The 63,732-nt window shown below is 40.3% G+C and overlaps 2 protein-coding genes across 5 annotated transcripts; one reads left to right on the top strand and one right to left on the bottom strand.

Annotated features, from left to right (window-relative positions):
* Positions 1-14,281: 14,281 nt before the first annotated feature.
* Positions 14,282-27,857, bottom strand: LOC139413969 (solute carrier family 6 member 22, tandem duplicate 2). Its single transcript, XM_071161856.1, has 14 exons — positions 27,656-27,857; positions 27,005-27,139; positions 26,355-26,495; positions 26,040-26,124; positions 25,805-25,937; positions 25,562-25,696; positions 25,355-25,458; positions 25,133-25,257; positions 24,769-24,881; positions 23,591-23,731; positions 23,245-23,347; positions 21,345-21,445; positions 16,364-16,534; positions 14,282-14,488 (listed from the first exon to the last, which is right to left on the bottom strand). The coding sequence occupies exons 1-14, from the start codon at positions 27,855-27,857 to the stop codon at positions 14,282-14,284; spliced, it is 1,896 nt and encodes a 631-aa protein (XP_071017957.1).
* A 14,801-nt stretch (positions 27,858-42,658) lies between these two features.
* On the top strand, positions 42,659-62,765 carry LOC139413688 (sodium- and chloride-dependent GABA transporter 2-like). Of its 4 annotated transcripts, XR_011634823.1 has the most exons (16): positions 42,659-42,874; positions 45,918-46,126; positions 48,175-48,309; positions 53,220-53,360; positions 53,703-53,793; positions 53,931-54,063; positions 54,172-54,306; positions 54,661-54,764; positions 55,219-55,343; positions 55,545-55,657; positions 56,861-56,998; positions 57,348-57,450; positions 58,628-58,728; positions 59,382-59,552; positions 60,675-61,461; positions 62,238-62,765. XR_011634823.1 is itself a non-coding variant. In XM_071161357.1 (15 exons), the coding sequence occupies exons 2-15, from the start codon at positions 45,922-45,924 to the stop codon at positions 60,921-60,923; spliced, it is 1,944 nt and encodes a 647-aa protein (XP_071017458.1). In that variant the 5' UTR covers positions 42,659-42,874; positions 45,918-45,921; the 3' UTR covers positions 60,924-61,813. The 4 variants fall into 4 exon arrangements, 1 of the variants encoding a protein (XP_071017458.1); XR_011634824.1 differs by lacking the exon at positions 62,238-62,765 and having other exon boundaries at positions 59,408-59,552; positions 60,675-61,344; XR_011634825.1 differs by lacking the exon at positions 62,238-62,765 and having other exon boundaries at positions 59,030-59,552; positions 60,675-61,342.
* The last annotated feature ends 967 nt before the right edge of the window (positions 62,766-63,732 follow it).

Below are 63,732 nucleotides of genomic sequence, written 5' to 3'. Positions count from 1 at the left end.
TCGTCAACCCTTGAGAATATAGGCCCCGATTTTGTATTTGAGAGAATTGTGGAGTAGTACTTGCAAGAAATGTCCACAAAGAACTAGTAGCATATTGAAGGGAAACATATGTAACCACCAACACCTATTGGTCAAAGCGAGTCAGGTGACTTCCTAGAAAAACGGCTCAGCTGTTCCAGGTAATGCATCCAAAAGCCTGTGGATACTAAGGCCCGTTTTGGATATTATACTAGACTGTATACTAAATGCATATTAAACACCAACATAAAAGTCACAGGAAGTATAGATGCATGTTTTAGAATGACAAGTAAGTACTTGTGATACAAGAGAACCTTCCTTATTTGTCACGAGTTCAGCATTGTTAGTGAGAGGTTCCACAGTTGACCTACATTTATCTCATGTCTGTAGGAGTGATAGCTTTCCTTAGGGAAAAACTGTTTGTACAAGACAATACTATACTACATCTATCCTTAAGACTCATATGTTGGTTTTTAATAGGGATTTATGTTGATTTATACAGGATAATATCCAATACAAGCATTACAGGCCTTGGGATAGATTTTTTGGCACTGTTAATGGGTGTCGTTGGTTCGATATTAGTTATAGCACTGTTTCTCTTCACTATACTATTACACTCTAAAAAATAAGGTTCTTGGAGTATCATTTAGGGGTTCTTCAAATTGAAACTGTGGGGAAAACCTATAAGTTCTTAGAAGAACCCTTTTTAATAGTTCCTCAGCCTTTTGGGGTTCTTTTTGAACTACCACCCCCCTTTATTATTAATAGTAATATTCATAACAATAACATGTTTTAATTGTCAGTGTTGATGATGTCAGTGGCAAAGCGCAATTAAAAAATCAAAATATGAGGTATACTCCCAGCAGAGCCCAGAGTATAATGGGTATATCCTCTGGCGTGTTGATGTTAGTGTTGATGTTCTCTGTATCCATAGCCAGAATGACTTTGCAGTGCATGGTGATCGAACGCATTTCCTCTTATCTTCAGAGGTGTAGGGCGGGTGAAGTCTGACTCCAATTTTTTTCATTATTATACAGATGATTCATGAAACATGCACACAACAGTATTCCTACCTAGTTTTGTTGGTAAATGTGAATGAAAAAAACTGTTTTGATAATAGTTCTCATACATACCTTGTCCATAATGTAGAGTCCTATGGGATATTCATTGAAGAGGTAAGGGAGGAGGATGGTTAAACAACATACCAATACCAACTGACACACCTTTGTATGCCTCCTTGTCTGTATACCTGCAGACATACACACAAAAGTGAGCAGATCAGTCATCTGCAGCCAATACAGCTACATATTCTTATCTCTTTGTTGATTGATATACATTAAAATTGTCCATTTCTGTTTTAGAATGATTTGCACAAATATATGGTATCATAAGACCATGTCAATTTAGATCGTACAAGGGAAAAAACTTAGCTTAAATTGAGAAGATCTTAACATTTTCCAGTTAAGTGCCTGCACCTGCTGTCCTTTCAAATTCAAATCCAAACATGTCAGTTGGGCAGTTAGTTGGGTGCTCTTGCAGGAACCTAAAGGAGGTTCCTCAATGAACCCCACCTCCTATGGGATTCTTGGAAGAACCTTTTGAGGGGAATTCAGTGCCAAGGACCCTAAGGTCCTTTGAAGAATCCTTGTTAAACCCTAATATTTAGAGTGTAGTTGTAAGATGGCAGGCAAATGTTTAAGGCAATGTTAGGATTCTAGATTTGTTATTGTACTGTAACATGTTTTATTTATTACTTTAACCTCTTAAAGTTACTTTAATAGACATGCATTATGCATTTGTTGAGTACCTTTTACTGCAGTTCATAGAAGACAACCAATGCACTACTAAATTAGTTATGCATCAGCTACCTACAAAGGGTAGCTATGAGATTGTTTCCTCGTTTTGATATTTTGTACAGTATGTTGCACTTGAGCTCTCAAAGAAAAGTAAGGCTCTAGAAAAAAAGTCATATCAGGGCCCAGTTTCCCAAAAGCATCGTTAGAACCTTTTGTAGGAGCATCAATAAATATGTGCTGTTGCCCAAAACTATTGTTAAGTTGGCTTGAAAACACTCTTATTTACCGACTGCCTCAGACCACCCATGGAACAGCTAAGTCCATTGTTAACGCCTCACAAGTCCTCAACTGGCAAGCTTCTTTAATGCCACCTGCAAAACATCAGTCTCAAAGTCAAGTGACGAAGTGACTCCGGGATGCTGGCCTTCTATGCAGAGTTGCAAAGAAAAAGCCATATCTGACTGGCCATAAAATATTAAGATGGGCAAAAGAACACAGACACTGGATAGAGGAACTCTGCCTAGAAGGCCAGCATCCCGGAGTCGCCTCGTCACTGTTGACGTTGAGACTGGTGTTTTGCGGGTACTATTTAATGAAGCTGCCGGTTGAGGACTTGTGAGGCGTCTGTTTCTCAAACTAGACACTCCAATGTGCACGTCCTCTTTCTCAGTTGTGCACCGTGGCCTCCTACTCTTTCCATTCTGGGTAGAGACAGTTTGCGCTGCTCTGAAGGGAGAAGTACACAGTGCTGTACGAGATCTTCAGTTTCTTGGCAATTTCTCACATGGAATAGCCTTCATTTCTCAGAACAAGACTAAACTGACGAGTTTCAGAAGAAAGGTTTTTGTTTCTGGCCATTTTGAGCCTGTAATCGAACCCACATATGCTGATGCTCCAGATACTCAACTCGTCTAAAGAAGACCAGTTTTATTGCTTCTTTAATCAGCATAAGTTTTCAGCTGTTGTAACAATTGCAAAAGGGTTTTCTAATAATCATTAGCCTTTTTAAAATGATAAACTTGGATTAGCTAACACAATGTGCCATTGGAACACAGGAGTGATGGTTGCTGATAATGGGCCTCTGTGCGCCTATTTAGATATTCCATAAGGAATCTGCCGTTTCCCGCTACAATAGTCATTAACAATGTCTACACTGCATTTCTGATCAATTTGATGTTATTTTAAGACATTTCAAATAATCTTTGATAGAAAAGTTAAGTGAGTAGTCTGTATATTTATTTAAAATCACCCGTCACCCTGCAAGCCCAAGAGCAAGATAATTGCTGGTTATTTGAATGAGTATTTGAACAATAGAGTACAAATGAAGTACTACAATTTATATATTAATGGCACGTTCTGTGGCAAAATGCAACTTATTGCTCTGCATTATTTAAGAATAGATTGTTGCTCAATTAGAAAATGTGCAGCAGATCCCTGGAATTTTGTCCTGTTAGCTCGGATGGTAGAAATGTATATCCTGTTTGTCTTTCTTTTCTTGGTTGTTTATCAGTTTGTTTATACATGTCAACAGAACATGTATGCAATGACATGTAATATTTACATTGCCAATAGTAAAACTTTTACATATGTAGGCTAACATTAGATAAAGGTTTGTAGGCCAAGACAAAGATGCAGACAGGAAGGAACCAATACCATCTGTCAGATTATGCATTTCAACACCACCCAAGAGGGTTTAGGGCCAAGGAGCTTGTGTCCATCCGATTAGAGTCCAAAAGTGTCACTAACAAGCTGTTAAAACCAAAGGCACCCCCTCCTCCAGCCCCTTAATCCCCAATCCTTCCAAATTGGATTCACACTTTACGCAAGTGGGAGGCGTTAGGTAAATTGACTAAGACTCAAGACTGTGTTTGAGGTGACACCTGTCTCCCTCAATTCAGGCTGATTCCTATAAACAGATGTACTTACTCTTGAGGTCAGGAGTCCTCACACGGTTTGTGAGGGCAAAGATTAAAGAACAATACCATCATTTAACCCATAAGGAAAACCTTGGGTCAAATAGAAAATGACATTCTGTTCTGCAACTAGCGATCATGCTTAAGATGTATTGTTTTCTTTGCTATGTCTGCATTCTGTGTTTTAATTCTACGTTGATCTGTTCAGTAGCATGTCCTTTCCCTTTGGCCTGGTCCCTGAGGTACAAGGAGTGTTGGCCTCTTTGCGAATCCATCTCTACAGCAACATACATTATTTTCTTCATTTTTAGAAAGTAAAGTGCAACCAATTAAATTACAAATGTGTATTGACACCTTAATTCAATATACATTTTTTTAATGAATGGGATTCTCATGTAGAGGCTTTACAATAGCCTACTAGCCAGTTAGCTACTGTATTCTCATGCAGGAAGCTAGCTTTCCAAGACAATGAAACAATTTATTCTCTGAGTAACTAAATCTGTGTCAACAAATGGATGGTTGTATGCCAACATTAAGATAACTTTGCTTTATTATCTTGAACACCATAATAAGTGAAGGTGGTCTTTGGCCATTATCGAAAACCTTCTGGTCTTTCTATGTAAACAAGCTAATGGAACAAGCTTTCAATATGGCTAATTTGCTAGTCAGTAATGTTGTTAGTGACTGGCGGCTTATAAACTCTTTCACACATTCAAGTGCAAATCTGCTAATATAGAATGGCTGCAAACATTCAAGTACAAATCTGCTAATATAGAATGGCTGCAAACATTCAAGTACAAATCTTGTAATTGCTAATGTTAGTCAATAATGTTGTTAGTGACTTAACATTCACACATTAAAGTGCAAATCTTTTAAAACCATAAGTGTTTCAGGCCTTCCTTGAATATGGCCGCACGCAGATTTAATGATTGGCTAAGAATAAATTAATGTTTAAAAACTGAAATAGTCTACTTTTTGCATATGCATCTATCTACTTGCGGCATGGCTAAGGAGACATGTTTGGGTAAGCATTGTTCCCAATTACTTCTTGCTTTGTGCATGGACTAAATATCAATATTGAATTACCTCTAACACAGATATTACCATTGTTGTTTAAAGGTTCATTTTACGTTTGCAAACACTTCATTTCTGCTCAGACCTTTTTATTTTCTAGTGTAAGCAATAAGTAATGTTGCAGGTGTAGTCTTATTCACCCGGTCACCTTACTCTGGTCATAGAAAACATTTTCACAGGATGCAAAAATACTGCATGCGCTATGCAATTGTGCCACGCAAAACATTGGTTATACTTCTATATACAGTATAGGGTACTTCAATGGCATATAAAGGATGCCAATTACATTTTTCTGAAATGGGTATTGTCATTTCAATGGTGAAATAGATGTTTGACTTCTTTAAAAGTTATTGAATGTAATGCACCCAACTTCATCCGGTTTAACGGTGAGGGAGATTTAAGTATTTGGAGCATTGGCACTATTAAGGTGTTTGACTTGAGCTCCAAATGGGATTGAGATTCCAGCTTTGTGGTGTTTCGTCACTAAGGCAGATGAAAAGACAAGGGAGAGGGGAAGCAGAGATCATGGGAGGGTTCTAGCTGCGTGTATAACCTCACAGGTCTGGTAATTGGAAATAGTCTGACTAATTCCTTGACACACATACTTATCACAGTTTGTGGGTGCTAGGTGTGAATTGTGACAGGAACTGACTTGAGTAAACAGGAACAAGTGTATCTGTTACTAGGTCAATCTCAGAACGCAATGGTTTTTGAACTATATCTAGGCTGTGTCTGTCGCCCTGGCTGGAAAGGATATTCCCACTCAAGACTATGAAATGTTACCCAATGCACAGGTAATGTACTGGGTAACATACATATTGACCAACCAAATTAGTGCTACTGGTTTATATAATCTTTATGGTGACAGTAAAGACGACAAGGCTATGGATATAACCTATTGTGCAAGTGTATGCTTTGGAAAGGGAAATTCCTAGATTCTTAGTGGCCTGACTTAAGGGTCCATATTCTGCATTTTAAAACTCACTATTATTTGCAGAAAAACTCCTTAGCAGGAAACCTTTGGGCCCTGAGGCCTTCCCCAGGATACATGAAAAGCAGGGGTTGGAACTAAATTTATATTCCAATCCTTCCATTTTAAACAGAACCCCTATTTTGTTTGTTTCATTCCAGTATTCTGTTACTCAAAAAGTGGTGTTCTGTTCGCTGAACCGGCTCCTTCCCCTGATACAAAGCACAGTGTGTTTGTTTTTGTATACACGTGTATTTATATTGTTTCAATTTTATGCAAGTGCTAGAAATCAAAACAAATATTCAGCAAATTATGAAAAAGTCTACGCACACTGCAATCTATGCTGAGGTATACACTACTGTTTGGCAATTAGCCAGTAGCAGATAGAAGGGTCAGAACCTGAGGAGGAAAGATTTCAGTGGGAATATTACAACCCAATTCTGTAAAAGCCTACTCAATGTATGATTGTCTTTTAAGAAGTAATTTATGCTACATAGTCCAGGGCAATACAATAACAATTTCCGCAATATTGAATTAATGCAAATATTTGCATGGGGTTTAGCACAAAATCTGGAGATGCACTTGCTCACCAGATCAGGAGGTAGAAGGGGACGCTCTGATTCTCCAAAGTGTAGGCGCACCAGGCTGCTAAAGATGCATATTTTGTATTGGCATAAAGCAAGCACGAAAAGAGGATGGGATGACATGGAAAACTCAAAACATGGTTGTGATTTAAGTGATAATGCCCGAGAAGCCGGTGTTTGGTGGATATATTGGCATGGATGTATTTAGGCCGACGAAGTCGAGGGCCGGCAAACCATGCCAATATAGCCGCCAAACACCGGGCTGCACTTCTTGACTTGACTGTAAGTTAGCCGTAGTTGGCTTGCTAGCAAGCAAGAGATAAGAACGTTGTTAGTAAGTATGGCAATGGAACATTTAGAATGAACGACTGGGTCATGTCGATAGATACAGAACAGAAAGACTGAACGACTGGGTCGTGTCTGACAACTAAACTGATACGAACGACTAGCCGGCTTGGCTAGAAACCCTACATTTGTGGCGAGACTATATTTTGTGGAAGGATGAAATAGTATGAATAAATTAATCAAAATAACTTAATGAAAATCTCCATTTTTTGAAGATGTTGGTAACCTGCTGTATAAAAGTGATAATGCCCTGGAAGCCAGAATAACAGCAAAGTAGCTTCATGTGTTGAAGTTGCTTTCTAGTGACATTTTATTTGGACACATCCATAACAATGAGCTAATGAGGAGCGATTTCTACCTGGTATAGAAAATGTACTCACTTGTCAGGACACTTGTTTAGAGGAGCTAGCCAACAACACTAACTTCAAACTGAAGCTGGAAAGTCTAAAGGATGTGAGATAATGTCTAGATGCTGTTAATAGAGATAAACACAGCCAAGCAATTTATAAAACTTGATGAGACAGTGGTTTGCGCAGTCGAATGGAACAGAGAAAAATACGTATTTTAACGTCATAGATTTAGCCGGCAATAGACATGGAATGCAGTTTTAACCAATCAGGATTAGACCCACCCGTTATGTAAATACTGTATACAAAGAGGATCCACAAGAATATAATATACACTTACAAAGACAGCCATAGCTTTGTCAAATCTTTGCCAGATATTTTCAGATTAATGCAGCGATATACAACTACCTAAAGGAGCCGTTATTGGTGAATAATGCCTATTTGGTAAGAAATATTTATGATAAATTATCAGTGTTTGTAATTGTACTGTAGCACAGTAGAGACAGTACAGTAGTAGAAAGCAAAAGGGCAGTGCCCCTCCAGCAGGGGGCACTAAAATAAGAGGATCAAATCGGCACAGTGAGTGATACTGCTGATCTTTTATTTGTTTCCCTCACTGACCAGAAGAGTACAGTCTGTACTAACCACTTATTCCATTAACTTCTAATCTCACCACCCAGGATGTATCCGAGGGAGGAGATTTGCCTGTCACCATGGGGGATCAGGTTAAAGACCTTAACCAGACCACTTACACTCACGCTTCACACAGTTAGGGTGTGGATATTGTGGCCGAATTTGAAAAGGCTGTTGTCATTCAACATACGTGAACAGTTGTTTGCAGAGTTGGTTTGGGCAAGCTTTGCCTCGCACTTTAACACCGAGTTAGTTGTAGCAAGAAACGTTATATTTTTGAAAGTTCTACATTTTCCAATATGAATTCTCATTCAATATTAATGCAGTTTTGGAATGGGTGGCCTAAACATTCAAACTATGAGCATTGTATTTGGTACAAATCATTCCCTAAGCTCTAGACCTCAACTGAACCCGATAATGCATGGTGTGGCTGTTGAACAAGTTAAGGAGACTAAATTACATGGTCTTACCTTAGATTGTAAACTGTCATGGTCAAAACAGATTCAATGGTTGTAAAAATGGAGAGAGGTGTCCATAGATTCTCTGCTTTTGACACCACACTCCAAAAAGCAAGTTCTGCAGACTCTAGTTTTGCATTATCTTGATTATTGTCCAGTCATGTGGTCAAGTTCTGCAAAGAGACTTAGTTAAACTGCAGCTGGCCCAGAACAGAGCAGCACGTGTTGCTCTTCATTGTAATCAGGGAGCAAATATAAATACTATGCATGCTAGCCTCTCTTGGCTAAGAGTTGGAGACTGACTGCATCACTTCTTTTTATAAGAAACATTCAAGTGTTGGAAACTCCAAATAGTTTGCATAGTCAATTTACACACAGCTCTGATACACTTACCCCACCAGACATGCCACCAGGGGTACTTTCAGTCCCCAAATCCAGAACGAATGCAAGAACACGTGAAGTATTATATAGAGCCATTATTGTATGGAACTCCCTTACATCTCATATTGCAAACTGGTTTAAAAAAAACAAAGCATTTAACTAGGCAAGTCAGCGAAGAACAAATTCTTACTTACAATGACGGCCTACCAAAAGGCCTCCTGCGGGGACAGGGATTAAAAATATAGGACAAAACACACCACGACGAGACACTACATAAAGAGAGACCTAAGACATCGCATGGCAGCAACACAACATGGTAACGGCACAAAACAGGGTACAAACATTACTGGGCACAGACAACAGCACAAAGGGCAAGGTAGAGCCACCAATACATTATGCAAAGCAGCCACAACTGTCAGTAAGTCAACTGTCAATTCCGCTCCAGCCATTACCACGAACCCGTCATCTCCAATTGAGGTGCCACCTAACTCCTGTGATGAACATATGTTCTACTCAAATGTTAACCTTCCCAGCCCCACAACAATCATTTTCCAGAATACCGTATTTAAAATGGTGGTTACATAGTGTAGTACATTGTTACATAGAATTTACAAATCTAATTCTCGTTGCAAATCTAAGCCTTGTTTGCAAGGCTTTTGCAAATACTCACTATTGATAACTGGTATAACCCATATATACACAGGAATCGACACAACACTACCAGTCTATTTAGCTACCATGTTTGTTTTTAATGGCAGTTATTGTAAAGTGGGACCAGCTTCCCTCAACATAACCAACAATGATATCTGAAAAGAAGTGTCCAATCATTGTTGGGCACACTTTAAACCAACTAAAGGCTTTATATGCTATTCATAAATTCTTCCTCAAATCCCTCAAATTATTTACAAGAAAAATAATACTACCTGAAGGGTAATGTAGAAGTCAGCATGCTAGCTGTTCCTGTAGAATATCTCCAGAAACTACCTTCAACTTACATCAAACTGCACGCAGAAACACAAACATGGTATGCATCAATTCATCTGACTGAGTTAGAAAAAGGGCTCTAGTGCCAAAACATCAAGACACAAGTGGAAATAATTTAAGTTGACCAGCAGGTGGCAGTGTTCCATGTCAGATACAGTACTGAGAGTTGACAGAAATCAGTGTGCTCTGAGACAGCAAGTCAGGCTACAGTACAGCAGATTTATACCGGTCTGTAGTGACATGAGCCTGTGCTGCGTGTAAGTTTGGCAGGCAGAGGGAGACATTTTTACTGGACTGAACAGGTGAAATGCCTAAACTTTAGTGGCAGTCAGGGATACATCTATTACCATGTAGCTTAGACACCATCTCCTTAAGTTAAATAAATTAATACAAGCAATGGCCCATAACTGCAGTCAGCAAATGTTGAAGAGAATTCTTACCCACTATGTGACATATTCCTATGGAACATAAGCACTGCTCTCTGGTGGTTGAGGTGTCCATATCTAATAGGGCTGTACTGCTCAGTGCCTTAGCAATTGTCTATTCTAGGCTAAGGTAGATGACAAGATCAGTCTGATAATCTTAGCAGGATAGGATGAAAACACTTGTGATTAATGTATATTTGGATTCCCACACAAAACAATGTATACTTTGTGAGAATGATAATTATCAAGGAAACCTGATTACTCCTTGTACTGGTTTTGAATCCATGGCCATAGAGAGGGTGGTGTTTTTTCTCCTGAACAGACAGTCGTGCTGAACTTCAAAAATGATTAACTAGGCCAGTAGCACTCGTCCTTTATCAAATCTGTAGCTTATAGAAAATGACCAAACTGCAATAAGACAGGATCTTTTAAGGATCACTCAAATATACAATGCATACAAAAGTAAAATGCAACATGTAAAGTGTTGGTTTCATGAGCTGAAATGTTCCATACGCACAACTTGTGTGCACATATTTTATTCCCTACTTATGCCTTGAGCCATGGTTGGGAGCTAACTGCAAAAACAAATCTACATTTGGAAAAGTGTAGGTGCTCAACCAACGTGAGTAGAGGTACAACCTGAAAATGTGTAGACATCATTGGACAGGAACTCACAAGAAGTGGTTTTATGAGACAAGTTTAAAAGACTGCTTAATGTCATTGAAGGCCAAAACAGAGATTTGTTTATATCCCTGTTAGTGAGGATTTCTCCTTTGCCAAGATAATCCATCCACCTGACAGGTGTGGCATATCAAGCTGATTTAAATGGCATGATCGTTGCACAGGTGCACCATAAAAGGCGACTAAAATATGCAGTTTTGTAACACAAATCAATGCCAGAGGTCTTAAGTTGCAGGTGTGTGAAATTGGCATGCTAATTAGAGGAATGTCCACCAGAGCTGTTGCCGGAGAACTTCATGTTAATTTCTCTACCAAAAAGCAGCCTGCAACATTGTTTTAGAGAATTTGGCAGTACATCAAATCAGCATCACAACCACAAATCCTGAGGTATTTGTAACCAACAGATGCATATCTGTATTCCCAGTAATGTGAAATTCATACATATGAACTGTAACTCAGTAAAAGCGCTGTTGCTTTGTGTGTATACAGTTGAAGTCAGAAGTCTGCATTAACTTGTTTTTCAACCACTCCCATTTTTTTTGTTAACAAACTATAGTTTCGGCAAATCGGTTAGGACATTTAGTTTGTGCAGGACACAAATCATTTTTCCAACAACTGTTTACAGACAAATTATTTCACTCTAACACAATTCAAGTGGGTCAGAAGTTGTACATATGTAACAGTATAACTTTATACCGTCCCCCTCGCCCATACCCGGGCGCGAACCAGGGACCCTCTGCACACAACAACTGACACCCACGAAGCATCGTTACCCATCGCTCCACAAAAGCCGCGGCCCTTGCAGAGCAAGGGGAACTACTACTTCAAGGTCTCAGAGCAAGTGACGTCACTGATTGAAACGCTATCTAGCGCGCACCGCTAACTAAGCTAGCCGTTTCACATCCGTTACACATACACTAAGTTGACTGTGCCTTTAAACAGCTTGGAAAAATTCCAGAAAATGTCATGGCTTTAGAGGCTTCTGATTGACTCAAATTATGTTAATTAGCCTATTGGAGGTGTACCTGTGTACGTATTTCAAGGCCTACCTTCAAACTCAGTGCCTCTTTGCTTGATATCATGGGATAAAATCATAAGAAATCAGCCAAGACATCAGAAAACAATTGTAGACCTCCACAAGTCTGGTTCATCCTTGGGAGCAATTTCCAAACGCCTGAAGGTACCACGTTCATCTGTACAAACAATAGTACACAACACTTTCCGACCACGCAGTCATCATACCGCTCAGGAAGGAGACCATTTGGTCTCCTAGAGATCAACATACTTTGGTACAAAAAGTGCAAATCAATCCCAGAAGAAAAGCAAAAGGACCATGTGAAGATGCTGGAGGAAACATGTATAAAAGTATCTATAGCCACTGGGGGGCATCGAGACACGTAACATAACTCATGCAAAATTATTACAGTGAAAAAGTAATAGTGAGAACAAAAACCACAGACAACTAAAATCACCGTCAAACACTCATGGTTTATTTTTAAAACACACACGGTAAAGGGGGGCAGGAAAAGGGGCTGAGCTGGACCCAAGGAAAGAAACAAGACACAAAAACACTCCTAAACAAGACTAGCCTACTTCAACACAGCTAACTAACCAAAAATACAGCGGGTGGTCCACCCAGTTCTAACTAGGGTATTTAGACAAAATATTCCTATGGGTAGTGTATGCCCATGGGCAACTTGTCTTGATACCCCCTTTTCCCACCATCAAACAGACAGTCAATCACCATAACAATAAAATACTCACAGGATTCCAGACAAATGTGACATGTATGAACAAAAACCAAAAGAGAGCGATATAGCCAGAGATATCAAGATCCAGAGAAAATAACTGATAGGGTTTTTAAACCAAGGGAAAGGATGTGATAGGGTAAGAGAAAAAGAGCAGGTGTCTTCTAATTAGTGACTGATTGGGGAATGATGATTAGCACCTGTGAGGGGAGAAGGAGAGAAAATAAGTAGACACAGGATACCTGTATCGTAACATCCACAGTAAAACAAGTCCTATATCAACATTACCTGAAAAGCCACTAAGCAAAGAGGAAGCCACTGCTCCAAAACAGCCATAAAAAAGGCAGACTTCGGTTTGCAACTGCACATGGGGACAAAGATCTGACTTTTGGAGAAATGTCATCTGGTCTGATGAAACAAAAACAGAACTGTTTGGCCATAATGAACATCTTTATGTTTGGAGGAAAAAGGGGGAGGCTTGCAAGCTGAAGAAAACCATCCCAACTGTGAAGCATGGGGGTGGCAGCATGATGTTGCTGTAGGCGGGACTGGTGCACTTCACAAAATAGATGGCATCATGAGGCAGGAAAATTATGTGGATATATTGAAACAACATCTCAAGACATCAGTCATGAGGTTAAAGCTTTGTTGCAAATGGGTCTTCCAAATGGACAATGACCCCAAGCATAATTCCAAAGTTGTGACAAAATGGCTTAAGGACAACAAAGTCAAGGGATTGGGGTGGCCATCACAAAGCCCTGACCTCAATCCTATAGAAAATGTGTGGGCAGAACTGAAAAAGCGTGTGCGAGCAAGGAGGCCTACAAAAATGACTCAGTTACACCAGCTCTGTCAGGAGGAATGGGCCAAAATTCACCCAACTTATAGTGGAAGCTTGTGGAAGGCTACCCAAAACGTTTGACCCAAATTAAACAATTTAAAGGCAATTCTAACAAATGCTAATTGAGTGTATGTAAACGTCTGACCCACTGGGAACGTGACAAAATAAATAAAAGCTGAAATAAATCATTCTCTCTTTTACTCTGGCATTTCACATTCTTAAAATAAAGTGGTGACCTAACTGGCCTAAGACAGGGACATTTTACTAGGATTAAATGACAGGAATTGTGAAAAACTGAGTTTAAATGTATTTGGCTAAGGTGTATGTAAACCTCCGACTTCAACTGTATATACTAGGCGGTGTCTGAGGAAAGACCAAACAATTGTCAAAGACTCCAGACACCCAAGTCATAGACTTTTCTTCTCTGCTACCACACGGCAAGCGGTAGGACCAAAAGGCTCCTTAACAGCTTCTACCCCCAAGCCATATAAGACTGCTGAACAATTAACCAAATGGCCACCGGATTATTTACATTGACACCCTCTATCCATTTGTTTTTTACACTGCTGCTACTCGCTGTTTTATCTATGCATAGTCACTTCAACCCTACCTACATGTACAAATTACCTCGACTAACCTGTACCTCCGCACATTGACTCGGTAACGGTACCCCCTGTATATAGCCTTATTTTTGTTATTTTATTGTTTATGTTTGTTTATTTTTTACTTTAGTTTCTTTGGTAAATATTTTCTTAACTCTTCTTGAACTGCACTGTTGGTTAAGGGCTTGTAAGTAAGCATTTGCGGTAAGGTCTACACTTGTTGTATTCAGTACATGTGACAAAGTTAGATTTTGTCTGTGGGCCGTTTCAGAAGGGCAGTGCTCTTGCATGTGTGTGTACTTTCAGAGAATTTCACACCCATCTGTGGCAGTGTTTGGTGTCTTTAATTTTTCTTATATTATTTCATATACATGAGAAACAGAAAGGGAAAATAGTAGGACACCTTGCATCGGATCCCTGTCTCCAGGGTCAGAGTTCATGTGCAAAGAGACAAATGTTTCCCAATACACCATGGGTTATTTTAAGTTTCCAAGTTCAAGGTGTTAATGGGCACTGTCTGTGCTGGTGCTGCACTCAGATGGGAGCTGGCGACTGTAGGGGTTTGGTTTGGTGTCCGTAATGTGCAAAGTTCTGTGAACATCTGAAACACTTCTGAGGGGTTGAGGTCCTTCTTCTGTGACATGGGTTTGGGTAGATCCTCTGCTGGACTGGTTAACACTTTCATTCTCTGTTAGGAGGGAAGGCCAGCATAATATGAAGAAAAAGAGTGGGGATATGCATATCCTACATTTCAGAATACTGGTGCTGGGCTGAAATAAGTAAATGTTAAACGGCAACGTTCTGTACAGTACTTTGGAAATAATGGCCTACGCAGCGGGACGAGGCACAGTACATTTTTCCAAGGTAACGTACAGAATGGAGGTGTTTATCCCCCTTATACCACATACATATGTTCTCATCTTGTGTTTGCTAGAGACGCGACCCAGTCGTCTGTTCGATTAGTTCTATATTTATGGATGTGACCCAGTTCGTTCCATTGTTATGCTCGCTGGCAACGTTCTTATCACTTGCCAACTAGCTATGGCTAACACAGTCACAATCTCTGCAGTCAGAATATCACTATCAAAGTAGCTGCATATGTGTTCAAGCTGTTTTCTATTTACATTTATTTGGATTCATCCAAATTTAATGATGCCCAATTTTGCCTGGCATAGCTGGAATAGTTTGCCTTTGTCAGGACACTCAACACGGTTCATTATGAGGAGATCACGTTGCAAATTTGGGCTCCCGAGTGGCGCAGCGGTCTAAGGCACTTTATCTCAATGCAAGAGGCGTCACTACAGTCCCTGGTTTGAATCCAGGCTGTAGTATATCCGGCCGTGATTGGGAGTCCCATAGGGCGGTGCACAATTGGCTCACCATCGTCCGGGGTAGGCCGTCATTGTAAATAAGAATTTGTTTTGAACTGATTTGCCTAGTTAAATAATTAAAAACACTAGGCTTGAAGCTAGCTAAATAGTTTGTTGCTAGTGTAACGAGTATTGATATTGTCTTTTGTATTTCATCGAAATCCTTTCATTAGTTTTTGTTATTTTCCATATCCAGGGATTGTGAGAGTATCGATTTGTTTTGTAGGGGATTACTCTGGCCAGCAGTACTTTCAAGTAAGCAGTAGGATTTCCCCTCAGACTGTTTTGATTCTACTGAGGAGAGCTACACTACATGACCAAGAGTATGTAGACACCTGCTCGTCAAACATCTTATTCCAAAATCATGGGCATTAATATGGCGTTGTCGAGCCTAAGAGCTCTTAGCCGTGGTATCTTGGCAATATACCACAAACACCCGTGGTGCCTTATTGCTATTATAAACTGGTTACCAATGTAATTGAAGCAGTAAAAATACATGTTTTTTCATACCCGTGGTATACTGTCTGATACCACAGCTTTCAGCCAATCAGCATTCAGGGCTCGAACCAAACAGTTTTAATGAGTAATTGATAATGTCAGATAAACTGGTGTTTTGGAGGATAAATTGTCATGGGTGTTGTTGCAAATTAGTAAACTTTTCTAAAAAGCTGTTTTTGCTTTGTCATTATGTGGTGCTGTGTGTAGATTGATCAGAAACTTTTTTTTTACCAATTTTAGAATATGGCTGTAAAGTAACAATGTGGAAAAAGTGAAGGGGTCTGAATACTTTCTGAATGCACTGTATGTCTGACTGTTACTATTGTTTGTTTTTATGCTGTGTATGTTTTGCGTCTTTTAAAGACCCTGCAGAAGACACTTTTATAATGATGCTTTTAGTGTATGATTTTAATTAGCCATCTTCCGTTCTCCTTCCTCCGGTCTTTGTTTCTTTGTTATTACTTTTGTGATGTGAAACACATTTATCTGTATTGTTAAAACGCTATACAAATAAAGTTATAAAATGTGTTAGCTATGCTAAGATTTTCCTCTTGTAGGACATTTGAAAGAATAATTTCATGGAATCAGAATATGCCATTGTCGTCAGTTTTTTTTAGCTACAGTAAAGATGATAGAAAATGAAACCACTTATGTGGACCACTTAATCATGTTTAAAACTTAGAGTTTCTCTGTACCTGCCGCAGTGAACCAGCGGTGACACTCATCTTGTACAGCATCCAGAGAGGTACCAGTAACGTCGAGGAGAGAGTGAAGAATCCACCAATGGCGTAGCCCCACCAGGGGTACTCATAAGTGTTGTTGAACTTGAGGGGGGTATACTTGACCAGGGAGAAGACAAGCGTACCCTATAAAAAGAGACAGAAGTGGCCGAGGACATACAGTACAAAGGACATTGTCCTGTATTCAGGACTTGGAAAAACATGGGCCAACCCGAGTGAGATGGATAAAATTTGTCAATACCCTAAGCATTTGTTTAAACAGGTTATAGAAATTCTACATTTTTACTTTAATCATTTAGCAGATGTTCTAATTCAGAGCAATTTTACAGTGAGAAAAAACCTGTGGTTCAGCTTCTAGAAAAGCCTGTTGAGAGAGACTTGCATCTTTATACCTACACCACAGCATATCAATACTGTTGGCAAAGTTGTGTCCGATACAATATTACCAACTGGGCACAGACATCAGTTCAACGTATAGATTTGATTTACATTTGGTTGAGTTGTCAGCTAACGGGAGATCAACAACCAATGTCTGGATTAGGTTAAAAGTTGGGTGATGTAGGACCTGACTGACTACATAGTTCAGTTATATCAAAGGACTACAATTACCAATGTTCATTAACTAATGGAAGTAACGTTATCATCCGGAGTGAGACGGATAGGCTAGTTAATTGTTAAGGAATCTAGTTGATAGGTAATCGACAAGCCGGACTGTTCCCCGGACTCCGGGTGTAGGGATTTGTACAATGCATGAACAAGGCTATTGAACTTGACATTGGTGTCTTTCTTCCTTTATCCAACATATCATACCGAAACATGGTATCAGAAGTGGCTTGAAAAACACACGTTATTTTTGTAGCTAAGTACAGTATAGGCTCAGTTACGTTCCATATGCGAACATACGCTGTTTCCTACTCCTAGTCACAACACTGATCAACTCGTTGTTAGCTGGCTAGCTAGCATCACTACCTACCTCGATGACTGAAGGCAAAGAAATCTCCTATTCCATTGCTGTGGCAGCAAACATTCAGCCACCAAATCCCATGGTTCTCACAGGGGACTGGAGTACTAATTGCGCCAACTTCAGGGATGAATTAGAGGACTATGCGCTGGCGACCAGTCTACATGATAAACCCAACGAGGTACAAGCGGCAACTCTGAGTAGTTTAATGCGCAGTGAATGCAGTCATATCTACCGGCAAAATCTCACCCTTACAGCACGACAACAGTGTGATGCAAAGGCTATATTGTATGCATTGGAGAATTACTTCAAACCCGCCAGAAACATCATTTACGGAAGCTGCAAACAGGACGAGGGTGAGTCGGTACACAACTTTGTAACCCGTTTTGAAAGAAAAATCCGCCACTTGTGAATACCCCCGTAGAAAGATGAATTGATTCGTGACAAAATAGTACTGGGATTTGCAAACGAGGATACGTGCCGGCGTCTACTGAGAGAGAAAGGCTTAACATTATTAACTGTCATTGAAATGTGTCGCACTACTGAAGTCACTGACATGAGAGCAATGGAAATCAAAACCCCACGCTCTGACATTGATACTGTTCACGCTGTTGCCAGGCAGACATCCAGACAAAATCAATCGAGGCAGAGTAAATCACCATGAACGGTGAACACCGAGAGGGAATACACACACACGTGGCAAAGAGCACTCCCCTGCCTACGGAAAACCATGCAGAGCTTGTGGAACTAATAATCACTTTGCAAAAGTGTGTCTGAAAAGCAAAAGAAGGGTGAGTGAGGGCAATATTCACTGTGTTGATGATGTCACTCAATGTTCAGAACAGTGAAAGTGACATTTACATGTATGCATCCATTGGGGCTGTACACTAGCGGGTAGAAATTGTGACACTACAATGACAACAAGCAACAACAATGTCAACTGGATTCCTGTGCTACATGCAAGCTACAAAGACAAAATCAATCTGGAATCTGACACACATCTATTGCCCAACGATACTAGCCTAAAGCTGTACTCAGGAGAGCTAATGAGCTCTATGGGCACCTTTGAGACCAAATGTGTTATTCGGGGACGCAAACACAAGCTGGAGTTTGAGATGTTGCAGAGAACAACTACTCAGCAGATATGACAATGTATTCAACAGGCCCGCCTGTGGAGGTACACTTTGAATTGGATGAGAGCGTCACTCCAGTCCAGTGCGCTCCTCGCAATGAAAGTGGCTATGAAGGCCCAGCTGGACAAGTATGAGGCCGATGGCTGGATCAGAAATATGTTTATCTTTTATTTAACTAGGCAAGTCAGTTAAGAACAAATTCTTATTTTCAATGACGGCCTAGGAACAGTGCAGAACGACAGATTTGTACCTTGTCAGCTCAGGGATTTGAACTTGCAACCTTTTGGTTACTAGTCCAACGCTCTAACCACTAGGCTACCCTGCCGCCCCACAATATGGTCGTAGTGAAAAAAGCTGAGGGTCTGCATTGACCCAAAGCATCTGAACCAAGCACTGAAACAATCCCACTACATCATGCCGACACTAGAGAATGTCCTCTACAAGCTTTCCAAGGCCAGGATTTTCACCTTGGTGAATGCCCGAGATGCATTCCTTTAATGTATGCTGGATGAAGAAAGCAGCTTCATGACTACCTTCTGAACCCCCTGGGGTCGGAAACGCTGGCTCAAGCTCCCGTTTGGTGTCTCAGTGGCGCCTGAGGTATACCAACGCATGCAGCACGAGTTACTTAGTTCATTGCCTACAAAGTGAGCGCTGCTGGAGTAAAGCTGTGTCAGTCCAACGTGATGGCAATCAAGAAGATGCCAGCACCAAAGTTGGTAAAGAGCTTCAAACCTTCTTAGGAGTGACAAACTATTACTTGAAGTTCATTTCGGACTACGCAACAATGGAACCCCTAAGGCAGTTGCTACACCAGGATGCAGAACGGAAATGGATGTCCGCATAAGTTCGCTGAACTGAAACATGCAATAGCAGAACCATCTGTTCTGCTTAATTCCACCCAGATCGATCCACTACAAAGTGCTAAGCTACATGAAAGCTGGATGGAACGGTCCAACAAGAGACATACTGTTCAGTCCATACTACATGGTAAGAGACAAGAGGAAGAGGAGATCACACCAATCACTCTGACACAGAGTCCTCACCCAAGCTCATAAAGGACACCCAGGAACAAGAAAGATGAAGCAGTTCCTTCACAGCAAAGTATGGTGGCCAAAGATGGACGATGACATCACCAGCTTAGTGTGCAGGGCACGCAGCTTTTCACAAAGTGAAATCACTCATACCAGAAAAAACACCACTACAACCTATATCGTGGCCTAAAATACTTTGGGAGAAGATCCAAGTGGACATCTTTGGAGAACTACAAGCAGCATCAGAAGTACCTGATCATTGTTACAGACCTGTACAGCAAATGGCCTGAAGTCTTACCCAGAAGCAATGTAACCACAGCAACTGTGACCAATGGACTTTACGATCTGTTCACACAATGGGGCCAGCCTCAAGTTCTAGTTCCCGCAATTCACAAACTGACTTTACATCTTACTTGGAGAAGAAAGGAACCATGCACCAGAATATCCTGTTGTACCATCCACTAGCCAACGCCGGTGTGGAAAGGTTTAACAAAGTCCTGAAGTATGGTCTTCGGCGCTCTGATGCAAGAAAGAAAACAGTTCTCTCATGCATTAAACACTACTATTGAGCTACAGATCAATGCCTCACAAGGTGACAGGAAAATCACCCACCGAACTCATGATTTGGAAGAACCTTCAGAGTCCCGCTGGATACAGTCCATCCACTTTTTGCAGCTGATAAGCCACCTGATGATACTAAGTTACAGGTAGAAGTGCAGAAATATCTGGAAACTCTAAATAAGTATTATGACTAAAACAATGTAAAGGAGGATTCCTCACTGCAAGTTGGAGATTGTGTCATGGTAAAGAGACCAGAGGACACACGCTGAAAACCAGTTTCTGTCTGTTATCGAATTATCGCTCGACCTGGCAGATGCACATTCCAGGTTTAAGATGGAACACAAAGACTTTCGTACTAGCCAGCCCACCGAAGAAGAAATGGATGTTGTGTTCATTCCACAACCTGACTATATTCCAGGTCAAGAGCAGAACATTCAAGGTCAAAGACAAGAAGTTGCTCATGGAGATGTGCCAGAAGCAAGAGCACAAGAACAACATCAAGCAGAGCCATGACAAACTCGTGAAAGAAGGCTACCGGCTAGACTCCATTAATTGTTCATGACTTATGGCCTTAGTTCAAGAAGGGGGGCAAATGTAGGACCTGACTGATTACATAGTTTAGTTATAGGGCTATAATTGCCAATTTTCATTAACGGAAGTAATATTAACATCCGGACTGAGACCGCTAGTTTAATAGATAGCTTAGCTGACACCTATGGGAACTAACCATGTAACTTTCTCAGACTTATTAAACCATGTTAAACGATAACGCAAGTTGTGATCATTATCCTGAAACAATGCCCTAATGTTGATGACTTCGTAAATCCAATCAGTTTCCACGTTGATTCAACTTTATTTTTTGAGTTGAAATGATTTGGAAACAACGTTGATTCAAGCAGTTTTAGCTCAGTGGGTAGATTGAATGCAAGTGGAGTTTTCTATTAAAGTACGCTTTCATTCTTAGAATGACATGTTTAGACATTCAAGTGCTGGAACTACTGGTCCTTTTTGTTAGAATAATTATTTATATATATATATAAATAAATATATATATATAAATAATTATTCTAACAAAAAGGACCAGTAGTTCCAGCACTTGAATATATATATATATTTTTTTTTTCTTCTTCTTCTAAGGTAAAAGAGCAGTACAATAGTAAAGTGTATCACCTCTTCCACTGTATATACTGTGATAACATATGTTAACTAATGAAATGGACAACTGTTTCAGCTAGCAAGATACTTACTATGCATATGACAGGTGTGATGTACATCCAACAGTACTTCATGAATGGCCAAGGACGATAGCCAATCATGTCCTCAATATTATCATACAGCCGTTCCGCACCTTGAGGGCATAGAATGTATTCACTTTAGTGATTCACAGATGATTCGGGATTGAAGTTTTAGTCAGTTGTAAAACATATGTGACCCAAATCCGGAAACTAGGCGTATGTCACAAGTTCTAACTTGAGAGCCGTTTGAACGTAAACATTTTTTTTTTTTTACCAAAATGCGTTTTTTGGCAGAAATGGATTCTCGAACATGTGAACTTTCATGTGCCTTAATATCAAACGTGTATGCCATCTGTAAATATGAATACAATTGTTAAATTATGAGCCTTGTTGGTTAAGCCACAGAGAACCCCTAGCCTTGATTGGCTGAGATAATGAGTGGGCTGGACATGCCGAGAAAGGAGTTCGAATTGGTCTGCAATATTGAAGGCTGCTGTCTATTTGAGCTCGTCAGTCTGTGTTGGTAATCCTGTCAAACACAGATTTGTTATGTATTGTGTAGTGAAGCTGCATAAGTGTTACTCTCCACTTTCTGGAGGAACACGTTTTGAAATCAGTCGAATTAGAGTGTGATAGCTAAAGAGATGGAGAAAACACCTGTACCCGGATTACATTTTCAAACTAAGGGCAACCATGGTATGGCATTCCTGACCGGGAGACACGTCCATCATGCATGATGATGTATACAGGTAAGATAGTCTAGCATGAGCTAGCTTTATTTTCAGATATTACACATTTCTAATTTTGACAAAGTGGTTTCATTTTATGCTAAAGTGTACTGTTAGCTAGCTAGCTAGCTTTAGCTGCCTGGCTCCCTAGCTGACTATTTTTTTCCCCCAGAGCAGTTTGCTTTTCTCGTTAGCTAGCTAACATTGAACCTGGTTGGTTAGCTCCCAGCACTGTGGCATTATTGGCACTTTGTTCATTGTTATTTAACTAGCTAACGTTAGCTGGCTGTCTCGTTAGCTAATGTTACGTGACATGTGTATGTGTTTGTGATCTTAAATGTTGTTTAACTAGCTGTTCATTGTTTAGCTAGCTAGCTGGTGCTAGCTGTCTTAAACTAAAGTGTACTGTTAGTTAGCTAGCTAACGTTAGCTAGCTGGCTCCCTAGTGGAACTTATTATTCGTTTCCCAAAGCTGTTTGCTTTTGTAGTTAGAGCCTCGTGTTAGGCATTGTTGGCACTTTTTGTTGTTTAACTAGCTAACGTTAGCTGGCTGGCTTGTTAGGTAATGTGACGTGTGTACAACACCCGTTGAATATGGCCGGTGTCAGTAAACATCTGCAAAAGCTTAATGAAGTTGTTGCCAGCAGAGCTGGTTAGGCTGTTTTCATGTTATCCAGAGGTAAACAAATCATTGGTCAGAGCATCAAGTGTACGCTCCAAGAGTGAAACGAGATGGGTGGGGCTAAAGCTTAAGATGGTGTGAACGATGCTGAATGGGTGTAGACAAAGAGCTCTTCACTAGATATCCAAACATTCAAAGGCGATTTTCAAAGTTTACAAGTTAATCAACTTTCAAATCAGAATTACTTTCCCATTGTTCCTCAAATGCAGTGTATTATATACCATTTTGTAGCTCTGAGTCTCTCTTATCCAATGTAAAAAACACCATTTCACATTTTGCTACATAAGACCGAATCCAGATGGTGAGTCACATATCTCGTTTAGAGTAACTTAATCCAACCCAGTCTTATCAACATTACATTATTGGTACAATGAGGAAATGTACTGTTTTGACTCATACATTCAGTATGTTCCCTCAAATGGCATTAAACTATTTTCTATGGACTTTAAATGTTTTGTTTGGAAATTATTGTGCATTTGTGGTTAATCCTGATGCTTCTCACCATAACACCACCCAACACAGACGGCCTGGAGACTAGCAAAGACCAGGAGTGTCATCCCACTGCAGGCATAGTAATCAAACAGCTGAAACACATACAGGCCACCCTACAGAGAGAAAGTGAGGGTGGGTGGTAGGCAGAATGTTTATTAATTAATCTTTCTAAATAAGAAAAATGGATGTGAAGTACTGTGAGTAGCAGGCAACACACGTGACTTTCACTGCAAGTTATCTGATAGTCTGTGGGAACAGAGAGGCTCAAATGCCCATTCTTCTTCCTATAAAAGCTACCTGATCATATTACTAATCTGTTGTGGTAAACCCGTTCGACCAGTATGGTCGACTCTCACCTCTGTGACCATTAGCAGGCCAACCAGGAAGCTGCACACACTGATGCCAAGCAGGAGAAGTTTTTTCCGCAGATGGCCCACGTGGAAGAAAGAGGGGTACATGTCTGAGATCGCTGTGACCACGGCCTCGTGATATACAAACTGAAGCGAAAAAAGTTTGTTCCAATGAGGACGTAGGCCTATCAATTTAACAAACAATTAATCATTAAAAAAATGAAATGTATTCATAAAGCCCATTTTTACATCGAGTTGTCAGTGCTTTACAGTAACTCGGCCTAGACCCCAAAGAGCAATGATAAAACATGCATATGGTATATTTCATTTGACAGAGATCATCAGAATCATAGCAGGTATCACCTTATGAATTGCCTAATATAATAATGCATACCATAACTACCTGCGTATAGGCTACACAACTCAAAAAGGCCTACATAGCTTCTAATGTTGTAACAGTCTGAAACAGAGCACAGATCAAACAAGAAACATCTTGCTAGATCTGAGCATGAATCAGTAGTAAGCACCAGAACATCCACATTAGTCTGATCAAAAACACTGCAGCTCAATACCACAAAGCGGAACAGACATACTGGGATAAAGGTCTGAAAGGCACTTCGGGAATTTTGGTTATTACTGTCACTGAAAATGTGAAAATAGGTGATTACACACACAAATGATTTAACGTTCTCTAAAGGGAGTGGTTCCTGATCTATTTCTCACAGGAACTTAGGGACTTATGTTAATTTAAACCTGGACTTGGTTAACTGCATAGTTAATAAATGCCAAAACGACGAAATTAGCAATGTCACTAAGCCAAACAAAACAACAATAGCCAGTACAAATGTTAAAAGTAATGTACTTTTGCAGTTTGCACTACACCACGACAAGCAACAGTTCATGTTGTCATTAACTAGTGCATTATAGTGACGCCAGCAAGTGAATTAGCAAGCTAACGATAGCTAGCTAGCTAGCAGACCATTGAATCTCGCTAGCCAACAAGTTAGCATCATCAGCCGGGCATTGAATTAAAGACATTGTTTGGGGCTACTTAGCTAGCTTCCTCGGTGATTCATGCCAAGTGAAAGTGGCCCAAGGCGCAAAGTAGCTTTTGAAATGTAGTGACTCACAAATCAGTGTTTCCTCAAATCATTTTGTAGACCTTCATGGACGCTCTAACCTACCTGACTGTCTAACCCCAGTAGGAGGATCATGATGTAGAAGAAGATGGCCCAGAGTTGGGGTACTGGCATCATGGCCACAGCACGAGGGTAGGCGATGAACACCAGGCCAGGACCTGTAAGTGGTATATTAAAGCATTGTGTTCACATGATATCCCTCAAAGGGTTGAACATGCGCTTAGTCTACTGGCACACAGTATTTACAACTTTGGTACTAAATGTCATACTTTAGTCCCATTTAGTCTACTATTTACCCATCGTTGAACAATGCTGTGGTTGTCAAACTAGCGCAAAGATCAGGTTTATTACAGACACTTTGTAAATAGTGAGATTTAAGGTTTGAAGTTACATGTGGAGCATTACCTACCTGATTCAGCCACCATTGAGATGTCTATGCCCTGTTCATAAGCCATGAAGCCCAGTACAGAGAAAATGGCAAAACCAGCCACAAAGCTAGTCACACTGTTTAGTAGACAAAGATACACACAGTCCCTGAAATTAAAAAGACTACATTAGTCAGCCTTAAATTCACACAACAAAATAGGTCTTCTCAATACAATGTCATGAATCATGATTGAGATCTGTGTACCTGTAGCAGTTGTTATTGTACTTGTTGTAGCTGCCTAAAGATGTTAAAACCCCTGTACAAACTCCATAGGAGTAAAATATCTGGCTTCCAGCATCCATCCATACCTGAAACAATGAATATGTCAAAATAATTGTTAACTGCAGTCGAAAGTGTATTTGCTTATGTGGGATGGATCTCAGTTTTGGACACAATGAAGTGTGTTCCTACCTGTGGATCAGCGAGGCGGGCTGGGTCCGGGTAGAGGTAGAACTTGATACCATCTATGGCCCCTGGCAGTGTGAGTCCACGAACTAGCAACACCAACAGCATCACATAGGGGAAGGTGGCAGTGAAATAGACCACCTAAGGGGAGACCAGACCAGCATTACGTTTACTCAGTCTATGGCTCATCCTAACAACTTTACACCATTCATGGTGTCATCAGGCTGAATGGCAGAGATGCCACCTTACCTTCCCAGTAGACTTCACTCCTTTCCAGACACAGAAATAACAGATAATCCAGGACAGCAGAAGACACAGAGCTAGGTCCCAGCGAACACTCCCAATCTCTTCAATTCCCCCAGACAAGCCCAATATTCTTCTCCTGGGAGTGTAAAGGCTTATTTAGTAACATTCACTCTAACGTTAAAAATAAATGCATTCATACATAATTTAAAAAATGCATGTGCATTGTCAAGTCACTTACTCCCAAAATTCTATGACTGAGGATGTAGTGTTCCCATGAGAATAGTCAGAAATTGTGCTGTTCTGGCCAGGCTCAAAACAGTTATCTTATAGTGAGAGAAAAACATTACAAAACAATTGAAGCACATGGATGAGTAGACTAGTCTATGGCTTATGTACATTTGAGGTGCATTAACTTCCAGCTATAAACTTTCAGCAATACATTGTCTGTGCCATGTATTTAACTTTAAAAAGCTGCCAATTATGTTATGATTAGTTAGTGATTGACAACAGCCATAATAAATTATTGACAAGCATAACATATAAAATAAAATACCTGTGTTCCAACTGTTTTTACAACTGGCCCATGGGAGTTCTAAACTGAAGGAAGAGAAGAGGTATAGGAACGCCCAAGCCAGAATGATGATGTAATACACTCCAGTGTACAAAACCACCACTTGGCTTCCATAGCCCAGGCCTATTGAGAGAGGTCAACATCATAAAACAACAACATAGAAAACATAACGAATTTGGGGTCTAATATTTGGGGTCTAATATGGGGGTCTTAATACTTCCTGAATTTAGGATAATGACTTCCTGAATTGACTGAATTGAAATGGAAATGTCCTCAACCTTGACAAAAGGTTCATATTACCAGTATATCCATATTAGCACTATCTCGTTGGCATCAATAAACGGGCTACTTCATACACATGTTAATTGACAGCTTTATATAGTCTGGAGCTATGCTACCAATGGTAAAGATACAATTTAGGTATTTAGGTCCACACAAAACATGAAACATGACATGATACAGAACATCAATAGACAAGAACAGCTCAAGGACAGAACTCCGTAAAAAAAAATTAAAGGCACACGTAGCCTACATATCAATGCATACACACAAACTATCTAGGTCAAATAGGGGAGAGTGGTTGTGCCGTGAGGTGTTGCTTTATCTGTTTTTCAAAACAAGGTTTGACTTACCTTCAAAGAGTGGACAGATTTTCCTCCAGCAAGTGATTCCACCCTGACTAGTGTACTGGCCCAATGATGTCTCCAGGAAGAAGAGGGGAATACCGCAGGTGAACAGGAACAAAATATAGGGGACAAAGAAAACCCCTTTTTGGAGCAATGATTAATACGTGATTTGCATGAAACACTGAAATTGACTATGCATTTTGAACCACTGTCAAAGTCAGGGAAATTGTAAATGTATACTTCTTCTATCACACATCACCACATAAGTCACATGCTAGTAAAGCATCTGTGGTTAGAGTTGATGGGGTAAAGACAGTTTAACTAAGCTTATGAGCACTTAAGTTATATTCTTCAAGAATCAATGGACATATGTCTTAAATTAAAAGTTGAAAATACAGTTGATGTCAGAAGTATACATACACTTAGGTTGGAGTCATTAAAACTCATTTTTCAACCACTCCGACTTCAACTGTATATACCAATCCCAGATTGCCCCTTTAAGTAAATAATGTTTTAATTTACAGCGGAATAAGTTTCATTATTTAAGAGTTTAGCTTTATCTGAAAAAAATCTAAATAAAACAATTTTATATAGGAGCAATTTCATTATGTGTGTTAAAATGTATATGACCACATAAAGATGTGGTGTGTTGCTCACCTCCTCCATTTTTATAGCACAGGTATGGGAACCTCCATACATTTCCCAGACCGACAATGTGTCCAGCTGCTGCCAATAAGAACTCTGTTTTGCTGCCCCACTTTCCCCTGTCCTGGGGCTTGGGTTCAGGGTGTTCCACGTTCGTCTTGGCTCCTGAACTCATCAACTTCAGCTTCACCTCAGTCTCATATGTACGCTCCATTTCAGCCTTTGAAAATCTATTACAGTGTCATGACATGTTGCATACTATACCAAAGTTATTGTTTTGAAGCACTACTTTTGAAAATGTAAGTAATATATTATGTTGAATATAAGGCTTTTGTTTTAATGTCTTAACATTATGGTGAATATCTAAAGCATGATTACTACACTGTAAATAAAAATATGTTGCTTAAATATCCAAGTTGGCTGGACTTAAAATTGTGAAAATGTTGAGCTGGAATACTCCGCAAACCCAATGTTTTTTTTCTTTCAATGTAATTGAATTTGAAAAGCAATATTGAGTAAACTTCAGTTTGCTTTGTTAGCACAGTTTAATTAGCTGATAGTGCAACTTAACTGTGTGCCTTTTCTGCAAATAGTTTTGACTTTATTTTAGTCCATTTACTTGTCAGGGGCCAGTTTACAACTAAAACATTTATTTCAGAGGCTGAAAAATGATGCATTAAACCAGATCTAGCAAAACAGTAAGTTGATTTGTTCTAACCATTAGTGAGACTGTTTTACCTGTTTAACTGGTCTATAGTTAGTTAGTATGTCATAGCAGATTTGAAAGAATCCACTAACTTGTCCATTCATTGGATCGTAACTGAAACTGGAAAGGAGTCAAGGGGGACTCTAGGTAAAATATTAATATACTTGTTTCAACCAAATAAAAAAATATAACTGCCATCTGTCAATAACCCAAAATTCCATATTTTAGCAAAACATCTATTAGAGTTCATCCAACTTAAAATGTTTAGTTAATCTGATGATAGCATTACATCTTTAAAATAAAGCCTTTGATACTGCCAACCTATTTATCTCACAGGTGACAGTTTGACTGATGAGAAACTGCACATTTCAAAATGTCAAAGTAAAAGCACATACTGTACCTCATGCAGCAGATCAGTAAACCGTCAAGTGTCTGTTTGAAGATTTCTCAAATCTTCCAATACAACTTGAGTTAGTAAGTGAGAGCGAGCAGGAGATCAAGTGAGCTAGATGGATGTGTTGAGAGAGGTGGTGGTGCTTTTATTGAGGTCATGAAATAAGATAGCAGCCGGCCCCCAACCCACACACTTGTATATTGTTCCTCGGTAACATTGTTGTGTAGCATGTTGTGGGCCTAAGGAGATTATTACGATCACAGGGTTACTGACCCACCACATCAGCTCTGCATGTTCAGGTGACACATTTCTGAGGAAATGTACTCTTACAGTGTTTTCATTTTGTGAAGAATACAATGGATTTAAAAAGCCCACCCAGCAAACCAAAACAGGTTCTGTTAATGTTCACAAAACATTTCCTTTAGTTGTGGAAAGGTGTAAAAACATTCCCCCCAAAGGTTCTAATAACACAATGTGTCCAGTTGTGCTGATGATTAAACCATTTTTTTGTATTCGGGTACACAGAACCTTCCTCTGATGTGGCAAAAATGTTTTAACAGATGCCACAGATGCCAATGTTAACAGCTGCCACTTAAATAATGAATAAAGGTCACTAATTAGTAATGAACTCCCCACACCTGGTTTTCTATGGCTTAATCAAAAGGAAAAAACAAAAGCCTGTAGATACTAGGTTTCTGCTTTATGTTCTCAAAATATTATATGTAGATTTTGCCATCATATAATGATACAAATAAGTTGAACAGTCCATTGAGGTTTCTTTTATGTATTAGTGCCATCTTACCGTTGAGGGATTTTGTTGTACAACAGTTGATGTTGTACAACAACAAAAAAAAAAAAACATTTTTTGTAATCTCATTACATTTTAGTAGATTAATATTTTGCAAACATATTTTTACCTTTTTTGTTGATAGCCCCAAGCCTGAATCAAAACGGGGACCTTTTGGAGTTTTATCGCTGGAAATAATCCAAAGCACCACTGGGATGAGATTGTTTATGCATTTAGGGCTATATTTTTCACTAATGTCAAACGCACGTTAGTTTGCAATTTCGTCATGGAAAAACTGTCACAATGGCATTTTCCAGCCCAAACGCCAGGTTCATCAATTTACCTGTCTAACATTTATCATGATTATGCTCAGATGAGAGGCATGGTGATTTTTTTAGGTGTATCCTTAAAAACATTATCCAAAGTCCTAACTTCAGGTAGCACTGGTAGGGGTATTTAAGACCAACCAAAAGCTGGTTTTAGCGGTAACGCTAACAGCAGAAACGCAGCCTACCCAGCCGTGATTTACACCGTCCATATGTGAAAGGTGCCAAAGCAAACAAACAAAAGGCCACCAAGAACCACAACACAATCTATAAAGGTGGAGAGAGTCTTCTCCATGAATGTGGAAGAGGTCTATTTATCCTGGGCCCAGGTGTTTCCCATGTAGCTGACGACCCTCCCAACTCCGCCCACCGGCATCCTAATAAGGAAACAAAGAGTTAGCCAGAGTGGGAGGGTCATCACAAGAACAAATTCTTATTTTCAATGACAGCCTAGGAACAGTGGGTTAACTGCCTGTTCAGGGGTAGAACAACAGATTTGTACCTTGTCAGCTTGGGGGTTTGAACTTGCAACTTTCCGGTTACTAGTCCAACACTCTAACCACTAGGCTACCCTGCCGCCCCTTACTGGCGGGTTATCTCCATGTTATACTGCATACCCGGTTCGTTCAGCGCCCGGAAGATTAACTGGAGGAGCGCCTGACATACACTATATATGCAAAAGTATGTGGATCCGGCTATTTCAGTCACACCCGTTGCTAACAGGTGTGTAAAATTAAGCACACAGCCATGCAATCTCCATAGACAAACATTGGCAGTAGTCCTTACTGAAGAACGCGGCACCATCATAGGACGCCACCTTTCCAAAAGGTCAGTTCCAAATGTATGACCTGCTAGAGCTTCCCCGGTCAACTGTAAGTGCTGTTACTGTGAAGTGGAAACTTCTAGGAGCAACAAAGGCTCAGCTGCGAAAGGGTAGGCCACACAAGCTCACAGAACGGGACCGAAAGATCAAAATAAGTTGAACTGTCCATTGTGGTTTCTTTCATGTATTGCTGCCATATAAACTCTTGAATATTGTTTTTGTACAAGAGTTCATGTAGAAACACTCATGGCAATTCTTGGGAATCACATGACATTAGACTATTATTCTGCAAACATAGTTGTAACTTTTTTTGTTGATAACCGCAAGCGGGGATCAAACCTGGGACCTTTGGGGTATTATCTCTGGAATTAATACACAGCACCACAGGGATGGGACTAACACAAATACTAAACTGTTTGTACATGTAGTCTGACTTCCAGGATGCAGTCTTTGGTTTTGCAGAGACAAGATAACTAAATCAAGAAAAATAAGTGGCCCCTACTTACTCTACCAAAATCTTTATATACTGTAAGTTTCAAATGTTACAACTTTGATTTTACTTGCAAACTTTATTTTAGAATAATAATAATGTTAAAATATTGCCTGACTGATTATTGGTGAGCTGTAAATAGATGTGCATATCTACTAAAACATATGAAACTTAATTTTAGTGCAAAGGGAAATGCAATTGGGATTGGGATACTTATGAGTTAACAATTACTTTTTTCTCTCGATTTGATATCCTCTTATGTCCAAACGCAAATACTAAGACTTGGAATTCTTAGCCTGTATGGGTTATACAGTATATGTAAAGATCAATGAATGTGCTCAGCTCTAAATCCCAGGGGCATAGCGGGTTTAGTTCAGAAGTGGAAAGTGGTAGTTCCCAGGTTCAAATCTCTTTGATGATCTTTACAAAATTAACTAAATTTGGACACTACCCTAATAAAATATAATTATGCAAGAAGATTAAAATGCCATTTGTAGGCTAAGTTTAAAAGTTTGGAAGCTTCATATAATATTACATAGCAATACTTTCAGTAATGTTTTCTCAGAACCAAACATTACTGGATTGTTCCTATCAGGAAAATTGTTTGTTCAGGAAAATTATTTAAACAATCATGTCATAACATGACACTATAACTTTGAGAGACTTGTGGGAATGTTCCCTGCATGTTGTTTTGGGTGTTTAAGATTGTTACACAAATAAAGTGCAAGAAAACTCCAAGCTGATTTACCTAACTCAGTAGAGACCAAAAGGAATTTCCAGAGTTAGCCATCCCTGAGACTGGATGTGGTAACTCGTATGTCCCCCCAAAAATTATAATAATTACTCATATGTCTAAAGTTTAGTAATGATGTTAGGTACAGTGGGACTTTTTGTAAAAGGGCTTTAGAAAGGAAACATAGCAATATAATAACCAACGTGACATTGAAGACGGCCAACCGAACATTCTGGTAGAGAATTGTGTGACGAGAACTAAAATTGTGGCTCGTAATAAAGCGTAGTGAGATATGATAAACTGCATCTGAAAGCTCTAATGAAGTGGCAGCTGCCACTTAATTTACAAATTAAGGTCACTAATTAGTAAGAAACTCCCCACACCTGGCTGTCTAGGGCTTAATTGAAAGGAAAAAACAAAAGCCTGTAGATACTAGGCACTCCATGGAATGAGTTTGACACCTCTGCTTTAAAGATTCCCAAAATATTATATTTAGGTTTTACCAAGCATTCCCTCAATGTTGTTAGAATTTTAGTCCTATGTTCATAGAATGATAAAAATAAGTTGAACAGTCCATTGAGGTTTCTTTTATGTATTCGTGCCATCTTACCGTTGAGGAATTTTGTTGTACAACAGTTGATGTTAAAATACACAGCATTTTTTTGTAATCTCATTACATTTTATTAGATTAATATTCTGCAACCATATTTTTACCTTTTTGTTGATAGCCCCAAGGGGAATCGAAACGGGGACCTTTTGGAGTTTTATCGCTGGAATTAATCCATAGTCTCATCCCTGTGGTGCTAACACAAATACTAAAATGTTTATGCATTTAGGGCTCTATTTTTAACTAGTGTCAAACACAAGTTTGTTTGCAATTTCGTCATGTAAAAACTGTCATAGTGGCATTTTCCAGCCCAAACGCCAGGTTCTGTGAGGACAGACACTGGGAGACGGGAAGCAAGTACAGGGAGTGAACATTTAATAAACAACGGACATGAAATAGAACACCGGCTGAGGCGTGGGAGCCTGACAAACCGGCTGAAGCATGACGTGGGGTGGGAGCCTTCCTAGCCAACCGAGGCAAGGAAACCTCTTGAGCCAGTTAAGGTGTGGAAGCCTGACGAGCCAGCTGAGGCACCCCCGGTCTATTAGGCAGCAGGACCCTCACCTGACGTCACCAATCAAAACAAAAAACAAAACTCCCTGATGCTTCCAATATTGGTGTCAGCATTCTGTGAGGACAGAGGCTGGGAGATGAGAAGCAAGTACAGGGAGTGAACATTTAATAAACAACGGACATGAAACAGAACACGGACAAAGTCTTGTGACGACCCTCCCACTCTGTCTGCCGTATTCTCTCTTTGTTCTTGTTTCCTTATTAGGATGCCGGTGGGCGGAGTTGGGAGGGTCGTCAACTACATGGGAAACACCTGGGCCCGGTGTGTCCCAGGATAAATACATCACTTCCCCATTCATAGAGGAGACTCTCTCCATGCAGACACCTTTATAGATTTTGTTGTGTATCTTGGTGGTTTTTGGTTGTTTGCTTTGGCACCTTTCAACACCCTGCATTATCACATTCATGAATGCAAAGCACTCACTTACACTACTGATTACTGATTACACACACCATTGTATATTGTACTTAGTTTACTTTATTTAATAAAAATATGTTTTGTTTCTCCTTATCTCCACGTTGTCTCCCTTTAGTTACGGGCTTTGAGCAGGTTTGTAACAGTCTGGACAGGGGAAACAAAACGACATTAATGCTGACACATGGATCAAACTGAGGAACAGACAGATATAGAGGCGGCAATAAACAAAGTGAAGGAGTCCAGGTGAGTCCAATGAAGCGCTGATGCACGTAATGATGGTGATAGGTGTGCATAATGATGGGCAGCCTGGTGCCCTTGTGCGCCTGGGAGCAGGCGTGACAGGTTTGGCAATTTACCTGTCTAACATCAACACGCTAGTGCTCAGATGAGAGGGTTGGAAATATTTTAGGTCTGTCCTTAAAAACATGATCCAAAGTGCTAATTTCAGGTAGCACTGATAAGGATATTTAAGAGCAACCAAAAGCTGGTTTAAGTGGTAACTAATCATTGAGCTTTGATTATTTGAATCATCTGTGTAGTGCTAGGGGAAAAAACTAAACCTGCACCCAGGGGAGACCCCAGAACCGAGTTTGAGAAACCCTGGGTTATGGCATGAATTTTGACAGCAGAAACGCAGCCTAAACAGCCGTGAGGCACACTGCCCATATGAGCATGGAGAAATATGTGCTTTGGTGTCTGTATACTTCGCATTTAGAAACGTAAAACACTAATGTTTTTTCCCATTTAATTTTATTTGATTAACACCTCTTAAGGCTAGGGGGCAGTGTTCGGAAGTTCGGATTAACAACGTGCCCAAGGTAAACTGCATGTTACTCAGGCCCAGAAGCTAGGAAATGCAAATATTTGGTAGCATTGGATAGAAAACACTCTGAAGTTTGTAAAACTGTTAAAATAATGTCTGAGTATAACAGAGCTGATATGGGAGGCAAAAACCAGAGGAAAATCCATGCAGAAAATTTGTTTTTGAGGTCACAGGCCATTTCAATGCTAGCCTATGGGGAAAAACAAATAGATAGGAACTTCAATCTGGGTCCTATGGCTTCCACTAGATATAAATAGTCTTTAGAAAGGGTTTCAGGCTTGTTTTTTGAAAAACGAACAAGTAGTTTTTCCAAGGTGTCCCTCATTATAAAAGTAGTCTTGTTGTGCAAGTGAATGAGGTGTGCGCTCTTCGTTATTTATCTTCCCAATTGAACATACTATTCTCCATCTTAAATTGTATTTGTTTATTTAGATATTAGAGTACCTGAGGATTAATTAGAAACATGGGTTTGATTTGTTTGGACGAACTTTACCAGTAACTTTTTGGATTCGTTTGTATGCATGGTGAACGAGTGGATTACTGAAATCAATGGCACCAACTAAACAGACTTTTTGGGATATAAAGAGGGACTTTATCAAACAAAACGACCATACATTGTGTAGCTGGGACCCTTGGGTATGCAGACAGAGGAAGATCTTCAAAGGTAAGTGATTTATTGTATCTCTATTTGGGATTTTGTGACGCCTGTGCTGGTTTGAAAAATAATTTTGATGTTGGGCACTGTCCTCAGAAAATCGCATGATATGCTTTCACCATAAAGCCTTTTTGAAGTCTGACAACTCGGTTGGATTAACAAGAAGTTAAGCTTTGAAACGATGTCAGACACTTGTATTTTCATGAATGTTTAATATTATGTAATTTTTTATTTCGTGCTCTGCAATTTCACCGGATGTTGTCGTAGTGGCACGCTAGCGGTACACCAATCTCAAAGAAAAACCAAGCATAGCCTCAATGAAGGCTGCTATCTTTTTGTAATGCCCAATGTAATCGTACCGGTGAACCTCCTATTTAGTAGTTATTTTCCTATAAAATTGGTTTGTTTTCCATTTCATATTTTTTGAAACCCAACCCCTCGATATGCTACACTTACCATAGGCCTACTATAAAAGGCTGGTTCAACAGAAATGTGCATTGTCTTTTTTATGCTGGCGATTTTATATCAGTACGTTTTATTTTTTATTTATTTATTTATTTTATTTATTGTTGAACAAAACAAACCAATTGCTTGCTTTTTGTTGACTTGTATTAAAACACCCATGCAACCTCTGGAGAGGTGTGAAAGTGATATGTAAGATGGTTCCAATATGTATATACAACATTATATTTGGGAGCAGTATAACATTGAGTGGAATTCATCAAACCTTTATCTTTATATTGATCTTTATCTTTATATTGGATCTTTGTCCAGCTACTGTGACAAGTTAGCTGGACAAAGATCACATTCTGGTGTACATTATGACTGGCCATAATAATCATAATGTAACTTTAATTGCCTGACAGACTACTGTTGAGGAGTCAAAAGATGTGCATATCTACAAAACATATATATAACCTTGAAACTTTTTTTTTTGTGCAAAGGGAAACGCAACAAAAAATTGGGATTTGAAAGTAAGAGCGGATAATTATGAGTTAACAATTACTTTTTTCTCTAGATTTTATATCCTCACTTCTGCAAAGGCAAATACTGAGACTTTACATTCTTAGACTGTACAGCTTTATACAGTATATGGAAAGAATGATGAATGTGCTCAGCTCTAAATCCCTGTGTTGTAGCAGGCTTAGTACAGAAGTGGAAAGTGGTAGGTCACAGGGTCAAATCTCTTTAAAAAAAAACTACATTTGGACAATAACCTAATAAAATATAATTACGTAAGAAGATAGAAATGTCATTTGTTTGAAGTTTGGCAACTTCATATAATATTACACAGCAATACTAGCAAAACGTTGCGGTAATGTTTTCATAACCACTTCCATTTTCATTTAAGTATTTTCTTAGAACAATTATTGGAACATCATGTCATAACATTACAGAATAACTTTAAGTCTTGAAGGAATGTTTGTTGTTATAGGTGCCCATATTCCACGAATGTTTACTCAGAATAACTTGAATTTCTCACACAGATCATTGCTGCAGTGTGTTCTGAGAATGTCACTGGAACATCATGGCAATAATGTCAGACTTTGTTTGTTGTCATGGGTGTTTGAGATAATGTCTCTATCTCCACCCGGCACAGCCTGAAGAGGACTGGCCTCCCCTCATAGCCTTATTTGAACAATCATGTCAATGTTACACTATAACTTCATGAGAGTCTTGTGGAAATGTTCCCTGTATGTTCTTTTGGGTGGATGATGTCTCCAACGTTCACAGAATGCAGAATCCAGACATAATTGCTGAAGTTTGTTTTCGGAATGTTTTTGGAACACGTTATTATGTTTCTCTATAACCTTATGCGAATATTGTAGGAATATTTCCTATCTGTTATCATGGGTGTTTTGAATTACATCTCTATCAACATTAGCAGAACTGTAATGTTTTCTCAGGACCACTTCGGTTGGTCACACATTTTGTTGCAGAAAGTCAAATCAAATCAAATTGTATTGGTCGCACACACATATTTAGCAGATGTTATTGAGGGTGTAGCAAAATGCTTGTGTTCCTAGCTCCAATACAGTGCTGTAATATCTAACAATTCACAACAAATACAACATATGTAAGTCTGAAACGCAACTAACTCTGTGACTCTCAAACATCATGCCCCCTTCCTTAACAACCCCACCCACATTGATTGTTTGACAGGTCAAACTGTTGAAAGTAATGGTGTATTTAAAGAGAGATCCGAGTTAGGATTAAAAAAAACACCAGAATGGCCTTCCAAGTTGGAGTTCCAACTCGGAAACTTGAATAATCAGAATGACAATATCCAAGTTTACGGGTTGTGACGTTTCATCATTGACCTCTCAACTCTCACACCACAATATGGTAAAACAAAGCCATTAATGGAGCAGTTTACGCTTTTGTGAGAAGACACATTTTTCGGGATGTCTCATGGTCTGACAAACATCGCTGTAGCTCGGCCATCTTCCAATGCAGATGCGGAAGGCTAATGTAGACTTATGCACAAAAAAAACATATCTCTAGCTTAAACTGACAGATTTTGATGGGGATTTATTTATGTTGTTACTTAGATTGATGCTTGGGTCCATTAATAGACTTAAGGATTAATACATAATGTGGATAATGGAGCAGTTTGACCCATGCAGTCTTAGAAAAAAGGGTTCCAAAAGGGTTATTCGGCTTGGAATCATGTAGTAACCAAAAAAGGTAGGTAGTCACCTGGAATGCAATTCAATTAACTTTCTTTCCTTCTTAATGCATTTGAGCCAATCAGTTGTGTTGTGACAAGGTAGGGCTGGTATACAGAAGATAGTATATACTTGGTCTTTTACCAAATAGGGCTATGGCAAGAAAAGCTCAAATAAGCAAAGAGAAACGACAGTCCATCATTACTTTAAGACATGAAGGTCAGTCAATCTGGAACATTTCAAGAACTTTTAAAGTTTCTTCAAGTGTAGTCGCAAAAACCATCAAGAGCTATGATGAAATTGGCTCTCATGAGGACCGCTACAGGAAAGGAAAACCCAGAGTTACCTCTGCTGCAGAGGATAAGTTCATTAGAGTTAACTGCACTTCAGATTGCAGCCTAAATAGTTTCTTCACAGAGTTCAAATAACAGACACATCTCAACATCAACTGTTCAGGAGAGACTGCGTGAATCAGTCGAATGGTCGAATTTCTGAAAAGAAACCAGTACTAAAGGACACCAATAAGAAGAAGAAACTTGCTTGGGCCAAGAAACAGGAGCAATGGACATTAGACTGGTGGAAATATGTCCTTTGGTCTGAAAATGTGAGATTATTGGTTCCAACCTCTGTGTCTTTGTGAGACGCATAGTAGGTGAACTGATGATCTCCGCATATGTGGTTCCAAATGTGAAGCATGGATGAGGAGGTGTGATGGTGGGGGGTGCTTTGCTGGTGACACTGTTTGTGATATATTTAGAATTCAAGGCACACTTAACCAGCATGGCTAACACAGCATTCTGCAGCGATACGCCATCCCATCTGGTTTGCTCTTAGTCCTACTATCATTAGTTTTTCAACAGGACAATGACCCAAAATACACCTCCAGGCTGTGTAAGGGCTATTTGACCAAGAAGGAGAGTGATGGAGTTCTGCATCAGATGACCTGGCCTCCACAATCCCCCGACCTGAAACCAATTGAGATGGTTTGGGATGAGTTGGACTGCCGAGTGAAGGAAAAGCAGCCAACAAGTGCTCAGATTATGTGGGAACTCCTTCAAGACTGTTGGAAAAGCATTCCAGGTGGTTGAGATAATGCCAAGATTGTGCAAAGGTGTCATCAGGGCAAAGGGTGGCTACTTTGAAGAACCTCAACTATAAAATATCTTCAGATTTGTTTTACACTTTTTGAGTTACTACATGATTCCATGTGTTATTTCATAGTTCTGTTGTCTTCACTATTATTCTACAATGTATACCCACCAAGACTCTTCCTAATCAAATCAACTTTTATTGGTTACATACACATGGTTAGCAGATGTTAATGTGAATGTAGAGAAATGCTTGTGCTTCTAGTTCCGACAGTACAGTAATATCTAACAAGTAATCTAACAGTTCCCTAACAACTACCTAATACACACATCTAAAGGTATGGAAAAAAATATGTACATATAAATATATGGATGAGCGATGGCCGAGTGGCATAGTCAAGGTGCAATAGATGGTATAAGGTACAGTATATACATTTGAGAAGAGTAATGCAAGATATGTTAACATTATTAAAGAGGCATTGTTTAAAGTGACTAGTGATCCATTTATTAAAGTGGCCAGTGATATGAGTATGTATGCAGCAGCCTCTCTGAGTTAGTGATTGCTGTTTAAAAGTCTAATGGCCTTGAGATAGAAGCTGTTTTTCAGTCTCTCAGTCCCAGCTTTGATGCATGATATCAGTTTGTTTCTGAGCATGGCTTGCCCTCTGACAAATCAATGGTAAGTTTCGTGTTCCTCAAGGTTCCATTTTAGGACCACTATAGTTTTCATTATATATTATAACTCTTACTGATGTCATTAAGAAAACACAATGTCAACTCACACAGCTGTACATTTCGATGAAACATGGTGAAGCCCAAAAATTGCCTACCATGGAAGCCTGTGTTTCAGACATAAGGAAGTGGATGGCTGCAAATGTTTTACTTTTCAACTTTTCAAAAAAAACAGAGATGCTAGTTCTAGGTCCCAGGAAAAAAAAGTATCTGCTGTTTGATCTAACTATTAATCTTGATAGTTGTACAGTCCTCTCAAATAAAACTGTGAAGGACCTCTGCGTTACTCTGGACCCTGATCTCTCTTTTGATGAACATATCAAGAATGTTTCAAGGGCATCTTTTTACATCTTTGTAACATTGCAACATTTGTATTACTCCCCAACCCTGAGAATAGTTTATAGTAAAATAAAGTAGCAGCAAGTAGCAGAGAGAATAGTATTTGACTAAGGTAGCTGGAGTCTTTGACAATTTTCAGGGCCTTCCTCTGACACCGCCTGGTTTAGAGATCCTGGATGGCAGGAAGTGATGTACTGGGTTGTTCGCACTCCCCTCTGTAGTGCCTTGCAGTCAGAGGCCGAACAGTTGCCATACCAAGCATTGATGCAACCATGCTCTCGATGGTGCAGCTGTAGAACCTTTTGAGGATCTGAGGACCCATGTCAAATCTTTTCTGTCTCCTGAGGAGGAATAGGTTCTTCGTGACTGTCTTGGTGTGCTTGGACCATGTTAGTTTGTTGGTGATGTGGACACCAAGGAACTTGAAGCTCTCAACCTGCTCCACTACAGCCCCGCCAATGAGAATGGGGGCCTGCTCGGTCCTCCTTTTCCTGTAGTCCACAATAATCTTGCCTTGATCACGTTGAGGGAGAGGTTGTTGTCCTGGCAACACACTGCCAGGTCTCTGACCTCCTCCCTATAGGCTGTCTCGTCGTTGTCGGTGATTAGGCCTACCGTTATTGTGTCATCAGCAAACTTAATGATGGTGTTGGAGTTGTGCCTGGCTGTGCACTCATGAGTGAACAGGGAGTCCCAGGGTCCTTTGCTTAGTGATGAGCTTTGAGGGTACTATGGTGTTGAATGCTGAGCTGTAGTCAATGAATAGCAATCTCACATAGGTGTTCCTTTTGTTCAGGTGGGAAAGGGCAGTGTGGAGTACAATAGAGATTGCATCATCTGTGGATCTGTTAGAGCGGTATGCAAATTGGAGTGTGTCTAGGGTTTTGGGGATAATGGTGTTGATGTGAGCCATGGCCAGCCTTTCAAAGTACTTCATGGCTACAGAGGTGAGTACTACGGGTTGGTATTCATTTAGGCAGGTTACCTTAGTGTTATTGAGCACAGGGACTACTGTGGTCTGCTTGAAACATATTGGTATTACAGATTCGGTCACAGACAGGTTGAAAATGTCGGTGAAGACACGTTAGCGCATGCTCAGAGTACACGTCCTGGTGATCCGTCTGGCCCTACGGCCTTGTGAATGTTGACCTGTTTAAAGGTCTTACTCACATCAGCTCTGGAGAGCGTGATCACACAGCCGTCCAGAACAGCGGATGCTCTCATGCATGTCTCAGTGTTACTTGCCTCGAAGCGAGCATAGAAGTAATTTAAGCTTGTCTGGTAGGCTCGTGTCACTGGGCAGCTCTTGGCTGTGCTTCCCTTTGTAGTCTGTAATAGTTCGCAATGACGAGCGTCGGAGCCGGTGTAGTACGATTCGAACTTAGTCCTGTATTGACTCCTTGCCTGTTTGATGGATCATCGGAGCATCCGAGTTAGAATCCTGCTCCTTGAAAGCGGCAGCTCTGCCCTTTAGCTCAGTGCGGATGTTGCCTGTAATCCATGGCTTCTGGTTGGGGTATGTACGTACAGTCACTGTGGGGACGACGTCATCGATGCACTTATTGATGAAGCCAGTGACTGATGTGGTATACTCCTCAATGCCATCGGAAGAATCCCGGAACATATTCCAGTCTGTGCTAGCAAAACAGTCCTGTAACTTAGCATCTGCTTGATCTGATCACTTTTTTATTGACAGAGTCATTGGTGCTTCCTGCTTTAATGTTTGCTTGTAAGCAGGAATCAGGAGGATAGAATGATGGTCAGATTTGCCAAATGGAGGGCGAGGGAGAGCTTTGTACGCATTTCTGTGTGTGGAGTAAAAATGTTTTTTGCCCTCTGATTGCAAATTTAACATGCTGGTGGAAATTTGGTAAAACGGATTTAAGTTTCCCTGCATTAAACCTTGAGACTTCCTTAGGTATAGTGCACCAGCTGTTGTTTACAAATATACATAGACCATCCCCCCCTTGTCTTGCCAGAGGCTGCTGTTCTATCCTACCGATACAGTGTAAAACCCGCCAGCTGCATGTTGTTCATGTGGTCGTTCAGCCACGACTCGGTGAAACATAAGATATTACAGTTTTTAATGTCCTGTTGGTAGTTTAATCTTGCTCGTAGGTCATCGATTTTATTTTCCAATAATTGCAAGTTTGCCAATAGAACAGATGGCAATGGGGGTTTACTCGCTCACCAACGCATCTTCTCTTCACGCAAATGACAGGGATTTGGCCCTGTTCCCGGGAAAGCAGGATATCCTTCATGTCGGACTAATTAAAGGAAAAAGCTTCTACCAGTTCATGGTGAGTAATCGCTGTTCTGATGTCCAGAAGTTATTTTCGGTCATAAGAGACGGTAGCATGTACAACAGTATGTACAAAATAAGTTAAACAAGTTACAAACAACGCAATTTTTTAAAACAAAATAACACATTTGGTTAGGAGCACGTAAAATGTCAGCCATCCTGTCCGATTCTTTTTGTTAACCTATATTTAACTAGGCAAGTCAGTTATTTTAAGATCAAATTCTTATTTACAATGACTGCCTTGTTCAGAGGCAGAATGACAGATTTTTACCTTGTCAGCTCAGGGATTCGATCCAGCAACCTTTTAGTTACTGGCCCAACACTCTAACCACTAGGTTGCCTGCCGCCCCAAAACTACATTCTACGTTTAAGTGTTCAAGTTCTGTAACTCATCTATCCTCTATCCATTGTGAAGTTATATGAGAGAGCGTTCATTCGCTAAAATTCCACAAAAGCCCCTTCGGCAATCAAAAGAAGCCTGCCTGCTGCTGCCGCTTCCACAGAGCAAATCAACTCCTCTTCCCTTCACCAAAGGAACCAGTGTTGACTTGACTCAGTAGCTCCGCCTTTCACACACACACGCGCACACTCGAACCTCTCTACATAGGCTCACTCATGGCTAGTTCTGGGAAGGGCATTTGGCAGGGAGAGATGTTGGGTCTAGATTTGCTTCCAGTGAAAGTGACCAGAACCAGTCTTCCTCACATAGATTAATGGAGAAGTAGACTACTACAACAGACTTCAGAACTACAACTTCCTCCTTAAGGTACTCTCTCTCGTTCTCACTCTCTGCCTTTCTATTCTCCTCTCGTTCTATCAGGAAATATTTTATTTTAGACTGTTTATCACTTTTTGTATTTGAAATTTGGTGGGCTGTGATAACACAAAGACATCTATCTCCCTAGCTGTATATAGAAACTGACTTGGGGCTTCGGTCAGTGGTAGCTTTCTCGTTCTCTATCTGCAGTCAGCAGCACTTGCTGAATGTAGGCTAAAGGTTAACGTTACAGACTGGAGGCTCAGCAGTGCCACTGAGGGCAGCAGTGTCTTTCCGTTTTGTGTAACGCTACGGGCATGTCTAATGCATGAATAAGTACTCTTATCGCATGTTTTTGATTTGAACGCACGATTTCTGGTTGTTGGTGTAGATTTTATTTTCATAATTCATGCTCCAAATATTTGTTTTTAAACAATACAGTATGTTTATGTAACGAGTGCGCTGAGCGTCAGGAAGCAAGTTCAGGGAGTGAGTGATTTAATCGATAAACGACACATAATCCAAACCAATAACAACGCACAAACAAGAAACCTAAACAATGACTCCTGGGGAAGGAACCAAAGGGAGGGACATATATAGGGCAGGTAATCAAGGAGGTGATGGAGTCCAGGTGTGTCTGATGACGTGCAGGTGTGCGCCATAATGAGCAGCCTGGTGACCTAGAGGCCAGGGGAGCACACCTGACAGTTGAAAAATTGTATATAGAGACAAATGCATGAAGGATGAACCTAGAAAATCAGATCGGAAAAATATATTTATGTTGCAATTAACTTTAATATTTAGCAGTAGTAACTTTACAATCACTGTGCCCATACATCTTTACATGTCGATCTTCTCTATCCACTCTGTCATTCATCTAAAACAGGCGGTACTGTATATTGAACCAAGCAGTATTATATTATCAAAGATATACAGTCAGTAGCTACTCTTAGTATCACAAACTATGCCCTGGCTAGTGGTCTTCTGGGTGTCTCGTATATTACACCTATTTTAGGCTACAGTAGATCACGAAGGCACAGCAGAGTGCTCCCCCAATGCAGGCCCAGGAGTGCCTTAAATAGTAAAGGCAAAAGTGACCTTTTAGAACACACTGTCTTAACAACAGACCTTACGATTGTGCTTCTTATAACTGTATAAGTACAGGGTGTTCATTTTTAGTAATTAGCGTAATGGTAGCAGCAGCACATATTTCCCATTATATGTCCCACTCCCACAGGGATACTAGGCAAGAGCACAAAGGAAACATTGATGACAGTATTACCCTACTGCCACCAAGTAGCGCTGATCCCATCTTACTCTAATGCAACAAGACTAGTGCCTCAGTGTGGAATTTGAACAGTCAAACATGTTGCCAAGCATTGAGATGTTGCCCTGGTCCCTTACAATACCAGATGATTTGTGTGGCCACTGCCAAATAGTCAGCTGGTATTGGCTACTCACAGATACTCAGGCTAATCCTAGAATAGACCCCAGTATGGATCAGTGTGTGGGAACTGACTTTTCTCAGGATCAGTAAAGAATGAAAACAATGTGTCCTAATACAGCCCTCATAAACATAATACACAGTACATACAATACACTAGTTGATTCCATTGTTATAAGTCAACATTGCTATATTATACCTTCAGAGCAGTTAATGTAAGCAGTGTCCCACTAATTTACTTTGAGAGGAGGGGGTTTTATGCACATCCAAAGAGCTGGATAAAAGGACGATCGAATGCATTGAAAGACGGGACTCATGTTTTGCTGCACTGGACCTTCGCTTTTTTCCCCCATTTTCTTTTTCTTTACAGGTCATACTGATCTAGGATCTTAATTTGAGCCAGTTTGCTACAGCAGGAAATAATCCTGTAGCAACAGGACATTTTAATTATTATGTGGATTACAATTCATGGACATTTTTGTAGGGTTTGATAAATTTTTCCAGAGGAGAAAACCGCAAATACACTACACGTTTTACATTTCCTGCATTGCAGGAAAATTCACCTGGAACAGGGTGATAAAATCAACAGTGAAGAGGCCACTCCGGGATGCTGGCCTTTTAGGCAGTTGCAAAGAAAAAGCCTTATCTCAAACTGGCCAATAAAATGAAAAGATTAAGATGGGCAAAAGAACAGACGCTGGACAGAGGAACTCTGCCTAGAAGGCCAGCATCCCGGAGTCGCCTCTTCACTGTTGACGTTGAGACTGGTGTTTTGCGGGTACTATTTAATGAAGTTGCCAGTTGATGACGTGAGAGGCGTCTGTTTCTCAAACTAGACACTCTAATGTACTTGTCCTTTTGCTCAGTTGTACACCGGGGCCTCCCACGCCTCTTTCTATTCTGGTTAGAGACAGTTTGAGCTGTTCTGTGAAGGGAGTAGTAGTACACATCGTTGTACCAGATTTTCAGTTTCTTGGCAATTTCTCACATGGAATAGCCTTCAATTCTTTGAACAAGAATAGACTGATGAGTTTCAGAAGAAAGTTATTTGTTTCTGGCCATTTTCATCCTGTAATCGAACCCAGAAATGCTGATGCTCCAGATACTCAACTAGTCTAAAGAAGGCCAGTTTTATTGCTTCTTTAATGAGCACAACAGTTTTCAGCTGTGCTAACATCATTGCAAAAGGGTTTGATCAATTAGCCTTTTAAAGTGATAAACTTGGATTAGCTAACACAACGTGTCATTGGAACACAAGAGTGATGGTTGCTGATAATGGGCCTCTGTACGCCAATGTAGATATTCCATAAAAAAATCTGCCATTTCCAGCTACAATATTCCTTTAAAACATTAACAATGTCTACACTGTACTTCTGATCAATGTTATTTTAATGTACAAAAAAACGTGCTTTTCTTTCAAAAACAAGGACATTTCTAAATGACATTTTTGAACGGTAGTGTGTGTAGCAGGTCATATGTAGCTGTTTGCTGTGTTTAACTTTTCACTATATAAAACCAGCTGCTTTGTGATTGTACTGTCTTCATAGCACACTGACTATGTTAGATACATGGTTGTTCAATGAATAAAGCCCACTTTGTCTTCCTCAGTGTTATGGAGAAGCATAATGATCCCAATATAAGGTTCAATAAGATGGCCCACCAGGAGATGGGTCTGGTCCAGCCTGTCCCTGTGGCCAACACCCAGACCAGGGGACAGTGGTCCAGCAAGCTGGAGTACCTCCTGGCTGTGGCCGGACAGATCATCGGCCTGGGGAATGTATGGAGGTTCCCATACCTGTGCTACAAAAATGGGGGAGGTGAGCATCACATGGTCATACATTTAAAACACACATTAAATGTGTGGAGATGTGAATCTTTGACTTTCCGATCATCAATGCAAAAAACCTAGGCACTTTGTTTACTTCGTTGCGGTGGAGACAGTACAATCCTTTTTATTTCTTATGCTAATGTTTATTTTGAGAATTCCTAAAATTGCTAAACAGAATAGCTGGTCTTGCTGATTTGCATATTGTTGAGTTTCAACCTAAGCTGGTCATAATGTTGGAAAATATGTCTCGTTCTCAGCCGGCTCTCTAGCAATTAAACCTGGGGATGAGGTTAGAAAACATGTTGTTAAAGGTCCAATGCAGATGTTTTTATCTCAATGTCAAATCATTTCTGGGCAACAATTAACCCTCCCGTTGTGTTCGTTTCATGTTAATTCATTCTGTGTTCCCGGTCCAAAATGACCGCCCCATTATAGCTGATTTATAAATCCATAATAATGCATATATTATCACCTAATGTTGTGTTAGATCTTTTTATCAACTAAAGTTCTTGTGAACATTACAAATAGTGATCTTCTATTCGCTATTTCTGGCCTGTAGGCCTCATTGACCTGAGCTCATACAACTTGTTTTTGAGTTTTAAAAAAGCATAATGTACAGATTATTTTGACTATAACACATACTCAGGTGAAACATATTGTGCTATTTATCACATACTACTTTGTGTCAAAGTCTAACAAGGACTCTCTCCTCCTCACCAGTGTCATTATCAAAGATATGATCAAGAGCATCACATACAGTATATTGTTTGGTCATTGTGCTGCCACAGAATGAACTGTTAGCAAGGCCTCAAAAAAGCTTTATATACCAGAGCTGCAATGTTGCGATTGTTTGAGAGAATGCCAACAGGTGTGGTTCCCGTGGGGGAAAGACTGTATTGGGGAAAGGTTCCCGTGGGGGTTGCCATGGAAGCCAAGAAGGGGAGTGAGATGTGTGTGTGCTCAAACACACATGCATGTGGGGGTCTGGGAGATGAAGTGTGTCCATCTGATGAATGGGCATGTGCCTGAACTCAATTTTATACACTAATTGTAGTCTCACCCATTCATTTCTAATGACCACTCATTTTTGACCGGCAACACCACAGGTGTAAATAACTTAAATAAAACACCCAAAATGTAATGAAAATCATCAAAATGTATTTTGTGTGTTCAGATGCGCTGTGTGGACAAAGTCATGGAACCTTATGACAATCAGATTAAATTAACTACATATTTCAGAGAGAGAACTTGTAAATCGGTCCAATTTGATCAGAACACATCAGGAGGGTTAAGTACCTTACACTGATTATTATTTTCTTTTTACAATTTTTTTTGAAACAATCTTATCAAAGTGCAATTTCTCAAGCAAGAATTTTGCTCGGACTGTCTGGGAGTGGTTTGAGTAGGGAGGGGAAAACTGAACACTATCTGTTATTGGCAGAGAGATTTGGAACTCTTTCTTATTGGTCTATGTTTTCCAACTTAGATTGCACTATGTAGAAATTGCTCTGCCATTTCCTGGTTGCTAAAATTATAATATTTCACCTGAATTCAGTGTATGTGACAAAACAAGCAAATACAGTTTAGAGAATCATTGTTCTATCTAAACCACTGTGAAATATATTTTCCATCATATTTTATTTTCAGCTGTTTGAAGCTGGTGTGCAAAACATAGAAATAGCACACAAAGAACAGATCTACCGCTTATTTAAACTTGCTTCCAACGAGTATGACAGATCTATAATAAGCATTTCAATTTTAATTTTCTCAGGTTGCCCAAAAAGTTACATATTGCAGCTAATTTAATGCCTGGTGATGTCACTAGGCAGGCCAAAACTCCATTCCACCAAAACATGCTGAAATGTTAGGCGTTCTTTTCAAGCACCTCTTACACTAAAAGGGCATTATCATGGTGTAATATTATTCCAACCTCATAGGAAAATCATGTTTTTGACTGCACTGGGCTTTTAAGTTATGGTCTTAATCCTCTTGGTAAATTACATGTTTACTTGTGGTTTAACTTGTGTTGTTCTTAAGGGGTGTTCTTCATCCCTTATGTGCTTTTCCTGTTCACCTGTGGCATTCCCCTCTTTCTTCTGGAGACCTCCCTGGGCCAGTACACCACGCAGGGCAGCATCACCTGCTGGAGGAAGATCTGCCCCCTGTTTGAAGGTAAACTTCAGGACCCATATTTATAAAGCGTCACGGAGTAGGACTGCTGATCTAGAATCAGGCTCTCTGGCCATATAATCTTAGTCGTTATGATCTAAAAGGCATTCCTCCTACTCTGATATGGTTCATAAAACGGACACAGGGTCTTGTTGTGCATACGGCAGGCACGTGCACAGATAGAGCCCTATGGGTGCTTGAGCACATGCCCTTTTTCCCTCCTGTTAAAAAAGTGCCCTTCCGATTGGTGGCGTTTAAAAAAATAATACATATTTCATTTTCTTTAACTTTTCTCTCTTGTAACATTAAATGCAATGAATTGCCTATCATATTAGATCCTTTCTCATAAACTCGTGAATCTTGAAAGAAGTCCCCTCCCCGCCCTTCTGTTGCTGCACTCGTCCTCATCACATGCATGAGCTACCTACCGGCGCCGTGCAGTGAGTTTGAAATTAATACCACCAAGTTACTTTGGAGTTGCTACATTATGATCTTAATTTGATCACCCTGTTGCAGGATAACATTTCTGCAATGTAGGAAATGTAAAACGTGCAGTGTATTTCAGGTTTTAAAACGGCTTCTGAAGTTTGTAATTTCCACTTTGAAATCTCAGACTTGATCTTCCCTAACTAAAAATAAATCATCCCCTACAAAAATGTCCATTAATTTTAATCCACATAATAATTAACCTTTCCTGTTGCTGCAGAATTATTTTCCTGCCTACGCAAACTGGCTCAAATTAAAATCCTACATCTGTAGCATGTCAGGGTCCAGGAACGGGGCAATTGCAATTCAACTGTTTGTCAGTAGGAGAACAAATTCAAATCAAGTAAAGACTAACTTGCTTTACAGCCTAGCTAACTAGCTGATGCATCTAGCCTACATTACCAATGATAAGATGATATAGCTCACCCAAGTAGTGGTTCTAGCAAAGATACTTAACTAACTCTGTGGATTGGAATTAATGGACATTCTTGTTGAGGTTGATACATTTTCGTAAGTCGGTAGTAAAAACTTAAGAAGCCTTTTTAAACCTCAAATACACTGCAAGTTTTAGTTCTGCAACAGGGTGATCAAATTAAGATCCTACATCTGTACAGGGCCAGACAATGATCCATAGGTACGTACGTGCTTTTCCTTCTGTAAATTATATTGCACTATTCTATTTGTAAAAGCTTGACCGTGATTTTAATCACTATGCTTTACCAGTTTGAAACAATATAAGGCTACATTTTAGATTACTTGTAATGGCACTCTGGGGAGGATGGGTCTTTTTTGTGATCTAACTTATATTATACATTTGTTAACTTAAGGTATAGGGGGCAGCATTTTCACTTTTGGATAAATAGCGTGCCCAATTTCAACTTCCTGCTACTCATGCCTAGAATATAAGATATGCATATTAGTAGTAGCTTTGGATAGCAAACACTCTGAAGTTTCTAAAACTGTTTGAATCATGTCTGTGAGTATAACAGAACTTATGAGGACTAACTGTTCAGAATTTTTGTCTGTTCACTGAGGTCTCATTGGGAAACAATATTTCTTAGGAACTTGTTTTCAGTTCCTACCGCTTCCACTGGATGTCACCCGTCTTTGGAATTTCTTTGGAATTTGGTTGAGGTTATTCATTTGTGCAATGAAGAAGTACGGCCATCTAGGAACTGCATAACACTGTTGAGAGTTGCGCAAGACTTGAAAAGTAGCTTGGTTTGTTGTCTTCCTGTATTGAACACAGATAGACCCGTCTTCCATTTGATCGATTATTAATGTTTAAAAATACCTAAAGTTGTATTACAAAAGTAATTTGAAATGTTTTGGCAAAGTTTACAGGCAACTTTTAAAATATTTTGTAGTGACGTTGCGCAATTTGGAAGCTGTTTTTTTCTGGATCAAACGCGCCAAATAAATGGACATTTTGGATATACAGTGGGGCAAAAAAGTATTTAGTCAGCCACCAATTGTGCAAGTTCTCCCACTTAAAAAGATGAGATCTTTGTTACTTATTTTCCACCATAATTTGCAAATAAATTCATCAAAAATCCTACTATGTGATTTTCTGGATTTTTTTTCCTTATTTTGTCTGTCATAGTTGAAGTGTACCTATGATGAAAATTACAGGCCTCTCATCTTTTTATCATAGGTACACTTCAACTATAGTCACATGGATAGATGGCAGCATTCGCGCTAAACTGAAAGCGCAAACCATAGTATTTAACCATGGCAAGGTGACTGAAAATATGGTTGAATACAAACAGTGTAGTTTTTCCCTCCGTAAGGCAATCAAACAGGCAACACGTCAGTAGAGACAAAGTGGAATCACTATTCAACAGCTCAGACACAAGATGTATGTGGCAGGGTCTACAGTCGTGGCCAAAAGTTTTGAAAGTGACACAAATATTAATTTTCACAAAGTCTGCTGCCGCAGTGTCTTTAGATATTTTTGTCAGATGTTACTATGGAATACTGTAGATTAATTACAAGCATTTCATAAGTGTCAAAGGCATTTATTGACAATTACATGAAGTTGTTGCAAAAAGTAAATATTTGCAGTGTTGACCCTTCTTTTTCAAGACCTCTGCAATCCACCCTGGCATGCTGTCAATTAACTTCTGGGCCACATCCTGACTGATGGTAGCCCATTCTTGCATAATCAATGCTTGGAGTTTGTCAGAATTTGTGGGTTTTTGTTTGTCTACCCGCCTCTTGAGGATTGACCACAAGTTCTCAGTGGGATTAAGGTCTGGGGAGTTTCCTGGCCATGGACCCAAAATATCAATGTTTTGTTCCCCGAGCCACTTAGTTATCACTTTTGCTTTATGGCAAGGTGCTCCATCATGCTGGATGTTCGTCACCAAATTGTTCCTGGATGGTTGGGAGAAGTTGCTCTCGGAGGATGTACCATTCTTTATTCATGGCTGTGTTCTTAGGCATAATTGTGAGTGAGACCACTCCCTTGGCTGAGAAGCAACCTCACACATGAATGGTCTCAGGATGCTTTACTGTTGGCATGACACAGGACTGATGGTAGCGCTCTCCTTGTCTTCTCCGGACAAGCTTTTTTCCGGATGCCCCAAACAATCGGAAAGAGAGAATCCCTGTACCTTTTGCAGAATATCAATCTGTCACAGATGTTTTTCCTGGAGAGAAGTGGCTTCTTTGCTGCCCTTCTTGACACCAGGCCATCCTCAAAGTCTTCGCCTCACTGTGCGTGCAGATGCACTCACACCTGCCTGCTGCCATTTCTGAGCAAGCTCTGTACTGGTGGTGCCCCGATCCCGTAGCTGAATCAACTGTAGGAAACGGTCCTGGCGCTTGCTGGACTTTCTTGGGTGCCCCGAAGCCTTCTTCACAACAATTGAACCGCTCTCCTTGAAGTTCTTGATGATCCGATAAATGGTTGATTTAGGTGCAAACTTACTGGCAGCAATATCCTTGCCTGTGAAGCCCTTTTTGTGCAAAGCAATGACGACGGCGCGTGTTTCATTGCAGGTAACCATGGGTGACAGAGGAACAGAGGAACAATGATTCTGGGCACCATCCTTCTTTTGAAGCTTCCAGTCTGTTATTCGAACAACTCCATCTGCATGACAGAGTGATCTCTAGCCTTGTCCTCGTCAACACTCACACCTGTGTTAACGAGAGAATCACTGACATGATGTCCTTTTGTGGCAGGGCTGAAATGCAGTGGAAATGTTTTTTGGAATTCAGTTCATTTGCATGGCAAAGAGGGACTTTACAATTAATTGCAATTCATCTGGTCCCTCTTCATAACATTCTGGAGTATATGCAAATTGCCATCATACAAACTGAGGCAGCAGACTTTGAAAATTAATATTAGTGTCATTCTCAACTTTTGACCACGACTGTACAGACGATCACAGATTACAATGGGAAACCAGCCACGTCGCGGACACCGACGTCTTGCTCCCAGACAAAACAAACACCTTCTTCGCCCTCTTTGAGGATAACAGAGTGCCAGCTATTAGTCCACTACAGAGCGAGTTGTCTTGGTTGGTTGCCGTCTCTCCTTCCCTGCTGCCCGTGTCAATCCGCCCCTCCCTCGCCTGCCAGACCGGCACCTCTCTCCGTTAATAAAGTTCCTTAAAAATATATTTTCTGCTGCTTCCCTCACTCAGATCGGGCCGGATCTGGATCCAACCAGCTCCATTTCAGAACGGGTCCAACTTTTTGGACTTGTGAAGACCTCTAGTTCAAAGATTCACACGTCTGTCTTGTAGGAATGGCACCATAACTTATTAATCAGGTCTGGGGAATTTGAAAGGAGTCTAATCTACATCAAAGAGAAACACAGTTAAACATGTTATGGTCCTAGGTCGAGAATATTAGGGCTCTCGAGTGGCGCAGCGTCTAAGGCACTGCATCTCAGTGCAAAAGGCGTCACTACAGTCCCTGGTTTGAATCCAGGCTGTATCACATCTGGCTGTGACTGGGAGTCCCAAAGGGTGGCGCACAATTGGCCCAGCGTCGTCCGGGTTTGGCCGGGGTAGGCCATCACTTTAAATTAAAATTTGTTCTTAACTGACTTGCCTTGTTAAAAAAATATAGTTTAAAAATATGATTTGAAATGAATATACTGGACCATAACATGTTTAACTGTGTTTCTCTTTGATGTAGATTAGACTCCTTTCAAAGTCCCCAGCCCTGATTAATGAGTTACGGTGCCATTCCAACAAGACAGACGTGTGAATCTTTGAACTAGAGGTCTTCAAGGGTCTGAAAGGTCTGAATACTTTCCGAATGCACTGTATGAGACCACTTGTTATTTGTCACATGTATTTCTCAGAAGAAACAATTATTTTCTGAACATTTACATCTCCATATTTGTCCGGAAACAACTTCTCATCTTTTCTCCTTTATTGGTTTATTCTCCTCCTCCTCTTCCTCCTCTTCAGGACTGGGTTATGGTGGTCAGGTGGTAGTTCTGTATTCCAGCATCTATTACATCATCATCCTGGCCTGGGCCTTCTTCTACCTCTTCTCCTCGTTCAGCTCTGAGCTCCCCTGGGCTAGTTGTAGAAACAGCTGGAACACAGGTATGTATTTCAGTGTAGCCTGAGTGCCAGTCTGCTTGTGCTATAATGCCAACTGCTTGTCACTCATTGACAAGGACTGCAATGGAGTTGGCATTGCCAAGACCACAGACAGATCTGGGACCAGGTTAACTTCAGTGTGTAGACATGTTGATGGAGACGTACTGTGGCTATTAAGCTCAAATTAAAGATAGTATCTTACATTTATGGACACTACTTCAGACTGACTTAACTCCATTTTTGGCAAGTGAGTTGATAAATGTTTTCTTTTTAAATGTCTCCTTATCCAGGAAAGATTCAGAGTTCTGAGACATGCTTGTTAATGTGTAATTTCCTCCTAACCAGCAACCTGCGTGGAGTTTGACAGAAAAGTAGTAGGATATCTAAACTGGACAATAACAGGAAACGCAACATCGCCAGTGAGAGAGTTCTGGGAGTGAGTATACAAAACCATTCTAATGAATCAAGTCTTTATTAACCACCAGATGGGCACAATGGCTATGTGCCTTAGGAGGTGCTGAGAGAATGATGAACAGCAAGTGGTGGGATTGGAACTGAAAATATCATTTGCAGGAGAAGAGTTTTGAATCTCACAGACAGTGTCTACAAGCTTGGAAATATTCGCTGGGACCTATCTTTGTGTCTTCTATTGTCCTGGATTATCTGTTACTTCTGTGTCTGGAAAGGAGTGAAGTCTACTGGGAAGGTAAGGTGGCATCTCTGCCATTCAGCCTGATGACACCATGAATAGTGTAAAGTTGTTAGGATGAGCCATAGGCTGAGTAAACGTAATGCTGGTCCGCTCTCCCCTTAGGTGGTCTATTTCACTGCCACCTTCCCCTATGTGATGCTGTTGGTGTTGCTAGTTCGTGGACTCACACTGCCAGGGGCCATAGATGGTATCAAGTTCTACCTCTACCCAGATCCAGCCCGCCTCGCTGACCCACAGGTAGGTGTAGCAAAAACATCATTACATACTGTAGCGATTCATGGGGGATAAAAGGTAATGTCTCTGCCTGTGTTTTAACCCTGGTCGGCATGACCACTGGCTCAAGAAAGTTTACTCCCTTGGGAGAACAGTTTGCGTTCTTAAGAACGTCAGATTTGTTACAATAGCAATACCTTATGAAAAATAAGAAGTCTGAATTTCAAAGGAAATACATTTCCTGTTGACTTATTATAGCTACGAGCTCAAAATAGGCACCATTTTTTGAATTGGCCTCTGATACCCTGGGATGAGACTAGTGGATCGGAACTGTGAAACTCTGAATACTATTGTGTCTCTCTCTGGTATGTCTCACAGGTGTGGATGGATGCTGGAACACAAATCTTCTACTCCTATGCGATCTGCATCGGCTGCCTGACCGCCCTTGGCAGCTATAACAAGTATGACAACAACTGTTACAAGTGAGTGGAAGAATGAAGTACACTGACATAAATGTTTTTATTTTGATTAGCATTTATTTAACTAGCCAAGTCAGTTAAGAACAAATTCATATTTACAATGACGGCCTACCCTGGCCAAACCCAGATGACGCTGGGCCAATTGTGCACCGCCCTATGGGACTCCCAATCACGACTGGATGTGATACAGCCTGGAGTCGAACCAGGGACTGTAGAGTCTTGCACTGAGATGCAATGCCTTAGAACGGTGCGCCACTCGGGAGCGATAAATGAGACTAGCTAGATAATATGTGCAGGCAGAACGTTTTCCCTTGCCTGCAAAAGCATTCCCTGTGCATATAATTCTTTGGAAGTTGGGTTGCAGAAATGGGAGGCTGTCTGGAAAGTTGATCTGCATATTGTAGGTCATTTGAATTCCTTTGTGTTTTGACTAACAGGGAAGTGAATCTCTTTTTAGGGACTGTGTGTACCTGTGCCTTTTGAACAGCGGAACCAGCTTCGTGGCTGGTTTTTCTATCTTCTCTGTACTGGGCTTCATGGCTTATGAACAGGGGACAGACATCGCAACCGTGGCCGAATCAGGTAAGTGTTGTAGAAAAGCAGCAGTGAGATTTTAATGATTGAATTAAGTTAGTAATGAATAAACAAATGCACAAATAAACAGACCTTTTAAAGTTATGCTTTGTTACAAGACAGGTGTCTGAGCCTTTCAAGGAGCTAACTATTCCCTCTGACCTGCCCCTGAAAGTATAGTAATGAGTTTACCTGTGTTACTGCATACAGGTCCTGGCCTGGCGTTCATCGCCTACCCTCGTGCTGTGGCCATGATGCCAGTACCCCAACTCTGGGCCATTTTTTTCTTCATCATGATCATCCTACTGGGGTTAGATAGTCAGGTAAGTTAGAGTGGCCCTGAAGGCCTATTAAATTATTTTCCTAATAAAGGATAATTACATTGACCTACAATAAATGCTACAATCATCACTAAACTCAATGGACGTGATGCTGTGAAGATGTAGCTAGTATTTGTTACTGTAATTTAATTATGCCAATGTGCTTTCATCAATTGAAAGCCCTTAATCTATTTTATGAGAATTTGTAAGATTTCTTGTTTGCATAAAATAGACGCAGACCAGTCTTTCAATAATAGGTAATATAATTTATTCTCGGAGCGCGCTCCCACTTAAACACGTGCAGCAGTTTATATACAGATCATGATGTCATTTCACTGCTTTAACAGAATCCCCTCCTCTCGACCGGGACAAAGTAAGGTGAAAAGTTCATTCTAACTTACTAACACACTCCCAGATAACTTTTGACCCCTCAACATTATCGATCACCACTGAACTGACAGTTTTAATTTACAGAAAACCTAGGAATGCACTCACTGCCTTATCTAAAAACCCCAGAGCTAAGTTTCAGTAGGGTCAACCATAGGCTAACGACCTTCTGTGTTTACACAGTCCACAACCCATTTGTTTCTGCCTAGTTGGAATGGTGTTCATTAACTTTTTATTACTCCTTGTCCGTGTCACACAACCCCTTCTTATGAACTCATATTGTCAATCACTTATAAAACAAAGTATAAGTTTACCTAGTTACAATTCTATTTAAAATGGGGATATTGTTTATTCATTTATCAATAATAAATTCAACAGTATTTCAAATAAGATAGTTTCCACTAAGAACCCCATCCTTAACAGCTTCTACCCCCTGCTGAACAATTAATCAAATGGCCACCACTATTTACATTTACATTGTCCCCCCCCCCCCCCCATTTGTTTTGTACACTGCTGCTACTCGCTGTTTATTATCTATGCATTGTCACTTCACCCCTACCTACATGTACAAATTACCTCAACTAGCCTGTACCCCCGCACACTGACTCGGTACCGGTATCCCCTGTATATAGCCTCGTTATTTTTATTTTATTGTGCTACTTTTTATTATTTTTGTTTATTTGGTAAATATTTTCTTAACTCTTCTTGAACTGCACTGCTGGTTAAGGGCTTGTAAGTAAGCATGTCACATTATGGTCTCGACTTGTTGTATTCGATGCATGTGACAAATAAAGTTTGATTTGATCATCTCTGATTCAGTTCGTAGGTCTGGAGGCTCTGATGACAGCTATCTCAGACATGTATCCCTCCTTCTTCCTGGTTGGTCATCGGCGTAAAATTCTCCTCCTCATCATCAGTGTGGGTAGCTTCTTCATCGGCCTGGTCATGGTCACAGAGGTGAGAGGTCATCTGAAGTCATTATTATATAAGGAATTTAGAATTTCAAAGGCATCATTATTAGCTCAATCATGACAGTAACCAGGTATATGATTGATAATCTACCTCCCAAGTGTTGTTTCAACATATCCCTGTGTTTCAGCATACCACACTTTGGGGGACATAACTCGTTCTGCAGAATTGTTGGCAGATTCCACTTATTCCATAAGGACTTGGGCCACTGGACACACTTAAGATCATTGTCTGAGTGTTTTGTACACTCTGGAGGTAGATTATCGAGTCTTATTGTTGTTCTCAATAAGAATGTACTTTATGAATTATTTCTCTCCACACCCTCCTCTGTTTGCAGGGAGGCCTGTATATCTTCCAGCTGTTTGATTACTATGCCTGCAGTGGGATGACTCTTCTTCTCTTCGCTGTACTACAGTCAGTGTGTGTCAGCTGGGTTTATGGTGAGTTAGTCCTGTCTGCTTCAGTAGCTCTTAAGGCATGCTTCGGAGTGTGCTCGTATACTCCCTTAAAATGCCTTTGCTTGTTGAAAAACGATAAAAAAGCAGCAACAGTTCTGTTTGTCCATCGCCGTAGCGAGTATACACTTCATCAACATAGCTTAAGAAATCTATCATTCATTTGGACGTTTTTGCAGAGGAGATCTTAGTTGCGCAATTTTACATCCAACTAAGATGTATAGTGCAGTATTTGTCAAGTGCAAAAATTTGCATGAAAACGATTAGCCTCTCATTGATTGACAACAAACACTTGAAGAATCACTACTGTTGACCAATCACTGGCAACGGGGTGTAGACTTCGGCTAGCCTTGAGATAAAAATGTGTGTGCACGAACAGCCGAAAAAACCTTTGCCCGAGACCACAATGAACAAAAATGTCACAAAATGTCATCGTAATATATGCACACTGAACTGTTTCGGATAGGAAGCATGCGGACACCTTTAGTGTCAGTGCCTTTATATTACTTTATAAACCATTTATAAACATTTATATATACATGACAATGCCTTGATAAATGTTTGTAAGTTATTGTAAAGTGTTACCGCTATCCTTGTAGATCTTATGAAAACATCATATTAAAAGACCCTGTATGGCCCCATTCCATCAATCACAGAGGCACTGCATCTCAGTGCAAGAGGCATCGTTACAGACCCTGGTTCGATTCCAGGCTGTATCACAACCGGCCGTGATTGGGAGTCCCATAGGGCAGCGCACAATTGGCCCAGCGTCGTCTGGGTTTGGCCGGGGAGGGCCGTCCTTGTAAATAAGTATTTGTTCTTAACTGACTTGCCTAGTTAAATAAAGGTTACATTTAAAATGTTAAAAAAATATCAATCACATATATTCCCTCAGGAGGTTTCTCTTAGCGGTGGTAATGGCGTTATCCAAGCTTTTCCTCTTGCAGACATTCGCATTTTGGACATCGATGAGAAACGACACCTGTCTAAAACAGTATCAAAAAAGTAAACCTGTCGTCCGGTTTTCCCAATCTGCAATTGCTTGAACCTGTTTGTCACTTGGTGGTTTGAGAAGGTTTACCTGGATGGTATTTGATTGACCAACTGACCAAACCCTTTCCTTGACTGCTGTGATTGAGCCTCTGTTATGTTTACTCTACAGGTGCAGATCGTCTGTACGATAATATAGAGGACATGATCGGTTATCGACCATTACCCCTCATTAAGTACTGTTTGAAGTATATCACTCCAGTCATCTGCACTGTAAGTATTACTTCTTAACACCCTACTCTCAACAGCAAATTCATTAGTTATTTTTCAGACTATTGTTATACAGATGTAGGATCTTAATTTGAACAAGTTTGCTACAGCAGAGAAATAATCCTGCAGCAACATTATGTGTAATTATTATGTGGGTTATAATTAATGGCCATTTTTGTAGGGGTTGATACATTTTTCATAAGAGAAAATCAAGTCGGAAATGTCAAAGTGGAAATTAAACAGCTTCAGAAGCCTTTTTGTAAACCTTAAATACACTACAAGTTTTGTATTTCTTGCATTGCAGGAAAGTTCTCCTGCAACAGGTTGGTCAAATTAAGATCCAATATCTGTAGTAAACATTACGTTGATGTCACAGTAATACAAGTGATTTACAGACAAACAAAAGTTAATAAGTTGTGTGTGTAAGTAAGTGTAACCTATGTAAAGTAGAGAATCCTTCCTTTCCTTTACGTTCAATATAAATGTTTCACCATAAACCTGACCTAAAAGTACTGGAAAATGGTAACCTTGTTCTCTCTGTCCTCACTCAAGCCTCACTGTTACTCTACTATATTATAATTAGTACAATGCTCTCTGAAAATACATTGTTCTTTAATGTTTATTATAAAACATCCCTCCATATATTTTTGTTCTAGGCTACGTTTGTCTTCTCCTTGATTAGGTTTACCCCGCTAAAGTTCAACAACACCTTTGAGTATACTTGGTGGGGTTACGCCATTGGTTGGTGGTTCACCCTCTCCTCCACACTCATAGTTCCTCTGTGGATGGTGTACATTGTGAGTGTCACTCCTGGTACACTGCGACAGGTAAATAGTTACTTTGTTAAACTTCTATAGCGTTTTTTCATAACAGAAAAACATCTCAAAGCACTTCAAAAGCTACAAAAAACAAGCAATATATCATGGGAAGCCTAGCTAGGTAGGTCAATTGTTGTCTCTCTCTTAATACAATGATATACTAATATATTTATATTACAGCATATTCATATTCCATTCACCCAGCTCGTTGTATAATTCCTTCTCGCATCCTCTCACCTTTTCCCTTGTGGACTTGCACAGGAGCTGTCTGTGACCAGGTGCAATAACCTCTCCAAGCCAAACCTTCATACCATAACTGCTACACAACCTACATATTTGTCAGCAAACTAGAGCTAAACCCACAGTTAATGTGTACAATCAGTTACACAGTTAGGCCCTGGTACGATTTATATTTATTTAACTAAGCAAGTCAGTTAAATAAGAATTTGTTCTTACAATGACAGCCTACCAGGGAACAGTGGGTTTAACAGATTTTTACCTTGTCAGCTTGGGGATTTGATCCAGCAACCTTTCAGTTACTGGCCCAACGCTCTAACCACTAGACTACCTGCTACCCCGAATAAATTAATAAAACCGAACACTTACCCTGACTTGGAAGAGTCGCAGTGTTGGATAGCCTTAGCCAGCTAGCTAATATAAATAGCATTCCTCTCTGTTTGAGTAGGCTAAATTAACTGCATTTGCTAAGTAAGTGAAAGAAACTCTCTCTACTACTGCTTTTCCTTAAATAAAAATACATTTAAAAAATTGTTAAATGATTGTCTTTCTCTCTCTTTGAGTCAACTACTCACCACAGTTTATGCGCTGCAGTGCTATCTTGCTGTAGCCTACATTATGCTACATTATGCTTTCAGTACTATATTAATTCTCTGATCCTTTGATTGGATGGACAATATATCAGTTCATACTGCAAGAGTTCGAAACATTTTATTAAATTCACTGAGGAGGATGGTCCTCCCATTCCTCCTCTAAGGAGCCTCCACTGTTACACGCTGATGTTGTTTCTTTTACAAAAAAAATCTATGCTCTCCAAACATCACCTGTTATTGTCTCATTCCCCCTCGTAGCCCCTTTTTAAAATGCTCCTCTGTCCTCTCTCTCCTTCCTCAGAGACTGTCTATCCTCACCACGCCCTCAGAGGATCTCCCTATTACCAAGGCCCAGAAAAAGGCCCTCCTGGCCAAGCAGTCCGAGCTGGACAGACCTCTGGGGGACATGAAGATACCAACCTGGGGCCACAATCTCATAGACAGAGATAGAGATACTCTCTCGCTCGCCCACCATCCCTACAGGCCTGGAGACAAGCAGGTCCAGCCAGTCACTCACTCTCCTAAAGGTTGTGACACTGTGACTGTGTGACACTGTGTTTGGTCTGAGTGGGTTAGGAAAGTATATATCATCCACCACAGGCCTTTTTCTTGGGAGAGCGTTGTGGGCAAGTGCTTTCAAAACACACACTACTTCCTGTGTGTAGCATTATTAAGGAGACGTAGCAGCACTGGTTCTGGGAAAGTCTTGGATGTGGAAATAGTTTGGGCCAGAACACACTGAAGTGAGATAGTGAGTAAGGTCCAGCACAAAAGATGGACCTTTGAAGTTGTGCTTTAATCAGGACTTGGGTCATGTAGGACACAGTATTTCATCGAAATTCATGACTTTCTGTCACCGAACATAGTGGAAACAAAGGCATATGACGATCATGCTCTTGGTCACAGTTGGTTAAATGATTCTGTATATACATGTGATCAAACCCTTTTTAATAAAGAAAGGTAATATTTGATTTGTGTAGGTTTAAAAATCAGACATCGTTTTTTTACTTGTACTTTGTTAAGTATGACATTTGTGATAATATCCATAGTTGATGAGAATGGATTGTGCAGGTGTGTATAAACACTCAGTGGCCAGTTTATTGGGTGCACTCATCTAGTACCAGGTTGGACCCCACTTTGCCTCCAGAACAGCCTGAATTCTTCGGGACATGGAACCGTTTCTCAATTTCTCAAGGGACCTAACGTTCACCTGGTAAACATTCCCCACATGATTACACCACCTCCACCAGCCAGTACTGTTGACACCAGGTAGGATGGGGCCATGGATGCTGCTTATTCCACATTCTGACTCTGTCATCAGCATGACGCAACAGGAACCAGGATTCGACGGACCAGACAATGTTTTCCCACTCCTCAATTGTCCAGTATTGGTGTTTGAGTGCCCACTAGACCTAAGCGACCTTTGAGTGTGGTATGATCGTCGGGGCCAGGCGCGTTGGCTCCAGTACCTCAGAAAGGTCTGCCCTCTTGGGTTTTTCACGCAAGACTGTGTATAGTTTTTACCGAGAATGGTGCGACAAACAAAACACATCCAGTCAGTGGCAGTCCTGCTTTAACTGACATGAGTGGAACCCTGTGTGGTCGTCTGCTGCAATCCATGCATCCATGACAAGGACCGATGATTTGTGTTTTCTGAGATGCCATTCTGCAAACCACTGTTGTACTGAGCTGTTATTTGCCTGTTTGTGGCCCACCGGTTAGCTTGCACAATTCTTGCCATTCTCCTTCGACCTCTCTCATCAAGCTGTTTTCGCCCGCAGGACTGCCACTGACTGAATGTGTTTTGTTTGTCGCACCATTCTCGGTAAACCCTATACACAGTCGTGCGTGAAAAACCCAAGAGGGCAGACCTTTTCTGAGGTACTGGAACCAACGCGCCTGGTCCCGACAATCATACCACACTCAAAGTCGCTTAGGTCACTCGTTTTGCCCATTCTAACGTTTGATCGAACAGTAACTGAATGCCTCATGTCTGTCTGCCTGTTTTATATACCAGCCCACGTGACTCACTGCCTGTAGGAGCTAACCATTTTTATGAACAAAATAAAATTTTATTGGTCACATACACATGATTAGCGGATGTTATTGCGAGTGTAGCGAAATGCTTGTGCTTCTAGTTCTGACAGTGCAGCAATATCTAACATGTTATCTAACAATTCCACAACGACTACCTAATACACACAAATCTAATTAAGGACTGGAATAAGAATATATATATATATATATATATATATATATATATATATATATATATGGATGAGCAATGACATAGAGGCATAGGCAAGATGTAATAGATGGTATAAAATACAGTATATTCATATGAGATGAGTAATGCAAGATATGTTAACATTATTAAAGTGCCATTATTAAAGTGACAATCCATTTATTGAAGTGGCCAATGATTTAAAGTCTGTATGTAGGCAGCAGCCTCTCTGTGTTAGTGATGGCTGTATAACAGTCTGATGGCCTTGAGATCGAAGCTGTTTTTCAGTCTCCCTGTCCCAGCTTTGATGCACCTGTACTGACCTCGCCTTCTGGATGGTAAGCGGGGTGAACAGGCAGTGGCTCGAGTGGTTGTTGTCCTTGAAGATCTTTTTGGCCTTCCTGTGACATCACGTGCTATAGGTGTCCTGGAGGGCAGGTAGTTTGCCACCGGTGATGCGTTGTGCAGACCTCACTACCCTCTGGAGAGTATTACGGTTGTGGCAGTGCAGTTGCCGTACCAGGCGGTGATACAGCCCAACAGGATGTTCATCTGTAAAAGTTTGAGGGTTTTAGGTGACAAGCCAAATTTCTTCAGCCTCCTGAGTTTTTTTTTTACCTTTATTTAACTAGTCAAGTCAGTTAAGAACAAATCCTTATTTTCAATGACGGCCTATGAACAGTGGGTTAACTGCCTTTTTCAGGGGCAAGAATACATATTTTTACCTTGTCAGCTCGGGGATTCGATCTTGCAACCTTTTGGTGACAAGTCCAACCCTCTAATCACTAGGCTACCTGCTGCCTTGTTCACCAGACTGTTTGTGTGGGTGGACCATTTCAGTTTATCCGTGATGTCGCTGACAGAGATGGCCGCCTTGTTTCGTGTTCCTAGGAAACTGCAGTATTTAGTTTTTTATCTGTTATTTCTTACAATGTTACCCCAGAAAATCTTAGGTTTCATTACATACAGTCAGGAGGAACTATTGGATATAAGAGCAACGGCAACTCACCAACACTACGACCAGGAATACGACTTTCCTGAAGCGGATCCTCTGTTTGACCTACCACCCAGGACAATGGATCGGATCCCAGCCGGCGACCCAAAACAACGGCGCCATAGAAGGGGCAGACGGAGC

This window comes from Oncorhynchus clarkii, chromosome 7, assembly GCF_045791955.1.
Source record: "Oncorhynchus clarkii lewisi isolate Uvic-CL-2024 chromosome 7, UVic_Ocla_1.0, whole genome shotgun sequence".
Taxonomy (NCBI): Eukaryota; Metazoa; Chordata; class Actinopteri; order Salmoniformes; family Salmonidae; genus Oncorhynchus; species Oncorhynchus clarkii.
The sequence above is the reverse complement of the archived record's forward strand: the minus strand, read 5'-3'. Positions and strand labels throughout refer to the sequence as shown.

Bases quoted from the DNA above. Each gene is read 5' to 3' on its own strand.
- LOC139413969 (XM_071161856.1), bottom strand. From the start codon at position 27,857: ATGGAGCGTACATATGAGACTGAGGTGAAGCTGAAGTTGATGAGTTCA. The intron at 23,732-24,768 runs GTAGGTTAGAGC...TTTTCGCTTCAG, and splicing joins TACTGGGGTTAGACAGTCAG to TTTGTATATCACGAGGCCGT. The intron at 14,489-16,363 runs GTACAGAGAAAC...CCCTCCTAACAG, and splicing joins CCGCTGGTTCACTGCGGCAG to AGAATGAAAGTGTTAACCAG.
- LOC139413688 (XM_071161357.1), top strand. From the start codon at position 45,922: ATGGAGAAGCATAATGATCCCAATATAAGGTTCAATAAGATGGCCCAC. The intron at 46,127-48,174 runs GTGAGCATCACA...GTTGTTCTTAAG, and splicing joins GTGCTACAAAAATGGGGGAG to GGGTGTTCTTCATCCCTTAT. The intron at 53,361-53,702 runs GTATGTATTTCA...CCTCCTAACCAG, and splicing joins TAGAAACAGCTGGAACACAG to CAACCTGCGTGGAGTTTGAC.